The sequence below is a fragment of the Drosophila yakuba genome, chromosome X (genome assembly GCF_016746365.2).
Source record: "Drosophila yakuba strain Tai18E2 chromosome X, Prin_Dyak_Tai18E2_2.1, whole genome shotgun sequence".
NCBI classification, from domain to species: domain Eukaryota; kingdom Metazoa; phylum Arthropoda; class Insecta; order Diptera; family Drosophilidae; genus Drosophila; species Drosophila yakuba.
The window spans coordinates 13,134,919-13,198,740 of NC_052526.2; the positions used below are offsets into that span (position 1 = coordinate 13,134,919).

A 63,822-nucleotide genomic window follows, 5' to 3' on the forward strand; every position below is an offset into this window, starting at 1 on the left:
AATAGTTTAAAGCGCGTTTAAAATAGGAACTATGGCTTTTTAAAAGTAGCGTTTAAGCGCTGAAAATGTCGCAAGAACTTGTGTCATCACTACGCGGCCACCGAGTTTGGAAAATCGAGCGGGGAAAGCATGTCAAAGCCAAACGACAAGCGTTGGGCAAAGGACCCAGGGCCAAGGACGAAGGGCAAAGGACGAAGGGCGAAGGACGAAGGAAGATGCGGCGACCAGCGAATTTGGCGCCGCGGCGCATCTCTCTGATCCCGGCGGGAGTTCAGCAAACTGGCCGAAAATCACAGCAGGGGTCGAGGGTTCGCGACTGGTGCTTTGAGCTCTGTTTTTGGGGTTGACCTGTCGCCTGCCGTCGACAACTCGAGCCCTCGATGTCCTTGCATGCCTCATACAGTTGCCATGCAGCAGCAGATCCTGCTGGTTTTCCCCCTTGTCCACCGCACCCTCATCCGGAGCCCACATGCCGCGTTCTTGGCTTTAATTTCGGCGCATTTGGCTTTTGTAACGTGATTATCAGACGATTTGATTTGGCGCTAAATGCAATTGCCAAATGCCAAAGTCAACGGGCAGCGGGAAAACACCAGGAACACAAGGAACACTAGGAACACTAGGAACAGCGCACAAGTGGCAATTGTTGCTGGGGAAAAAGTGAGCCTCTGATAAGCCAATTAGCTGGGAAAGGGAAACAGACAGCGAAACCGATGTATCTCTCTCTCTCTATATATATATATATATATATAAATATGTTTCAATATGCACATCATCTCATCTATAAACTATTAGCATTTCATGCAGGCCACAGTTGTAACCTTTATATGCTGCATCACGCAACCGAACTCAATCGTAAAGTCATATGCCGTGATTGATCTTTTCGAAGGGCTAACATGGACTAACATTGGACGCCATTGCTGGCTGGGATCGGGTCGCCACCTGGGGCCCATCATCGTCTTCCGAAACAGGCATCATCATCAGCTTCATGCGCACAGCATTTTATCCAACAGATGCTAACTTCTGGGCTCGGCTTTCTGGGATCTTCTCGCCTCCCGTGGGAGCAGTTGCTATTGTTGGCACAGTAGCAGGGAAAACACCTCGCCGGCACACAGGTCATCTCTACAAAAATATATATGTATATATATGTAGATATATAAACCTCGCAGCGATTTCCCTCTGCCATTTGCCGTAAAGCGTATCTGTCTCCCGTATCTTCATCTCCAGCCAAGCGCACATAAATATGGTAGAAGGAAAAGCTGGGGCTGCAAAAAATGCAAATCACTGAAGCTCAAAAGCCCCGAAGGGAGGAAAGGGGGTGGCTCTACTCTGCTCTACTCTACTCTGTTCAGTTCAGTTTGGTTCTATTCTGTTCTCTGCCGGCAAAGTCAAGCCATGCAAAAGTATTACAATAATTATGATAATCTATGCCATAAAAAAGAGCCCAGTGCCCAAAAGTGAACCTGAACCGAAAGTCGCATTTGTGGTTTGACTTGCTGTCGGATAATGTGGGTGGTTGGGTGGTTGGGTGTTTCGGTGGTTAGGTGGTTGGGTGGTTGGGTGTGGTGTTTTCGGGTGGTGCCAAAGGAATTACCATACTTTAAGCTACCGCAAGCAGTACGGGGATAGAGAGCTGGCTGCTTGGCTGCTGTGCTGCTGGGAAAATGTGCATGAAAATCCACGAGTTTCCCGCTCGGACAATCTCCATTCCGAAGACCAAATTTAGCCGCTTGTTGGGCAGTGAAAAATTGTGCCTCAAATGAGTTGTTCCCCGGAAAGGTGGTAAATATTGTAGAGGCAACAAACGAGGTTTCCCTATATTTGACCAACTTCAATGCAATCTTTCACATAATTGCAAAAAATTAACAATTCGCAATATCCACAAAAGGAACAGCTTTTGGTTCTTTGGAACTACACACACCTGACCACTTCGCTTCTGCCCTCTCTTTCCCGCACTCGGTCTGTCTCTTTCGGCATGTCAAGTGCAGCTTTCAAACATTGTGTGTTTGATTTTTATCTGTGTACGTGCCGTGGCACGGCCGTAACGCACAGATGTGCAATGCAACCTCTTGATTTTGCTGCTCCACTTGCATTCCCATGTCCTGCAGCAGCAACATTGTTCCCGTAGTGCGACGTTGCCAGTTGCACGGTGCAAGTTGCTCACTGCCCATTGCCCATTGCATGTTGCACGTTGCACGTCGCCAGTTGGCAGTTGCCTGCTGCAATGAAGCCCACACATTCTTGTTGCCCTGCAGTGTTGTTGCTGCTGCTGCTGCTGTTGCAAGTGCTACTGCTGCTGATTTCAATGTTGTAGTTTCTGGTGTCCTTGCTGCTGTTGCTGTTGCTGTTGCTCTTGTTGCCGTTGTTGCTGTTGTTGCTCTTGTTGCTCTTGTTGCTGTTGTTGCTGTTGTGGCTCTTGTTGCTGTTGTTGCTGCTGCTGGCTGTGTTGTTGTCGACAGGCCATCAAAATCAGGCAACGCCGCTGCTGCTGCTGCTGCTGTTGCTCCCAAAACGATCGTATTTCGTTTACAATTTGACCCCTGAAAGGCACACAGACAACAAACAAACAGCGGCCACAGCCAGAAAAGAACGACCACAGCGAGGGTTGACTGTAGAGTACCGAATTGCAGACAAAGATCTTGTTCAAGCGGTTAATGTCAAATCTCCCAGATTGCCGCAAAACATAATAAATCGTAGTTATACATTACTTTTCTCCATAACCATGCTGCATCGTAGAAAAGCTTTCGAAGTGAAAAACAAAATCATTCTCCAAGTACAAGAAGGTCCCTCGTCTTTCCTGCAGGTTGGGGTTCTGGAATCGAGTACGGATTCGGACGACAGGTTGCTGGTTCTATGGCTTTTCTACTATTTTTTCATCGTTGGGGAAAAGGCCCTGGACTTTCCACTCCCCCAACCCCCAACCCCCGAACCCCCGCACAAAACTGAGCCTGTGTGCCATGGGTAGTTTTGATAAAACGTTTCAATGGCTGAACACATAACAGTTGACTGGCTGCCCGTGTCTGTGTGAGTGTTATTTGGCGACAGTGTGTGTGTGCGTGTGTGTGTGTGTGTGTCTGTGTGTGTGTGTGACAAAGACCATAAACTCCAATGGGGGGGAAAAAAAAAGAAAAGCTCCGCACACAGCGAGACCTGAAGCTGAAACTCTCGAGCTCACGGCTCTTGGCTCCCAACTAAAGGCTAACCCCCAAAAAAATATTTGTCTATACATATAAATGTATATATATATATATATAAATATATATATATACATACAGCTCCCCAGATACCCCCGGCAATCCGAAAATCATGTTGCTGCTGTTGACGATGCAACGCTGACTGGCATTTTGGGGGTGGCGACGGTGATAAAAAGTTGTGCTTGCTGTAATAACAACAGGATCGAGAACTGCCGCCGATGCTGGAGCTGATACTACGGCACAGCCATGGCCAGTGATATAGGTACACCCGGAGAAATGTAGCACACGATAGCTGTGCTACTCAAGTCAAGCTAGAAACTATCACTTTTCTTATTAATGCTCGATTTAGCAGGAAACTTCGCACTTTGTAATATGCAGGGGTAATTATTTAAATTATTACGAATGTATGGATTTTTGGCAGTGTATAACTAGCTTAAGGAATTGTTGCTGTGGCTGACAAAAGCAGAGCTAGTACATTCAAGCACTGAAAACATTTGTGGGGAATAATAAAATAAATAATAAAATAAAATAAAAGGTCTTCTAAATCCTGAATTCTTCAATACAATTGTAAATTCTCAATTTTCGCATTTCCAATTTGGCTTTGTAAGTTTGTTAGTTAGTTAGTTTTCGTAGGCAACAGTTATTTCTCTGAGTGTAGGAGTGGGTGTGGGCGTTGGTTTGGGGCAAAGACCGAGCGACTCAATGAGGCTATTTGGAACACAACGATTTCGCGAGGACGACAACGCTCCTGATTCTGATGCTGATACTTACGAGAATGGAGATGGCTGCTGGCCGGGAATAGGGATGAGGATGGGGATATGGACGGATGGAGCACGAGGATTGAGTTGGAGATGGAGACGGAGATGGAGATGGCAATGACGATGATGATTACACGTTGACGATGACGACTGTGTCGCTGCCACTTTGCCTCCCACTCAAGCTTCCACTTTATCAGGTTTTACACAGGGAAAAACTCAATATTTGTTTACTGAAAAATCTTATTTGAGAAAGTATTTATCACTGTTCATGATATTTATTTAATTGAACTTGTGCTAACACGTTTGTATATTTGTGTGAGCTTTTTTATATTTGGTTGACCTGCCTTTCGGTGTAGATTTCGCTCAGTGCATCGCTCCCACTCCCACTTTCTCCCACTCGCCGTGGCAGATATTCATCGAAAGCAGAATGACAGCCTAGAGACACATTCAAGGCGAAGGCGAGAGATAAGAAATGAATGACAGGCCCAAGAAACCAGAACCCGAACCCAAACACAAACCCAAACCCAAACCCGAAGCAGATTCCCGTTTGAATCCGGGATGGTAAGGAGGCAGGAGCCAGGAGGACGAAGCCAGGAGCAAGGAGCAAGGAGCTGGCCCAAGGACCTCCAGCCCCGGCACATCAGTCAGTGTCAGTGTGAATGCGAAATTGCGTTGCTTTTACGAGTTCGCCCTGGCAGCACAACTGCCACATAAAAGTAATGCCTGATGGATATATCCTTCCCCCGACGTACCCACCTCTCCACCTCTCCACCTTGCCAGTTGCCTAGATCCTGGGCGAAAGGTAAGCCCGAGTCCTTGCCATCGTTAGACGATATATATCTGTGCGCAGCGGTGGGGCGGGGGCATAAATCACAGTTGCTGGCGTTTTGGGGGCACATTTCAGCAGCCAGAGTTCCAGCATCCCAGCATCCAGCATCCAACCAAGATGTTCCAATGGAATCACAGCCCTTATTTCATTCCCACCCATTTGGCACACAAATACTTATGTGCCAATGCAAGAATGGGATATATAACTATTTATGTGAAAATATAACTATTTAAATATCATACATTAAATGCGAAAATATAACTATTTGAATATCATACATTGAATGTGAAAATAGAACTATTTGAATATCATACACTAAATGCGAAAATATAACTATTTAAATACCATACATTGAATGTGAAAATATAACTATTTGAATATCATACACTAAATGCGAAAATATAACTATTTAAATACCATACATTGAATGTGAAAATATAACAATTTAAATACCAAACATACTCTATGAAGAGTATGTCTCAAAATTAACGTCTTGAACTGAAGCCAAAACGAAACTCAAACTGGTGCATTATTATTTATGATTGCCATACAGTTCGGTATCCAAATGGAGTGCCCAATTTAATGTTGTAATTTCCTTTCGCCCATTTTGGGAGTCCTCCTTTCAGCGAGTTGACAACCGGGATCGGATTCAAAATCGAATAAAAGTGCAGTTTGCAGAATGCATTCCGCAGGCAAAGAAAGAATGTCAATAACTAATGTCAATCAGGTGGCCCCCCTGTATTTTTTGTACCCTTTCTTTCCTTTTTTTTGTGCCATATTTCCTACGCTGCCAATCGAACTTTGCTCTAGGAATTATGCTTATATAAGGAGGCAAGTTCCACAAATCAGCAGCAGCAAATACGTGCGACGACGATTCAGTCACGTACCAGGATCGGAAAAAAGGAGAGGAAATGGAAAATCAGGGAGGAGGACTAAGATAAAGTCGAACTGGAGCTGCCGAGGAATATTTCCATTTCTCAGCACTGCAAAAAATAGCAGACGGATACAGTTGGCAAGGGTGCACTGCAAAAAAAATATAAGTACAAGCAAATATTAACAAACACACAAGCAGTTTTCTTGTATCTCTGAAAATAATATTAAATTTTCTTGTGCCTCTGAAAATAATATTGAATTTTCTTGTGTCTCTGAAAATAATATTGAATTTTCTTGTGTCTCTGAAAATAATATGGAATTTTTTGGGGTCTGTGAAAATAATATTGAATTTTCTAGACTCTCTGAAAATAACATTGCATTTTCTCATAATATTACTTTTTTTGAATATTTTTATATATTTATTATATTTTAATTGCCCCAAAGAATGAAGTTCCATTACTGTGTATTTAGAATCCCAATTCAATTTTTTAGAAAATAAAAATACTCTTGAAATACTCTTAACTACCCAACGCGTTTCGCGCAGTGCACCCATCCACTTGTTTTACATGGACACAGCAATATATAAATATACAATATCTACATATCGGCTTGTGGGCGTAGCATGTCAACTCTGATGGACTCCTGCGGGGGGGCGTGGCAAGTGGATTACGTACCGGGTGGAAAGTGGAGCAGTTGGGGCTTTTTTCGGGTGGTTTTTCTGGGTGGATGGCCACGCTTTGGCGGCCATGCCAAATCCCCCATCCTTCAGTCAACTTCGGCCTATCTTCGGCCATACATATCGATATGTAGGAGCATATCTGCCACACAGACAGCCAGTTTGTGGGCCTTTTGCCTTTGTGGCCTTCTATCGGAGCTGCCATCTTTCGAATCGGGCAACCAAAGTAACTATGGAATGTATCTACGCTTATGGAAAGCACTGTCTAACGCTTTTGTATCTACAGTTGTATCTCAAATATCCATTTCATAAAATTACAATGGCTTCTAGTGCTAACTTACTAGCAGTGGGTATTAATCATCACATATTCGCAGTTACTCTTTATGCGAATGTATATTTATATTTATCTCAGAGCAAGGATACTTGACCTTTCAGTTGCGTGATTATCTGCATTCGGGCTCTGAATGTGTCTTTGCACTATCATTTTCAAGGGCAGCCAGCAAGTAGATGCCCAAAGTGGCAGATGGCTGTGTTGCGTAACCTTTCGTGGCATCCAATAAATGTGTAGCCTCTACATCGCCGCTCACCTTTGACCCCCCAGCTCCGCGAGGGGTAATAACTTTATGCGAGGGTAACACGGAGGTCGCCGACAACAGGGCTAACCGAAATCGGGCCCAAACAAGCATAAAACTTGCCAAACGCCAATGGGTGTAAGTTGCTGTGTGTGTATATATGTAGCTATATATATAGTTGTACCTGTGTGAGTGCCAAGCCCTCGGATTCAGATTCAGATTCGGATTCCCAGCCAGACGGAAGACGGAGGACGGAGGACGGAGGACAGAGGACAGCCAACGATGGAGCTGCTCGGTGCGTCGTGTTTCCTTCGCTATATCAGCGCAGTCATCATCGATATAAACTCTCGACTGGCTGAGCACGCTGACAAACTGACAGAAACGGCCATGGTTAGACAAGCACTGCGCGAAAATGTGCTCAGTGAAATAAAATGTAAAAAACATATGATTCTGCTTGTTAAAATACACGGCACTTAGCTATCTTAGCTAACCCAAACAATGTGGCAGCTTTAAACACAAACTTGAAATGCAAATGCAAAATGTAATAAGATATATAATATGCTGACTCACCGCAGTTTCTCGCAGTGTGCCTGCGCCTTTCCCAGGCTCCCATCTCTTCGATCCCAGCTCCCAGTTCCCAGTTCCCAGTTGCCAGTACCTCGGGATTTCCTCGGAGCTGCGCTGAGCCGGGCTGAGCTCATTCATCCATTCATTCATGCCGGCTCTCAGTTCGCTATAGTTCAGTTCAGTTCAGTTCAGTTCAGTTCAGTTCAGTTCAGTTCAGCTCTTCTCAGTTCGGTTTTGGTTTGGTTTCGGATGCGTTTGTCGTTCAGGGGGTGGGGCGTTTGGGGGAGATGGGGGCGTGGCATTTGAGGAACGCAGCCACATAGCCGCAGACAGACGACAAGGAGGTTGGTTAGATGGTTGGTTGGCAGGGTCCAAAGTTTGCGGGTCCCGCCATGCGTATACGTAATCTGGCATTAGATTACTGATCCATGTCAAATCTTTGGCTAAAGTCCGTCTCTCCGTCCTTCTGTCCGTCCGCCTGTCCGTCCGCCTGTCCGTCCGTTTGTCCGTTTGTCCGTCCCGCTGGCCGTTCACTTCGCTGGGCCTCCGTTCGCGTTGTTTTGATTGATACAAAGGACCGGCAAACGGACAACGACACTGTGCGAAAAAAGGGTTGGTAATACAAAAAAAGCAAATTATTATCAAATTATAAGGAACGTAAATAAATAAAATGATTAATTTAGATGTTATATAGAAAACAATATAAGTAATTCATATGTTATGACATTATTATATTACTTTGATACTATATGATAATCAAATTATAAGGAACGTAAATAAAGGAAAATGTTCAGAATTTAAAATATTCAGATTATTTGTATATAAAATCCTACATCTTAGTTTTAAAATCATATGTTATTTTTCTATGATAATGATAAGAAAGCAATCACACATTTTAATAAAATTTATAAATATTTTTCTAGGAACTAAACTTTATTTGTACTGTGGCTTACCTTCCGGACTGCCGGCCAGGCTGCTTTGGTGTCGACAACCTCCTGCTCCTGCTCCTTCCCCAAAATCCCCTCCCCCCCGCTCTCCTCTCTTAAGACCCCCCTTTCAGTACCGCCGCCCCTGCTTCCTCCTGCCATACGCGCCGCTGATTTTATGCGCATCGTTTCCACATCACAAAACAGGCGGCGAAATCGCTTCCCAATCCCCTTTTTCCAGGGGCGGGGAGGCTTCACCTGCCACGGGGGAGAGGGAAGGGGGCGGGGGCGGGTCTAAAAAGGTGAATTACTTATAATATTAAACAGTGGCCAAAACGGACACGAGGCGGCCAGTTAAGCAGGTGAATTATTGGCTTGAGTTTGAAGAAAATTTCAGTTGATTGAACTTTTCTCTTTTTTTGTTTTATTTTTTTTCTTGCAGGGTGGCGGTGGCTCTTCCTGTGAAGAGTGAAGTGGGTGCCAGGCGGAATCCAATCTCGCACTTCACTTACCCGGCAAGCTAAAAAAAAATAAAAAAAAAAATAAAGTGAGGAAAATAAAAAATGGCTAAGGCCACTGACCATTGTAATCAGCGCGAGATTATAACCAGATTGCGATGCGGCCAGGAATAAATTCTCATCTGCGGTTCTCATCTGATTAGGTGGTTATAAGCCTCACTGGCTCTAAGCAATTAATTCGATTAGTCCTTCGGCCGAGGATCTCTTTTCGCCCTCCGACCGAGCAGCGTATTATCCTGGCAAAGTGAATTGGGTCCTTTACTCATATTGTTTAACTGTATAGTTTACAGGCTGGCTAACAGCATGTCTGAATGTGGCTAAAACCGCATAATAAATTGTCTAATATAGATTAAGAAGCTTATGGTCCATTGCTTGAACCAAAAATCTATGTAATATACTGATTTTACAAGCTCGTTTTATTTAATGTCACTCAACTATTCACATCAAGCCTTCCATCTATGATATTCCGCAGCGAGCATTGTTTTAACCCATGACCCCGATGAACAAAAGTGAAAACCCAAACAAATACGACCCCCCTTTTAACCCGCCCTCCCCCCATTCAGCAGCCTTTCGTTTTCCCTTTCGCTCTTTCCGAGTCCTGCACTTCATTAATAATGCACAGTTTACCTTAAGAGGATTTTCAACGCCTCCTCTGCTAATAATAAGGACACAAAGGCGAACACGCACACACTCTTACGCGCGCCACGCCCCCCACCACAGCCACCGCCCCTTTCTCTGGCCATCTCACCCACGCCTTTTGGGAGGCTGAATACGAAAATATGTGGGAACTCTGGTTCTTGGAGATCTTTTTGGGCCAAACTAAGGAAGAAGCTTCTTCTGCTGTGAGCTTAAAGTACACTGAGAACTATTTCCAGTCTAAAGCTGCAGTTTATATGAAGTATAACATATATAGCAGCGTAACTCTCTTATTATAAATAAGGCTTGTTCTGCGTATTAAACTATTATTAAAAAGCATTATGTAGCCACACACATTTTCTCCTTGTGTAGAGACTTTTGGCCCAGCACGCCCTAATTTCAGCTTATTATTAACCAGCTCGCTTGGGTTTCCCCTGGACTTCTTTTTGTTGGTGGCATCGCCGGGGGGATGGTCGCCGGGTAGAGGGGGAGGTGCGGTGGTGCGGGGTAGGCGGCGCGGTGTGTGTGGGGGCGTGGTCACAGTTAACGGCAACAACATCTGTGAAGATGCCAGCATAATTATAATAATCATTTCATAATCATATTTTATTTGTAGTTTGCTTTTTTTTTCGAGCCACCCCCTGCCTTAAATACCTCATACCCCTCCCTCCCCCTTCCCCTGGCAACCGCCCGCCGCCTCCGATCGCCTGCTGGTTGCCACGCCCCCTTCTGTGTAGACGCCTTTCCCTTGGAGAATTCACAACCCCGCAGCTTTGCGCTTATAACCATTTTTTCGAAACAGTTGCCAAAAAAGTAAAGCAAACGCACCAAGGGGAAGCTGTACACGGCAAAAAAAAATGTGTGCATTTATATTTTAAATTCTTTGCAAAGAAAATAGTGTGCTTAATTAATGCAGCTCTAACATGTTATAAATATAAATACATAGTTTCTAAAATAAAGGCCATAATAATTAATGAAAGTGTAAAGACTGGAGTCGCAGATACTTAAGTGAGATGATATGATATTATATGATATGTTATGATATGATATGATATGATATGATATGATACGATAAAATGAAATGGTATGATATGATACTTGCTATATACTATTTTTCAGATAGATATCTACTATTTCTTGCAGATTAGAACTATATAATTTATTAATAACTAAAGTAAATCAGAATCAAAGCTATAAACAGCTATAAACAGAGTTTTAAAGTAAAGAGTTTTAGAAGTAAAGATAACCCGCTTTCGCGCCGTGTAGAGCCCAGTGGCGTAGGGGTGCCAGCCTCCAGGGGGGCGAGGATGTGGATGAGGGCGAGGGTTCAAGAGTTCGAGGGTGCGGGGGTTGCGGGACTAGCAGACACAACAGCGACAGATGTGTTTCTCATTCGATTTTTAATATGCGGCCAATCTAACTGTAATTGGTTTGTTATTGTCTCCCCCGGCAAGGACGAGCGAGTGCGAGAGGGACGGCGCCAGTCGACTCCCTGGTGAATCAAAGGACTCTCGAGGGTTCGCTATAACCTTCCCCATACCCCCCCCCCCTCTCCCTCACCCCTCTTAACATCCTTAGTTCCTTTTTTCGGGCGGGTTCCCTGCTGCGGTAAATATCTATCGTTTATTGTTATTGCTCTTGTTCGCTCTATTGTTTTCATTGTTCTGTACTCCCCACACCACCCCGCCCCCCCCCTCGTGTTTGGTTAAATTTATGAAAAATGTTGTTCACACTTTCCTTGCCAGGCGAACAACAGGAGACGTCGAAAGGGCGAAAGGGAGAAAGGGGGAAAAAATGGTAACAGTACCGAAGGCCACCTGCTGAGGGGGTGGTGCGCACGAACAGGTGGCGTTGGGCGGTGGGCGGTGACCTTTTGTTGGTGTACCAAATGGGTTACACGCTCGCACATGTGCCACACACTCGCACACACACTAGCATCCCCCCTTCCCCCCAGAGATTAGTACGCAAATGCTTGTTACCAATTTAGCCCAATCCCTAAGCCAGTCTGAAAACGCAAATCCCACAACCAATAATCCAGCCCCAAAAGCCAGCAAAAGTTGCTGAGAGCGAGCGCTACATGACAAAAACTAACATACAAAAAAGTGTGCATCGAAGTTGGCACTTTGGGTGGGAAACTCTACAATGACCAACCAGATTCTAAGAGGATCAACATGGGCTATAAGGCAGGCAAAGGAAAGCAGGAACCTGTAAAAGCGCCAGATAATAAGGATGCTGGCTATTAGAAGCTCATTGAAAAAGGGTTCTCAATGGGAATTATAAACAAATTGATTTGATTAGAAACTGCAACTTACAAACTGCAGCTTAGCATTTGAACTTAAAATTTAAAATTAGAATTTAAGCTTAGAAACTGCAGCTTAGAATTGGAACTTAGAATTTGAACTCAGAAACTGCAGCTTAGAATTCGAACTTAGAATTTGAACTAAGAATTTAAATTTAGAATTTAAGCTCGGAATTTAAACTCAGAATTTAAACTTAGAATTTGAACTTAGAAACTGCAGCTTAGAATTGGAACTTAGAATTGTAACTTAGAATTTGAGCCTTGTACTGCAGTGATCTCGCATTAAGATTAAGACTCCATCCCCCGTTTGTAATTAACCAAAAGGCCTTTCTAATTTGCAAGCCAAGTGCCCTCCACACGCCGGAATAAATCCAAATGAACTTTGCCCTGCTCACCTCTGGTCAAACTGCTTCCGCCAGTTGGCAATCTCTTTTCCATTCCGGCGCCCAAATGCCCCCAACTTCTACTGACCGCAATGACAATCGCATCCAGCTTGACGAATGCCACCCAAATGGGCTCAAAGTGTTGCCAAAACTTGCCAAAAAACTTGGCCCATTCACATCCGTCAAGGTGCACTGGAAAATAGATTTTCCTGCTGGCTGAGATGATTCTGGTTTTGGTTGATTGAAAGTGGGCCTCAAGTGGAAGTAATCTAGTTACTGCTGTTATAATCGATTTTTTGATTGTTCCTTAACCACTAGGAATAATTTCCCGTTTACGAACAAGCACCTTGGTTACTTTTGCATACCTTGTTAACTTTTTCCGGCTGTTTTAAGTGTCTTTTTGGTACTTCGTACTTCGTGGCTGATGGCTGTTGGCTGGCGGAAGGGGTGGCATTTTTGTGGGTGTGCGCTTTACACGCACATAATCCTCGACCGGGGACGCATCTGAATCTGAATCCGCATCCTCATCCTCATCCTCATTCGCATCCTCATCCTCATTCGCATCCGCATCCCAATCTCATATCAGATTTGTCGCAATCGCTATCGCCGACGCCCGGCGTCGTGGTCTAAACGATTGATGGCACTCGTCGACATCGTCTGCCCTGTCAAAAATCCTCATCCTCATCCACATCCTCATCCTCATCCTCATCCTCATCCACATCGTCATCCATTTCCACATCGACGGAGCAAACCCCCTTCGCAGTGGGAATTTGGGAAGTGTGCTCGGGGTTTTCTGGTGAGGAAATGATAAATTGCGCATTTGGGAGTTTTAAAGGTCAATTTAGGGGTTAGTCTCACACTCTCCGCACCGATTTCGAAACAAACTGACTGACAGATGAACGGATAGGCGATGTGTGCTTGCCAGATGTGGCTTACTTGGCTTTTTATCAGAAAACCAGAAGGGCATTAGATAGCCTACTTTAACTCTGTTTCAAATGATCGATAATGATTTGAGTCTAAACGTGAATTCTGCAGGATGACACAAATGTTTGGATCCCTAGAACTTCTGTATTCCCAGATTGGCTTAATATTTGATTTAAACTTTCTTGAAACTAGCCAGTTCTGTCTATAAACTAGCTAGTTGAGCATCGCTCGCCAGGCAGGCGAAAGGACTTCAGGACTTCAGGACTTCCGCCGCCCATAAACAGCGACACTTCAAAGTTAACTCGCCCAATAAAAAGTCCTTGTACGAGTGCGACTTACGGCAAGTAACAGGGTTGCACTCCAGCGGGGTGGCCCTCCAGATTCGTAGTCCTATTCCCGCTCGGATTCAGATACAGATTCAGATTCAGATACAGATTCAGATTCAGATGCGGATTCAGATGCGGGGCCTGATTCAGATGCTCGGGGTCTCTGCACTTCGACGGGGGGTAACTGGCCCGTAAACCGAATTTGCTTATGGGATTTGTCTAGTGCGCCTGTTGACTTGCCAGTTGGCGTTTATATTAATGGCTCAGGTTGGGCTCGTTTCGGTCCTCAACTCGTTTATGTTTTTTTCCCCGGTTTGTTGGGATTGTTAGGGATCGCTGCGAACTGACGCGTGCCCGCTTTTTCGGGTTTGAGTTAGGGTTTCCATTTAGGGTTTCCATTTAGGGTGGTTTTCTTTTCTTTTTTTCTTCTTCCATTTCCCCCGTGCAACTTATAAGGTGCCTAAGTGGCAGGTAAATCATAACTGTAACGATGATGACAGATAGTTTGTCCAACGAAAAGTTGCTGCAAGGGTTGTCCACTTCCCATGACCGATGATATGGTTCCAAAGGCTTATAGACAACTACTATATATGGTTTTTGTTTATTTGCTGGTTAATGTTTGTTTTTGAGCGTTTTTAGCTTTTATCTTTTTTTTAAAACTTAAGAAATACAGTTTTGCAGGAATTTTGAGCTGTAACTCTATTTTTAATATTTCGTTTCTTATTCTTTATTAATTGCAAGCCATTTAAATATATATTAGGTGCGCATTTCCACAGACATTGAATGCATAATTGTTATAATTTATTTGACGGCTAAATTTTAATGGCTTTCATGCACTTCGCAATTGTTTGATCCCAGCATTCTTCTGTTCCCAGCCACGCCCCCTGACAGCGCAACCGCCCACTCGCGTCAAATCCCCTTAATTTGTTTATCAATCTGGAATTGGCTTGCAAATGACATCTGCGGACTGCCTCCAAAACCCCTTTCCCCTGCACACTTCCCTTGCATCCGGTTCCCAAGCAAGTGCCACGCCCACAGCCAAATCCCAGTCGCAATCCGCCCCCAAAACCGTGACATTGAACGGAAACATCGACGTCGCTTCAAAAAGGAAAGCAGCACTGCGCAAAAAGTATACCTCATTCCGGTCTCAAAACAAGGTGTGTAATTATAGACTCTACAAAATGTTAACCCTTCAGTACTATATCCTGTATATCTAAGATATAGTACAAATATGATATAATACAGTGCACAATGATAGTTACTGCTTTAGAAACTATGATCCTTTGAATGCTTTTATTACTGCAAATTGTTTAAAGTTTTTACAGCGTTGTTCCTGCGATGCTAGGTTTCTCTTTAGAATTTCTGTGTACATGGGTAGTGATGGGTTTTTTTCTCGCAGTGCAACCTTAGCGTCTGGTTTTTTGGCTCCGGTCGTGGTGAGGCACGTGTAAAAGTTTGCAGCGCCGGTCACGTGACCGCACGTGCCCCGCCAGTCGACCGCCCACCCAAAGAGCAGAGTCGACACCCCCGATAAGGAGTAAGGACGTCAGGAACGCGGCGACTGGGCGGCCGTGATAAGCGCAACCTGACAACTCGGCGCGTGTTGCTGAGGAGATGTCACCGACCAGGTTCAGCAGCTCTTGGTTTCTGCAGTTCTGCAGTTCAGGATTTCAGGCATTCTGGATATCTGGCATTCTGGATATCTGGCATTCTGGAGTTCCGCTCTGGGCGAGGGCCGTCTATCTGGGCGCATGGATCTGATCTGGGATGAAAGGAACTGGTCCAGCCTTCCATCATTGATGGTTTTGTTAGCGTAAATATCTTAATTCACCGCTTCGCCGCCCCCGACACGCGTGAATCGTGTGCATTTGACATGAGAACCGCTTCCCGTTTTCCCTTCCCCACATTTTCCTTTAAAGCGGAAAAGTGCGACGAAAAAAAAATATATATTTCCCGCAATTCATTCTCACACACAACGGCACTTAACGAGCTTACAATGAATGCATAATCCTGTTTTGGGCACAGGACTTCATACATTCAAATATCCTTTTTCGTGGACAGCAACGTGGGAAGTTTGGGATCACTTTTGAAGTGTGTGCTAATCATTTTAGTTGCTATTTGAAATGTTCTAAATTAAATCAATTAATTATAAGTAAGTAGTATGCTCTAAGAAAGAGCATTAAATGAATGTGGATATGGTGTTTTATAGTCTTTAAATGAAGAAACCAATAGATGCTGAGAATTGTCTGTTGATATTCGTTTCCCAATACTTTTGCAATATATTTTAATAGAAGATATATCAACAATAATTATTTTTGTATTAACTACCAATCACTTGACTTTGCATTCCCTTGCCAATCTGCAATTATATCCGTTAAACTCGGTTTGTGGCAAACACTTTGGCGGGAATTCGTTTTGTCCATTATTGTGTTGCAACTAATATTCAAGGAAACCTTGACCTGCCCGCCCCCAGAAAGGCAAACAAAAGTGCTAAATCGAAAAAAAAAAAAAAAAAAAAGGAAAAATATACTGCCACCCCAGTTGCATGCATACAAGTATTCATCCAAAGCAGTCACACACATGTGCCCACCGCAATCACAATGCCATTTCCAATCTCATACCCAATTCCATACTATACTGCCAACACCCCTCGCTGTTCGGCAGTTAAGTTTCAAATTACAAACCCAATTGATGCTAGTTAAAAAATCTGTGCAGGTTTTGCGTTACCATTCGGGCTCATCCTCAACTTCATCCCCGATGAGCCCGGTTTGTTGTGATGTTTCTGATGTTTGCGATGCACTCGTGACAAGTCCGATTAGGTGAGCTGTACACCGCGGATACCACCCGATCCAATGCGATCCCATCCACCCTTCCACCCTTCCACCCTTGGGAGTCGATCTCGAGGCATCTATTGTTGTGGAAAGTGTCAACATAGCCATCTATTTTATGCATAATTTGGCGTGCCAAAATGCGCGACTCATCAAAATGGTGTCATATGTTTTTAATCGGGGAAAACAAGGACCAGCAGGCAAACAATGAAACATAAAAGATACGGGGAATGTTTTCCCGCTTCCTCTGTCGCCTGCGGTTTTCCATTCCAAAAGTTGCAGCCGGTTGCTTATTTGTACTTGTCGTTGCTATATTATAAAATATTCATTGAGCATTGGAAACGTTCATAAAAAGTAATATGCAAACGAAAATATAAAATGTTTTTTGGAAAATAAGATAAATATATTTTAAAAAATCTTTCCTAATCTGTATGCAATGTTATGCAAAAATAAATAATTGATTACTTATGAAATAAAACATTACTTATATATTTAAATGCAACAACCGACGCAAACAGAAAACCCAAGTTGGGTTTGTGAATTCGCTAGGCGTTCCTAACTTAACGAAACGTGCACTAAAACCGGTTTGTGTCTTGGCATGACCTAAATTTCGTTGAATCTTTAACGAAACTTAAAACATTTTAGTCGAGTTTCAACCCCAGTCGCATAATGGAACTTTTTACTTGTTTGTTTGATTCAATCATATCATATCATATCGCTAAGATTTTGGATTTAAAGTTTTGCAATTGTAATTTTTTTCACATTTTGATGCTCATAACTTGCGATAGTTTTTCTTCTTCGATAAACATAAAAATTTTAATTTTGTTAAAAGTCTTCAACTAACACTTAATGGCTTTATTAATATAAAGAACTAAAAGATAAACCATCCTATTTCTTGCGTTCGTAGCGGAATTTGTAGACGGGCGCACTGTCCTTGGTTCCGGCCGTAATTTTCTTCGGCTTCAGAAGACGTGGCTGCTTAAGAGCGTTCTTCAGCTGAATCTTCTGCTGGACGATGCCGAGTTCCCTTTCACGATGCTCGCGCTTCTTCAGCTCGTTGATGCGCATCTGTTTAGTGGCGTTTACAGGTGGTTGCTACAAAAAAAATAAGCAAAATCGAATCAATAATCTCGTATTAAAAGATGACATGAGATTCTCAATGGAGTTACTATAGCGTAGTCCACCTACCGATTTCTCCTCCTCTTGCTGGAGTCGCTCGCCCAGAACCCACTCCTCGCGTCCCTCGTCGTCGAAGATGATTCGCTTATTGCCTGCTCCCCCAGTGGCATCCACGTCCACCAGCGTCGCCTTCAGGCGGTCGATCTTCTTGCGCTCCATGGTGCGCTTCATGACCACGTACTTGAGGTCCTGCGTCTGCATGAGGGCCAGCTGCTCGGGCGTGTGCTCGTCCTTCTTTTCCTGCTCGTGGTGCTCATCGTTGGACAGCTTGGAGTTGATCATGTGGTGGTAGAACTCATCGGGATTCTTGTTTTGCGCCCGGCGGTACAATAACTTCAGGGTCTTCTGCTTTTTCTGTGTGTCGATGGCTCGCTTCTTGTAGTCCTTCTTCTTCTCCAGGAATCCCAGGTGCTGGCGTGCCTCCGGCTGGTGGCGCTCCCGGTGCACCTTCTGGTTGCTCTTCGACGCCTTCTTCCACGAGGACATCTTGAATTTATACTAATCCTCGAGAGCAATGAAATGTTTTGTTTTGAGAAACGTGCGCTTGTGAATTAGAGATGGGCAATTGATCGATAAGCGGTTCGCATTCAAACAGTGACTCAAAACATCGAAAACACTGAACATCGGAGATCTCATTGCGCGAAATTCAAGCAGTCTTCTCTCAAGCAACAATGCAAAATCCACCTAAAATTTGGCAATTAAAAATTTAGCGTATATAATTTTTGTGTGCATATTAAAGTGGGAATTTGATAGACGATTTCCGTGACTTGCGGTGATAGAGACCTTAAGCAAAGTAACTGAACCGCGACTATCGACAAGTCGCCCATCTCTAAACCGCACACGTGCATTTTGAACGGGCAGCAATTTCATTTCCATTATTTACTTCGGAAAACCGGAGTTTTTAAGTGAAAAGTGAACGCAGAACAGCCGCAGGATGGTGAAGAAGAAAATAGACAACCGGATACGCGTGATGATCGAGAACGGGGTCAAGCTGGGCCACCGAACCATGTTCATCGTCATCGGGGACAAGGCGCGCGACCAGGTGCCCATTCTCTACGACATCCTGACCAAGTCAACGGTGAAGGCGCGACCCACGGTCCTCTGGTGCTACAAGAACAAGGACGAGGCCATCTCCAAGTAAGTATCCAACGCCAGGATCCTTACACAGAAAGTCACTTAACTAGTTTCCTTTTCACAGCCATGGCAAGAAGCGAGCAAAGAAGATCGCCGTGGGCAAAGTGGACGTCAATGAGGCGGACCTGTTTGATTCCTTTCGAGTGGCCACCACCATTCACGGCAGATACTACTCCGAGACGCACGCGGTCCTTGGGCGAACCTACGGCGTGTGTGTGCTGCAGGACTTCGAGGCCCTAACCCCCAATCTTCTGGCTCGAACTGTGGAAACCGTGGAGGGTGGCGGTCTGATCATTCTGCTGCTGAAGACGCTGCAGTCGCTGAAGCAGCTATACACCATGAGCATGGATGTGCACAAGCGATTCCGCACAGAGGCCCATCAGACGGTGACATGTCGCTTCAACGAGCGACTGATTCTCTCCTTGGCGGACTGCAAGCGCTGTCTGGTGGTCAACGATGACCTCACCGTACTGCCACTTAGCTCCAAGACCATCAACGTGGAGCCAGTCAATGTAAGCTGGTGCTTGTATATCTTGTAAATCAGCTAATATCACTTGTTTCCATACTTTTAGCCCGCAGGCGCCGGTCGATCCCCCAATGAGGCCAGCCTTAAGGAGCTAAAGGAGAGCCTCCTCACGGTTCAGCCTGCTGGAGCTTTGGTTAATCTCTGCAAGACCTACGATCAGGCCAATGCCGTAGCGCAGTTCATTGAGGCGCTGGTCGACAAGCAACTGAAGCCGCCCATGTCCTTGACAGCGGCTCGTGGTCGTGGCAAATCGGCCGCCTTGGGTCTGTCGATAGCCGCCGCCGTGGCCTTTGGCTATGTGAACGTCTACGTGACCTCGCCGCATCCGGAGAACTTAATCACGCTCTTTGAATTTGTGCTCAAGGGCTTCGATGCCTTGGAGTACCAGGAGCATGCCGACTACACTATTATACGCTCCACCAACGCCGACTACAAGAAGGCGATTATAAGGATAAATATCACGAGGAGCAGCAGGCAGACCATTCAGTACATAGCTCCCAGCGATACCCATCTCCTAAATGCCGCCGATCTTCTGCTAATCGATGAGGCGGCTGCCATTCCCTTGCCGCTGGTGAAGAAGATGATCGGTCCGTATCTGGTATTCATGGCCAGTACGATAAATGGATACGAGGGCACTGGCAGATCACTGAGCTTGAAGCTTATTTCCCAGCTGCAAAAGGATAACAATGCGAGGCCGCCACTGAAACTGGAGGAATCGATTCGGTACCAGGAGAACGACGACATAGAAAAGTGGCTGATCAACCTGCTGTGTCTGGATGCCAGTACGGTGCCCAGTATTAGCTCGGGATGTCCCACGCCGGATGCTTGTGAGCTGTACTACGTGGACAGGGACGCCCTGTTTTCGTATCACAAGGCTGCCGAGGCCTTTCTGCATCGCCTGGTCTCCATTTATGTATCCTCGCACTACAAGAACACCCCCAACGATCTGCAGATGATGAGCGATGCGCCGGCCCACCATCTCTTCTGTCTTCTGGGTCCGGTGCAGCGTATGGACGCCTTGCCAGAGATATTGGTGGTGATCCAAGTGGCACTGGAGGGTCAGATCTCCGCCCAAAGCATAAGCGATTCCCTGGGCAGGGGCAAGAAGGCGGCGGGCGATCTGATTCCCTGGAACATAGCCGAGCAGTATGGCGATCGGGATTTCCCCAAGCTGTGTGGCGTTCGCATTGTGAGGGTAGCCACGCATCCCAACTACCAGAGGATGGGCTACGGCAAGCGGGCCATTCAGCTGCTCAAGGACTATTATGCGAGAAAGCACACTAACCTGGAGGACGGTCCAGCAGCCGGCAAGGATGCTGGTAAAGGTACGTGCACTGCAATGGCTTGCTATGTTCTCTGTAACTCTTTAAGTTCTGTTTAGGCATCGAGGAGGTGGAGGAGGAGGAGCTGAGTCTGCTGAAGGAACAAATTCGGCCGCGCAGTCGTATTCCCACACTTTTGCAGCGCTTGCACGAACGCATCCCGGAAGCCGTGGACTATATTGGCACATCCTACGGCCTCACCTCCGATCTGCTGAAGTTCTGGAAGAACTCCGGCTTTGTGCCAGTGTACTTGAGCCAGAAATCTAACGAACTGACCGCCGAGCATAGCTGCATCATGCTGCACACGCCCAGTGCCACGCCCTGGCTGGGCCTGTATTACCAGGACTTCCGCAGAAGAGTCCTCAAGTTAATGGGCAAGACGTTCAGGGAGTTCGAGACGAAACTCTGTTTGGCCTTGCTAAAGAACAAGTCCGTGGACACGGAAGCTAGCGCCCTAAAAATCCTCGATAAGCCCATGCTGGATGTGTACTTCTTGCCGCACGATCTGCAGCGCTTGGAAAGTTACGCTCGCCAGCAGTCCGAGTTCCGTTTGATCATCGATCTGCTCGCGGACATTGCCCAGCTGTATTTCCAGGGCAGGATAGATGGTCTGCAGCTCGACCTGGTGCAGCAGGGCATCCTTTTGGCCCTGGGCGTGCAGGGCAAGACAGTGGATGCATTGGGTCTGGAGCTGAATATGCCAGGTAACCAGTTGTTGGCCAAATTCTTCGATGCCATGAAGCGGTGCAATCAGTGCTTCCGTTCGGTGCTGGAGGAGCATATCGAGGGCGGCATGCTGCGGGAGGCGGATCTGTCGAAGGGCGAGCAACTCCAACCGCTGACTCTGTCGCTCGACAAGGAGCTGGATCAAACTGCCCAACAGCTGAGCAAGCAGCAGCGCAAGGAGCTGAAGCGACTGAAGGCCGAGCAGCTGGACGAGTTCCAAATTAAGGGCTCGGAGGAGGATTGGTCCAAGGCGCTGGAAACAAACGGAACAGGCGGTGGCAGCGGGCTGCTCTCCGTCAAGAGGTAGGTGCGCTTAATTTATATTTCAAGTGGCAAATCCACTAAATAAATACAATTATTAGATTTGTTTCTTTTTATTAAAAACACTTTACTTAGCTATAAAAAAAAAACGTATTTCAGCAACTTCAAAAGCCCATTTAATCCCTATTTCCCTCTCTTTCGTTTTAGTGGCGTCAAGCGACTGGATGGACCAATCGAGCAGCCCGGGGATCGCGACCTGGCGGCTCCGCTGTCCAAGAAGAAAAAGAAGAACAATCCGAAACAGAAACGCGGTCAGGGCAAGTCCCTGATCTAGAGTACATTTTTTTTTGTTTGGGGGGGAAAAAGAATGTGGATTTTAATGCTATAGAAAAGTACATATTGTTGTAAGCTCCGTTAAAAATAAAGAAACCTAATAACTGAACTATATCTTGATATCGGCTGCTGCCTTGGCTGCGATAGCAGCCGCCCTGCGGCGATCCTTGAGGTCCTGGTAGCTGACACCCGGCTCCTTGTGGCTGTTTCGCTCGAAGCGCTTGACCTTGGCCTTCTTGCGGCTGACGAGCTTTGTCGTGGGCAGCATATTGTTGCGTTGCAGCGTGTGGAAGCGATCCTTCAGCAGACTGCTCTCTGTCTTCACGTTGCGCAGATTTCCGGCTATTTCCTCGGGCAGATTTAAGTCCAGATCTGGCTCCTCGAACTTATGCCGCCCCAGGCGTTTCGGCTCAAACTTGGCCTTCTCGGCGCGCTGCTTGCGGCGCTTCTTCAGATCATTCAGGTCCTCCTCCTCATCGTCCAGCTCGTGGCGAATCGATTTGATGCTGCATGGGAAAACAATAGGGATTATTATGGACTTTAAAGACCTTTTTTATAAGCATACCGAATCAGATCAGCAGTCTGTTGCTTGAGCTTCCGCTTGAGCTCTGTTTGACGCGTCAGCTCCTTTTGCTTGAGCTCCTTGCGGCGGGCCTGCTTGCTCTTCTTTTTGTTTTCCACGGGGGCGTTGATTGTGTGATAGGGCTTTTCCTCATCGTCCTCCTTTTTCTCTCCACTCTTCTGGCCATTCTCATCCTGCTCAGCAACCTCCTCCTCGTCCTCAATGCCTTGGCTCATCTCTTGTAGACGACGCCGATCTCTCTCCTCGGGCGTCACCTTGGAGAACATGCTGGTGGTCACGCGCTTCAGATGCTGTTCCTTCTTGATTATGCCCTCCTCACGTTCCACCACTGTATCGATCAGCGCCTGGTGATCCTCGGGTGCGGGATTATAGCTCATGCCCGGATGCGGCAGCTCGAATTTCCTAAAAATAACAAGAAACAATTAATAATTTATGGCCTAGCAGGAGCAAGATCGTCTGCTTACTTGGCTTTGGTGGTTTTGTGGTGCAGACTGGAGTGAGTTTTCACCACCTTCTTGCCAATGTTTCCGGCTGTGTGCAGTGCCAGATCGCGACTAATCCAGCCCTTCTCGTCCTTGAGTCCAGGAATCTCATCGCGGAAGTCCACCTCCTGCCAGATGTCCTTTTCGACGGCGAGCTTTTTGTTCTTCTTGTCCGCCAGTCGCTGCTCCAGTTTGACGTAGTACTGAGCACGATCGCTGTTGGCCTGGCGATGGCGCGGCTTGGTGGGATTGCAGACCTCCAGCTCGATGTTGCGTCCGTTCTTCTTTTGGCGCACATGGTTGCTACAGGGATTTCAAGCTTAATAAGTCTGCCTGCCGGGAAATGGACAGCGAACTTACCGCTTGGCAATGGGATCTTGGACTCTGGATGTGTTCTCCAAAGCTTGGTAGGTGCGCATGGGCTTCTTGGCATTCAGCTTCCGCTTTTGCTTCACACTTAGAACGGTGGGCTTACTCTTCTGGAGGCTGGAGTCCACGACAAACAGATCCTCATCCGGTTTGTCCGCGAAGGTTCTGTAAAAAGCGTAAAACCGAAATTAAGGATTTGGGAATACCACATTGTTTACCAGCTAACTCACCCAACGCGCTCCTCCTGGCGCTGATCTTCGAGGAACTGCTCGACATCCTGGATGTCTGTTTTGCGCCACGCCGATTTGTTCTTCTTCGAGATGCGCTTCTTCTTCGTGGCTGGCTCTACGGCCGTCATTTCTCCGGATTATTTGAAAATTAAAAGAATACAAATAAATGTTGAGCGGCACACGTGCAATCTGCAAAGGCTTTCCAACACGTTTGGCGTCGCTTGCCAACACTGGCTATCTGTTGCCGCCAGCTGCTTAGTGATGGGAAACACCATCAGTTCTCAGCGAGATAATTAGAGTTGGCGCTCTATACATCAGACATTAAAATTATAAATTCTATTCTTAATATATGTATTCCGTTTTCATAGCTTAAAAAATAACTAAAACCATGTAACGTTTGTTAAGCCATTAATATGGATTAAAACCAAACTCGTTGGCAATGAAACAGCAGGAAACTAGCTAAGCAACACTGGCACTGGCTCTTAACTAGCTAGAAACTGGCTTGCGCATCTCTAACCTCGCCTTCAGTCGCATTCAAAACACCTGTGTGTGTGCTGGTGTGATTGTGTGCATTTGTGTGCGTGACCGACTGAGCTGTTGCTGCGCATTGTAATTCATTTGAGACTTATAGCCACCCGCGATCCGAATCAAAGTCAGTAGCATTTGCGACGAGCTGGCGGTCAAAAGGGCAAAAACATAAACGTCACCGAAAACCTCACGCACGTGTGTAAAGTGGAAAAAAGCCGGTAAGTGCGAGCAGCGACGTCGACTGCGGCGAAGGCGTAGACGCAGCTGACGTGTACCAAACAAAAAGCGGTAAACAAACTTGTCCGCTTATTTTTATTTGTGTTTGTAATACTCTTGCAAAGGGTATGTTCGTTTGTGACGTGGTTTTGTCTAGTTATCTGATCTAATGTGTATATTCTATAGCTGCAATAAGAATACATCTAAAACTATGTACTATATAATCGCAAGGGTATTCAAACATTAGCCTGCTCACGTCTTTCTAATTATTGCTATTTTCTTTTTTCTATTATGTTTTTCACCGATTACGCCGTGTTATCTCCGCCGCTGAAATAGTTTAATTCGTTACAAATAGCAGATCGCGATCTCCGGCAGCGACATACACACTTTGGACGCCACCACGATGAGCACCTTCCCCAGCTTCGCGGACATTTCAGCCAAGTTCTCGGAGGCCACGCTGGACGAGATCATCCGGAACGCGGGCGGCACGCGGCACACCTCCTACAAGTTTGGACCCAGTGGCAAGAAGGGCGACGCCTATCTGAGCCGCGTGTTCCGCATCACCATCTACGGCGTCAAGGAGGCGGAACAGGGCCAGGATGAGGAGCAACTGGAGGTCAGTGTGATCGTAAAGGCCATGCCCGACAATCTGCACCGCCGGCGACTCTTCCGTTCGGTGATCTTCTTCCGCAACGAGATCAACTTCTACAGCAAAGTGTTGCCGGCCATCGAGGCCTTCCAGAAGTCCCGCCAGCCCGCACCAAAGAAGCCCTTCGTGGAGTATCCCCGCTGCCTGGCCAGCCTGTGCGATGGCGTCAACGATTTCATCGCCCTGGAGGATGTGGGTCCCAGGGGCTACAGGGCTCCTGTGCGGTAAGTTGCCCTCTACCATATGAAATCAACGTTCTATATATAAACCAACTATCGGTTGACTCATGGCATAGATTACTTTAATATCTATCTTGAATACTATTAATCTTATAGATAATAAATTAAACACTAAATTTAAAGTGTATTTTCACGGTAACCAATCTAACTTCAATTACTAATCATCTCCAACTATAAATCTCTTTACTCGCAGCCAGGACTACATTTCGCTGGAGGATGCCCTGCTGACGATGCGAACCCTGGGTCGATTCCATGGCGTGGCCCTGGCCTTCAATGCTCTGGATAGCAAGAACTTCGAGAAGGCGGCTGGTTCGCTGGAGGAGACCTATTACGGCGAACACACGAGGGAGTGGTACACGGGCTTCCTCCTGCTGGCGGAGAATGTGGCCAAGGACGCCGTCAAGCAGATCTATCCGGATAGCAAGTACGAGACTGTGGCCACTAACTTCCTGCAGCCGCCGCTGTTCGATGACCTCATCAACCTGGTGTCCACTCGCTCCAAGTTGAGTGTCTTCGGGCATGGCGACTGCTGGACGCCCAACTTCCTGACCAAGTACAACGAGCAGGGGCAATCGCAGGAGATTATCATCATTGATTTCCAGTTGGCCAGGTGCTCGTCCTTGGCCCTGGACCTGAGCTTCTTTATCTACTCCTGCACGAGCCAGGAGCTGAGGGAGCAGCACTACGATGAGCTGCTGCGCGCCTACCTGGAGAGCGCCCAGGAACTGATCCAGGATCTAGGTGGCAATGCAGAAGATGTCATCTCCTGGGAATCGCTGCAGGAGGAGCTGAAGAACTTTGCACGCTTTGGCTGCGGCATGGGCATCGAATCGCTGCCAATGACAATGATGGAGGACGAGGAGGTGGCCGATCTGGATGGCATCAAGGAGAACGCCATTCTCACCGACATCTGGAACATCACACCCTTCAAGGAGCCCGCCAAGCAGCAGCGACTGGCTGATATCTTCAAGCACGCCATCGATCAGGGCTACATTAAGTAAGCTCAATGATATCTATGATAAAATCGAATTCATATAGTATTGGGCATTTCGTAACTGTAACCCATGTATGTACAGAACGTAACTCCAGATAATTAAAAGCATATTTTAAACACATTGACTAAGCTTCACTTACGAGCCGCTTAGCGGATTGGTTTCAAAACAGATCTTTATGGGCAATAACTGATGAATAAAGTAACATAGATTGAAAGGTATGTACACGGTGCTGGTGCTGGAGCTAAAACTAAGTTCGGAGCGTTCGATTTAGAGGCACTGTCCTTCGTGGAGGACGCACCAATGCGGAATCACTGCATCCGCATGGATTCCGCGGGCCAGCAGTCGCTCCCGGTAGCGGTAGAACCTTCTCTGGGCCAGCAGGGCGGAGGACTTCGGATTGGACCACAGTCGCTCGGCAGCTGCTCCAGCTCGCGGCCAGATTCGTGATTCTGTGGGGGATTGGCGGTAATTAAGTGGGTTATAAGTAGCCGTGTGGCTACCTGGAATTTACATACCCAATGAGTTCTGATCGACGTACTCGCTCCACATGCACACCTCACCGCCGAGAACCTGATCCTTGCTGCGACCAACGGGCATGCCACTGGAGTACACGGTGCGCCAGTTGTAGTACGACGTGCTGCCCCAGAAACCGTGATCCAGGTACCAGGCATTCTTGGTGGACACAATCAGTCGATAGCCCCGCTGCAAGAGCTCCCGATTGAGGGCATCCTGCGATGCCACCCAGGTCTGGATTATGAACCGCTCCTTGGGCAAGTAGGCCTCGATGTAGCGGGGATCGGTGAGGTGGCTGGACCAGATGATCACCGACTTGGGCTCCTTGATGCCCGGATACATGCGCTCGTTAATCTCATCCCAGGCATTGAGATTCCGCTGATGGAACTGCGACCACAGGCGCAGGAAGCTCTGCTCGCTGAGATCGTAGCCGCGAGCCCTCATGCCATCCCGAATCTCGTCGGTGTTATTCCAGCAGGGTAGGAACACCTCGTCACCGCCCATGTGTATGGTCTCCTCCGGAGCGCCCACCTCGGCCACGTCCTCCAGGATCTCTTTGAGCACCGCGTACATGTGATCGTTCAGTGGATTCAGCTGGCCGCACGGTGGCTGCACACAGAATCTCCTCCAGGGCGATTGGTTCAGGCACACGGACATGTTGCCCAGTCCGGCGGCAGGACCCCATTGCCAGCCATTGCCCGCATGCGAGGGTCCATCGATCTCGATCAGTATCCGTATGCCGCGCAGTCGCGCGTACTTGACCAGATTCAGTGCGTCCTGGCGCGAGTACGTCTGCGATGAGGAGTACGCTCCGTAGCGCTGCATCTCCGGCACCCTGGTGATCTCCAGCGGAAAACTGTGCGTGTCCACCACATGCCAGTGGAGCACATTCAGCTTACTGGCCGCCATCGCATCCAATGTGCTGCGTATGAACTTAAGGGGCACAAAGTTCCGGGCCGTATCCAGTAGCACTCCGCGATGCGGGAAGGCTGGACGATCGGTAATGTTCGCCGTGGTGACCATCAGCAGGCCATTGGACAGGCTGCCGGTGACCAGGTTGCTCAGCGTCTCGAAGGCATGACGTGCTCCGTACACCGTTGCCGCCTGGATGTCCACAAAGGTGGCCGTGTCCGTGGTACGCACCACCAGGGCGTAGCTCTCGTCGGTGGGCCAGTCCAGGACGAGGCTCTCATTGGCCACCGTGGACCTGACCAGGATCTGCTTGCTGCTTTCCAACGTGCAGTTGCGTATGCACTCCTTCAACAAATTCGACACGAACAGCCGGTTCGTCTCCCTGAGGAACTGGGTGGCCGCCTCGCCGGGCGCCACCACATGGAAGCGCACCTTCCACGGATCGAATCGCACCCGCCTGTGCGATATGGTGCACTCCTTGCCCGTGGGCATCGGCCAGATGGCTCCGTACTTGCCGCAGGACAGCCGGCAGTCCCGCTGGCTCTCGAAGGTCTCCGGCGCGTACTGCAGTCCGTCCACCATCTCCCCCTCCGCGGTGCAGATGTCCGTCCTGCTGCACATCCATTTCCTGGGAAACCGAATGGGATTTTATTATGAATAATCAAAAGTCATATATATGTAGATACTAGCAAGTCTACTAATGATTGTAGGAATACAAGTTATATATAACAATATTAGAATATCACAATAGCAATACACTTATCATCATATGTTTAGATTGTACTTAATATTCGCTTGAATAGAACCCAAACTAGAGCTTATCATTTCATGGAGAAACTTAAAGAATGGAATTTTTTGTACTTTAAATGCAGATAAGGGAACCCTTATTTTGTTTTAGAATTGTGCTTTAGCCACAAAAGATAAATTGTGTTATTTATTTAAAAAGGAAAACACACTGTAAAAAATAAATAAACTATTATATCTTCTTTATCTTATTTCTCTTGAACCAATTTTGTAATAATTATTATTACTATTATTTAATTGCAAACTTCTTTTCAATAATATTTGCAGCCGTATAGAAAGTATTTCATTTTCTTTGCTTTGCCTTTTGCACTTGTTCCCTTTACAAAAAAATAAAAAAAAAATCACTTGGAACGAATGCAAATTAGCATTTGAATGCATTTGGCACAGTTGCATTTTCACCTGTTTTTCTGTTTGTTTTCATTTCTAGTTTTTAAGACTGATTTCACTTGTTGCTCTTAGTTATTTCGATTTCGATTCGGATTTCCTGCTGAGCAGAGACACCAACCATTTGTGATCATTTGGCACAGTTTTTTAAAATTCTCCCTTGTGGAATGGGTTTCTATTAATTAATTAGCAATTTGTAGGTTTCTTAGAAAGCAACTAGTGGCTGCTGCCATGTATTTTCACCATGTAACATGGGCGGTTTCTTTAAAAATGTTAAACACTTTCACAGTTTTTTAGCAGCCTAAGGTACTTTCACTGCATTTTCGTATAGAAAATTAGCATATTACTGATTAAAAAAAAAGAAGATAAATTTGCACTTGTTGCACTGGTTTCCTTAATTAAGCAAAGACACGAACCTACTGGCGCTGCCGGCGTCAACGTCACTGTCGCCGTCATCTGCCCGCGTCAGCGCAGCGCCGACCGCGAAGCAAAGCAGCAGGATAAGATCTAAAATATTTTAAATTGCAATTGAAAATTGGATTTTAGATATTTGGTATTTTGTGTTACAGCCGCTGAACCGCATCGTTCCTTTCTAACGCTTCCTCGCCTGCGCCGCCCGCTTTTATAATTTTTGTTCGCTATTTGGTATATCGTTTATGGTGTGTGGTGTATGGTGTGTGTTGTATGGTGTGTGTGGGGTGTGTGGTGTATGGTGTATGGTGCACTTGCTATTGCTGTTTTCAATCTGCCGCCCACCCGCTCCGCTCGCCGAGCACAACAACACTGAAGAGCTGAAATCGAAAAAGCGACGCGGGGAAGTACGAATAAAATAAATCCGGCGAAATTTCACTTGCAGCGCAGCAGCGGCAGCAGCAACAGCAATAACAAGTCGAGCTTATCGTCAATTGAATGAAGAGAGTGCAAAAGAGAGAGAGAGAGAGAGAGAGAGCGCGGAGAGAGCGGATTCAAAATGCACAGCGAAAAAAGAGAGGTCCTTGCATTAGACTGTTAATGATATATGCGAACTCAATTTATCCTTGACATTTAGCTTACAAATCGTAATAAAATTTATTAATATTAAGACCTTCAAGATCCTTAGATTGGTTAATGATATATTAAATATTCCTTGCAAGCCGTTACTGAAATCAGGATGTTGCCAAAATTGAGCGCAGTTTTAAAGGGTCAAGAGTCAAGAGAAGTGTCGCGCCTTTTCTGCCAGTGTAGGGCTCTGAAATCAGCATATCTCCCACTCTTTGACATCAACCCCACCCCCTGGAGAGTGGCCCACATACGGAAGTTGTGGGGTGAGTGATAAAATGGAAAATACACATAAATACATACATACATATATACGAACTACATATGTATGTATATGCATATGTGCGGTGCAAGAACCGCAACAACAACAAAAATCGGGGGCTTGAAAAGTGCCAGCGTGCAGAACACCAACAAGTACTGAACTAAATCAACCTAATTATGCACAACTTTTGCATAATTAAGAAAGTCAAGAAAGCAAGTCAGACTGGCCAACAAGTTAATTAAATATATATGTATATGTATATATCTAAAAATATACATATGTATATATAGTATATAGTGTAAAATAGTATATAAAGCAGCGGTTTATTATAAACCATATAAAGCAGTAAACCGATTTTCGGCTATCACAATTACTAAAATAATTGATATTTATAGTGAATCATAGATACATTACGTTCCTTAAATGAGTTCAGAAATAACGATAGTCTTGCAATATTGCAATATCCCTCCAAAGATACGCAACTATAATTGTACTTTTTATTTGTAATCATTTGTTTATGCGGGATGTGTTTTGCATTGGTTTCATCTTGTATTATCTTCCAGTTGCGCGTACAGTCAAGGCCGTGACTGTAAGGCAAGAGGAAACATTTATTTCCAACGAAATATGTGCATTCTTTTAGTTTAATTTTTATTAAAAACTCTGCTTTAAACATTTAATTGCCTTAAGAAGTTAATTGCAGCAGTAGCAAATCGATTTATTCCAACTTAACTGATATTATAATAATGTGAGTGAGTAGGTAGCAATTATTTAGTTGCAGTTAAGAATTAACAATTTTGCTATAGCAACTGCCTCGCCCAGTTTTTTTTTAAGAAATACATTTACAACGACATTCTGACATTCTGTTTATTTCCCCAATTTATTAGTGACTGTAAAACATAATTTTAGCCGCGAAACGCGCTGTTGTTCCACCCTCATTATGATTTCGATAAAAGCATTGGAGTTGAAAACAAATGAAAAAGGAGAAATAAAAAACATTATTTGTGTGTGCGACTGGGCATTGTTGATTATTATTTTATTGTATTCGGCATTCGCACATCTAGTTCTTATATGCCCATGCATCTCTCCCCTTCTCTCTCTCTCTCTCTAGCTCTATCTCTATCTCTGTTTTTTTTTTTTATTAATAATATGTATTATTATGTGGTCGCTGGCTTGGATTCCAATTCCAATTCCATTTCCATTTTAATTCCATGGGCGCCTTTTGTGCGCCGCCTTCGAAATGAATTTTGAATTATGCGATAGCGCCGCCTTCGCTCTTTATTCTTCTGCCCATTGTTGTTGCCGGTGAGCATGTGTGCGTTTCTCTGCTTCTGTGTTTAGAATGTAAAATTATAATAATTAAAAAGAGTACGTGCGAGTGCTGTTGCTGTAATCGGGCGATTGAGATGATGGATGTGGCTGTGGCTGTGGCTGAAGCGATAGTTGCTAGTAGGTAGTTCCCCTCTCACCGTTCACCACGATCTCAAAACTCACCACGATTTACTAAGATATTAAAAGTCTTCAAATAATCCGGGAAGCCTTATAGTTTTGCATCTCCATTTTCAAAATTCGAATATTTAATTACAAACACCTATTTCAAAAATCACAAAGTTTCGAAAACCAAGTGGTGGGTTTTGAAGATAAATTGATAAATAGGCTTTTTGACTAGTTTCTATTTAGTTCATTGGCTATCTGTTGCGCTTATTTATATGACAAAGTATTCGTATTTCGATTGCATTTATTAAATAGGCCATACACCTCATACTTTACATACACTCCTCACGCGCTCATCCCCAGGAATTCACACATGTGGGCGGACCAAATGAGTTTTGCCCAACTCGGACATCAGGTCCTGAATGGAAATCAGCAGGAGCGGGAGGAGGAGGCGGTGGAGCAGGGTGCGGATCTGTCGGGGGAATGGATGCGGACATGGTTATGGATATGGGAGGATGTGGGCGGTAGAGTCATGATGAGGAGCAGCTGCAGCTGGTCCTGTCGCTCCAGGACAATGCAGATGCACAGATGCGGATGCACTGGGATAAATTAGTGAAGGTTTCTTAAGATTTTGTCCAAGTAATTACACTATTATAAATTACAGACCTTTATTATTAGTAGCGCATATTTGTGGGTTTTTATGCTGAAATATGATTTGGAAAATAAGTATTTAACACTATGGTTTTATTTTGAGTGTATGCAAATGCTGGGAGGTTGGGGTCCATCGCCACTGATTATGATGTTGATTACATTGCGGCCGCCCTTGCTCCCCTCCCCTACCCTTCCCCCACCTGGCACTACACGCCCACTAGTCACGCCCCTTTTACACAGAGAGAAAATGTTGTTTGCTCATTAAATGATCGTATTTAACGTTGCATTTAACTTAGGCCCAGCAGTTCAAGAAAAGCAAACAAAAACCTGAATGTTTTATACCATTCTTTTACCATTTTGGATTTTTAAGCATTGAAGATAACAGGATTGTGCATTTTGTTTTCACTGCAGGACTTTGGGAAGGATGCAAGTCCCGAGTCCGTCAGCCGCTGAGTTCTTCATTCCGGTTGCGTCAGTCAGCGTTGACTGCCCCGCCCCCCTCGAAAGCCACGCCCCCGGATGCTGCTGCTTAGAACAATGCAAGATTAAAAAACTGTAACAAATTACAAGCAAAACGGCAAATAAATTACACAAAAAACCGAGAGCTGGAAATGAAAAAAAAAATTGTAATAGAAATAAAAATAAAACGGAAGGAAAAAAAGTAAATCAGCAGAGGAAATGCAAAACAAAAAGCAAGCGCAAAAAGTTGCAGCTACCAAAAGGGGGCGGGATAAGGGAAAAGGGGCGTGGCTGAGGTCAGCGCCCCTGGGGGTTGTCATATGATTCCCAAATGGGGGTGGGCCGCAAAATTGGGGGCGGGCGTGTGTGTAAATGGAAAGTTATAGGAAAAGTTAATTTGGGTTTTGTGTTTTGCGGGCAGATCGCAAAAATGGCTTTATCCTTTCACCGATTAATTTTATCTATAACCTAATTTATTTATTTTATTTTTATAATTTGTAAACATCTTTGGAGTGGTACCCATGTAGGCAAAGAAATCGCATATTTGGGGATAAATAAAGCATTAAGCCAGCTAAATAGAATTAAAATTTTAAATAAATTATATTTCTGAAAGATGAAATGCCATTCACTTACTACTTTTTACTTAGGCGCTCTTGAATGAGTGGAAAACGGGTATCTAATAGTCGAGGCTTTCGAATGCAGAGTATGTGTTATATATTATAGAATGACACGACTATCTCGAGTTCTTTATGGCGAGTTAAACGTGCCAGAATGCAGTTGCCACAAAAACAGAAAAATGATACGTTTTTATATAGGAAAGTCATTCGTTATGCCAACTTAAAAATATAGTGTTATATATTATATATTTTATCCTAAACCTTCAATAAAAGGGTTATAAATATAGTTTTATATCTTATATCTTTTATCATAAATCTTCAATAAAAGGGTTCCAAACTTAAGTTAATAGTTTATATGATTTAGCTGACTAAACGCTTGGCCTTCAAAGGGGGTTGTGGAGGAGGTGGGAGGAAGGCGGAGGCTGGTGAGGTGGGGAAAGTGGGCGGAGGGGGGTGTCGAAGTGATCGGAAGTGGATAAGGTTTGTTGTTCGCCCGCTGTGGTTGTTGCTGCATAGTTGCTTTTGTTGTTGTTGCTCTGCGTCCGGGGACCGTCAAACAATGCAAATTGCATGAATGAATGCCATTTTGCATTTCATTTCAATGCCCACCAACCCACCAAAGCAACCAACCCACCGCCCCCTGACCCCTTTGACCCCCGTGCACCCCCTTTTTCCTCTTCTTTTTTCCCTCTGACGGCCCTGGTGAACCTGACTGCATTCTATTTTTCTTTTGATTAAATCAAATGCATAAAATGTTTTCAATTCAATCAGAAAAAAACACGAAGCCAACTACAAGAGCACAAGAACAACGGAAAATAACTTTTCCGAACGCAATACTGTGCATACCCTTTCTAAATTATATTTAACTTTTCAAGAAATTATATATATAATCTTCTTGAATTTTTTTATATTTAATTAAATCCGAAATAAATTTTACAAACTCCGATGATTTGTGTAAAAATCGTTATTCATTTGAAAAGAGCCGCGCTGTTTTTGTTTATATTTCAAACTGAAAATGAAAGTTGTCTATATGTCGTCAGCCATTTGTGACACACTTTAAAATATTGGCAATTAAAAAGCAACAGGAAATCGTTAAAACTGATTTGAGTTAACCTCTGTCATTGTTTTAATTTGAATTGTTTTAGCGCGGATTTGATTTGGAAATCGAGTCAAGGCTGCTTTAGTTAGCGTTATAAAAAGGAAAGTGGCTTGGTTTTTAATTTGTATTTGTACATTTACAAAATTATTTTATATAACTTGACTATCAGCTAATTCGGCATGCGATTAAATCAAACATATCTGCAATTAAAGGGCAAAAATTGAAGAAGAAAATAGAGAGTGTGAGTGCGGGAATAAGAAGAGAATCGAATGCACAGTCGACCATTCTTTTCTTTCAATTTTTTTTTAATTTGTGCAAAGTTTTGTGCCCTTTTTCCACACACATGTGGTCTTTTTTTGTCTGCCAGCGAATGTGTGTGAATCTAGCTTTTTAATTAATTGCACTAACCTCCCCCTTTTTTCCCCCCTTCCCTCCACTCAATGTTTTGTTTTTGATTCTTTTTTCCGCTCTGTGTTTTTTTTTTTTTTTTTAGTCGTTTTTGATTTGATAAGCCAACAATTGTTGTTCAAGTTCAAGGCCCTGCGAATGCTCTTTGATTCATGAATTAACTTTTAGCTTGCTGGCTTTTTGTTCGCTGATGTGCTGATTTATTTGTGTCGATTGGCTTTTGATTTGTTTTTGATGGCAATTCCTATATAGATACATGCATAGTATATACATAAGTTTGATACATTGATCAAACGTAGTCCACGTAATTATACATAGAATTTAACAGAATTTTGTATACATTTATTTAGCTTTCAGTGTCACAAAACTTAAGTGAGAAATAATAACGATATTATTAGGCAGTTTGTAATTGCGATGGGTATTCATATTTTGTTATATATTTTTTACATTTTCAATCAAAAAAAAAAACAAAGAGAAGCAGCTCAGTTTCAAGGCATTTCTGATGTGAATCGAATTTCGGTGTCCTTTTTTGTTTAGCAATTTCAGGATGCTGCCGAGCTCTGCTTCTTCTGCTCCTCTTCCCCTTCTTCTTCTCCTTCGCCCAAGCAACCCCACTGTCGCCGTCCCTGTCGCACGCTTGCCGTCTTTGTCTCTGTCTCTCATTGGAAGGCGCCAACATAATCAGTATAACAAATGAGATCCTTGTCGACAGTTGTTTGCTGCTTTTGTGTCAGTGGCGTCGTCGTCGTAGTCATCATCATCATCTCAATGCTGCTGCTGCAGGGGGGTGAGCGGGGAGTTGGGGGTGTTGTGGGTGGTTGTGGCAGAGTGCGAGGGAGAGGGGGAGGGGGTGTACTGCTGTCAACGTCTCTCTACTTTCTGCCCGACGTTCTACATTGTTATTGTTATTATTTTTGCTGCCTTTATGCAATGTTTTGATTAATTTTTGCCGCAGCCATCTTGGCCTCCCCCCTCTTACCACCACCCCCTCCCCCTCTTCAGCGCCCAACGCCCCTGAACCCGCACCTCTAACCCAAACCCCCCCCCCCCCCCCACTCCCCGCGTGCATTTGCTTGACTGCATTTTCCTAGCTGCCTCTGACTTGCTTGCACTGAAAAAAAACCCTCACAAGCTTTAGATGATCTTTTCATGTATTGTTAGTGGTCCGAAAATCTTATAAGCAGCTGATGATAGTATTTCATTATTTATAACTAAATTATTTATAATTATTTATTCATTATTTATGTTATGTTAAATCTGTAATTTGGCGCACACATTTTTCCACTGTGTCCATGGAAATGGAAAAGCGAGGCAGCTGAAGGGAGGGGGAGGGGGGTAACGGAACTGACTGGTGCTGATGATGGGCGGTCGGAAGCGGTGGAGTGGGCGTGGCTGTTTTGTTTAGTAGTTTTATGGTCCCAACTCGCGGTAAACAATGAAAAATTCTGTCGCTGTTCATTGTCTCGAGTCGAAAAACTTGGGATAAAAGGAGAGGAAAATTTCTGGAAGATGGTGAGCAGGCAAAAGAATGCCGCGCTTCAAATGGAAAACTGGAAAAGCGGGGATTTCCTCTTTGTAGATTTAATAAATCAAGATGTCGGTGGCGGCGAGGATAAACACAACATGATCTTCATTTAATAATCATGGAAATAATAAATGCATATTAATTAAATTGCAGCAAGGCCAAGTATACATACGTTACATATGTTGGCCATTTTATTTTGGCCAATAAATTTTGGCATATCGCAACGCAATCAAAATCAAAATTGCAAGCAAAATGCATTTGCATTATTGCACTTTTCCAACGCACCTGCAATGCAAATGCAATCAATATAATTGATGCAACATCCGATTCTGTGGCTGCTTTTCCCCTTATCTTCCGCTTTTCCCATTTCCATTGAGACGAGCCACAAAAAATAAAAGGACTTAAATGTGCATCCATTTATAAATGCATTCACATAAACTCCCATAATACTTTATAATTTACAAAATTGATTTTGGTCAAATGAATGCGAATGATTTCTCGGCTTTTGATGGGAAAATCACTGATTGCAAGTCGGCAAATAACGCGTGCAGTTTTCTTTTGCATTCGGCAATGCATTAAATGCATTTTAAGAATGCCTCTGAATTTAGCAGTATTTTAAGCAAAGCATTCTACATTTATTGAATATTCTGCAAATTTTAATAATATATGTGTATACATCAAAGATCTATGCAGAAATGAAATAAAATAGGAAAAATTGTACCAAACTTCATTTAAGAAAGTCTGTCGAAAAGTGCTAGTTAGTTTTTGTAATTAGCTGCACAACAAAGTTATTTTCTTAGCATTGAGTTAATTTCAGTAAAGCTCAGATAAAAAACTCATCAAAAATATTGGCTTCTAATTATGTGCAACTAAAAACAATAAACAATAATAAATACGAGCATACGAGCACCTCTTTTAATTCCTGAAACAACTTATCCTGATGCAATTTCCATTGTCATCTGTCTCTCACTTGCCACTCGCATTTTCCCCAGCCGTTTTCCCTGCTCCGGAAAAGCCTGCACATTTTCCAGTTGCAGCGGCATGTGGAAAATTAGCGCTCAATGTTAACATTTGCCCACATTGTTGCGTTGTGTTAATGCATTTTAATTATTCTCAGCCTCAAGTCCTCTGACATTATCTGAAATCCAGGAATCCGACAGGATAACTTCGCTTTTGTGTGCCGAACGTCATGGGACAACCAAAACCCATCATATATAAACATAAATAAATATAAAAAGTTTAGTAGTTGATCCTATTTTACATGTATATAGGTAAGTTTTACCAACTTTAGCAGCAGCTTTCGAAGAGCAGTCAAATTCGCTATTATTATTTAGTAGCTCATCTTGATTTCGTCTTAACCGGATTGAAATTTCCGTATCTTACGGATTTTTGCACTGCTGCTACTGCTGTTTTTTTAATTACTTTTTTTTCCAACTCATTTTCTTTTGTGAAATGCAACCAGGCTCTGACTGATGCCGAGTCCTTGCTGGTTGAGTTGAGTTGAGTCGAGTTCCCGGATACGGCGGTTTGTCGTCCTCCCCGTCATCGTGGCTGTTGCTGTTGTTTTTGCTTGGCTGCATTTCCAGCATAAATTCAGTTTCATCATCCCGTTCCCCCGTAAAGTACACGGCAAGAAAACAAGTTAAATATATGGGAAACGAGTTTTGAATAAACTACTTAAGCAAGCAACCATAACAATAATTGGTAGTTCAAGTTTTACCCAAAGAAACGTGCATTTAGTTATATGTATTTTAAATATTTTGAATAAATTGCCGGAATAGGTTTCATATTTATAGACAACTACCACTTTTTCGCTCGGTGCATCTTTCATCTCGTTTCGGCTCGTCTCCGCTGACAGACAGCTGTCATGGGCGCCTACTGAGCCCCCCTTTTGGCCTCCTCATTTAGCCCAACCCCCTGGCAAAATGACATTGTGACCAGAGAACTGCAAGAGTGGCATTTTTTGCCACCCTAATCACACTCAACAAATTTGAGTGTCGGGTGCCACTCGTACCGATCATCGCGGGTACTTCCAAGCACCCGCTCAAAATTTTTTTTGCATTACAAATATTTTACAAGTATTTAACTTTATAAATGTATAATTTTTCTTTTTAAAATGATAAAAAAAAAACAAGCAGCCACAGAAGCCGCAGCCAAGAGTCAGAAAGTTAAGCGTCCCTCTCTATTTCCCCCCCGGTACTCACCCCTTTCCTCAAGCTCTCCTCTCTTCCACGTCAGAGCTGACAAATGGTTGTAGCTCCTGCAAAATAGCTAGCTCAGGCACTTTCTCCAGTAGGTCGAAATCACATTATTGGTATCCTCTGCTGCCACTTAAAATCACTGCACCACTCACTCACATTTAGTATTTTTTTTTTGAAAATATCGAAAAAGTGGTTTGATTATGTAGAACTTTTGAGAAGCGCAGAGGAGGGCACTTATATTTCGGTATTATTTAGTATTTTTAGTATTAAGTATTTAGTATTTTTAGTATTAAGTATTTAGTATTTGTAGTGTTAAGTATTTAGTATTTAGTATTATTCAACATTTCCTTTTAATGTAACGTAGAATAGACACCCAAGTGCTGAGAGACACTCGGTGTTTAGCGGGTGCACTTAGAGTGCCGGTGGCTTGCTGCAGTTCTCTGATTGTGACTATGCAATTAGTATTATGAGAAATATTTTCTCATGTTTTTTTTTTTTTTTGCATATATATATTTTTCGCCCGCTTTTGCAGCTGAGGTGCCCGGACCACGCCCCCCAGCCCCTTTCGCCGCCCCCGTCGGAAAAAAAACATCACGGTGTGCTTTTGTGTGGCGCTGATTATAATTTTTGTGTTTTCCTTTTTTTTCACCCTTTCTCTGTCTCTCTGGCGTGCAAAAAATGTAATTAACTTAATGATTTTCATAAGCGAGTGCCAGGTGGGCAAAGGGGGCGGGGTTGGGGGCATGGGTGGTGGGGGTGGTGCACTCATTATTGGGGCAATTAAAATGATTACAAAATGCAACAGAGAGGCATGAAAAATATTAAATAAATAGCAGCGCAAGGGGGAGGAAGTGAGATTACAGGACCTAGTTTTATGCGTACCTAAGTACATTTGAGGGTATAAAACGAAATTCCATCTTAATATTTTGTTTACTTTCCTGCCATTGTTATCCTTTTGGTTTCGCACCAGGACACTTTCCCCATCCTCTTCAACTTGCTTTGTCTTGTTCTGCTTTTTGTTTCGGCTTTTCCCCTCGTCATTTTTTGTTTTGCTTTTTTCGCCAGCATTGACAAATCATAATTAAAAATTCCAATTAACTAGCGTCTTTGGCGGCGAAGAAACCAACCGAACAACGGAATAAAACCACCCAAAATCCTGTCGAAAACCACCCACTAACATCATCATTTCTTTCACCGCAGGGAATTCTTTTTTATGCGCGCAAGCCACGCAAAATTTTATTGTTTATACTGGCTTTTGTTAAGGTATTTTTAAAGGAAGGGTGCTCAACTTTCGAATATGGCATCTGGATCCTAACTAAGTAGGAAATAAATTGACTCACAAGGAAATAATGCAAGCCATAGGTTACGTGAAATATGATTAAAAACATATTATACTTATTACAATAATCAATTACAATAATACTACAGGGAAATTATAAAAGTTAATGTCTTTAAATATAAACTAAGAAGTATGCATTTGAATAAGCGGACTTCAAAAAAGTTAAAGTTCTACTTAGAAACTGTTTAATAGTATGTGCAGCTTAATTATTAAGACATATTTTCGGGCATACAAAGTCATAGCCTACTTTAGTATAGACTTTGAAGTGAAATGGTGACACAATTTAAATAATATTAGAATAATAACAGCTTTGATGAACTTTAAAATTATTCAAAGATAATAATTTTTATTTATCATCATAACTATTATGCAACATATCGTAAGAAACACGCAAATGATATTCAAAAATAACTATTATTTACTTTTTAGCAAAAGTCTTTTAAGGCAAAACTAAGCATAAAAAGTGTTGCCTACTTATGAGCGCACACCGAGCAGACGCCATTTTGTTTCTGTTTTGGCGGCATATTAAATCAAAAAGCGGTAAATAAATGGGTGCGCAAGGAGAGTGGGGGGTGTGGGGGCGTTAGAGAGAGGGGAAGCAGCGAGACAACGAGAAGCGGAAGAAGAGGAGCGCGCTAAAATAAATAATTAACAACGGCAGCAAAAGGCGAGAGCGAGAGGCATAACAACAATGGAGAGCGCTCGCTCACTCACTCACTTACCCACACAAACACACACACACACACACGTGCAGAGTGAAAGACCAATCAGCGCGACAAAACAATGGACACACACACAGGGAAACAGAGAGTAAGAGAGCGGGAAAAGTGGGTGGGAAAACTCCTCGCTCAGGTGGAAAGCGCGTTGCCTAATGAATTCCAACAACAGCAGCAATGGGAAAACGGAAATGGGAAATGGAAACAACAACAGCCCAGCATCAAATTACAAAATTAAAAATGGCGCTGAGGGAATGCCAGGAAGAAAGTGAGAGAAATGTGGAGAAAAGGAGAGAAAGTGGGCAAAAGGATATGCAAGCACGACAGTTAAAAAGTCTGTTAACTTTCATGTTAAAATACATTAGTTGGAGTGTAATACAATGATAAGCAAAATTAAATAATTATTTACAAATAATATACGAGACTGTCAAAGTTCTGAATCCGTTTAATATTTAATCATAACTATGTATTTCAAAAGGTGGGAATAAAAACATAAATACCTTTTCTTTATTAAAATTATTCTACTAATATTTTGCGTAGTCGTAAGTTTCCCTGTTACAATTATAATTCTTCTTAATTATTGATCAGCTATACAACTAAAAAAATACATATAAAACATGTTATTGAAATTCAGTTTATTCATATTTCTAGAAACATTTTTTTTTAATTACCCAAAACTGAAGTAAAAAACCGAATTGAAAATTATAAACACAGATGAAAACAATGAATCGTTTCTGTGGTAATTTCGCGTAATTTGAATGAGCCTGTCAACGTCGAGCTGTCACTTGTTTTCAGCTCGTTATCCTCGATGTCCTGGTCAACCCTCGCACACACGCACACACACACAAGAGCACTCTCTCTCACACACACACACACACAAACACATGCAGGCAGGGATTTGAACACCAACACAAGGACATCTGGTCTCGCTTATGATTGGCCTGTGTGCAAAAGGAAGCAAATGAAATAAAAGGCGGCACACAAAAGCGACGGCAGGTGGCGAGGAGGGGGCGGCGGAGTGCCACGCCTATTCTTCATAAATAATAAATAAATATAATTTCCAGCGCAAGCGCAGCGCAAAAAAGTAAAAACGAAACAAGAACAATGCACAATGCAAGGCAAATGAGAAAATTACATCCCTTCATTTGTTTAACACACACACACAAACACACACTTGTATGGGGGAGGGGGGCTGGAGAAGAAGAGGAGACAGTCAGTGTTTCCCCTCTCCTGCCTACCACCCCCCCCCCCAACATTACCCCCCTCCCCGTCACCGTCTTCCTCATCAGCTGTGGTGGCAACCTCATTTTCTTATGCGCCCTTTGTGCTCTTTCCTCTTTCCCCCCACTCCAACTTCGTCCTTCTGCCCCTCCCCCTCTGCGTAGACATGTATGTGTGTGTGTTCTGGGTGTTGCCTTATTGTCATTGTCCTTCTGCCGAAGTCGGCGGCGCTGCCGACGCCGCTGCCGGCAGCATTAAGTGATTTGAATTTTATTATTTACAGGTACATTTTCATATACGAAACAATGCAGTCGAAGGCGGCACAGTGGGGCAAGACCGGAATAAAAACAGAAAGTTATTAAATAATTATTTATAATGGTAGTGCTTATTAATGAAAAATGACTTACAAATCATATTTTAGATTGAACTTTAGAAGAACAATAAGAAAAACTCCAAGCACAGGAAAAATAAATTTTAAAACAAATATCACTAAAACATCTTAGTTCGAAAAATGTTTAGTGTGGATCTAATGATGAGATAAGTAAATACTACTAGATTATATTATTCTATTGTTATTATTATTTTTAGCTACTTTCTATAAATAACAGTACTATCACCCTTTCGATAATACAAATTTGAAGCTTGTATTTTAAAATGTTTTTATTTGTTGGCTATTTTATACATTCAGCCCACTGTGGGCAGAACAACAACGCTTATGAGGTTTTTGTGCTTGTGCCGTAATTTAACGAAGTCAAAACGAGAAGACAATAAACAACAACATCCGGGGAGAAAGGAGAGCCGAGGGAGAAAGCTTTAGCTGCAACAAATGAGAGAGCGAGATTAACAATCGGAGGCTGCGCAACGTGACCAGCGAAAGAGGGAGATGGCAATAGCCAGAGAGAGAGAGAGAGAGGGAGAAACAACAGAGCAGGACAAAATTAAGTTAAAAAACGCAATTAAAAGCTTTAAGTAAAAACTATCAAATTAAAATGCTAAAAAAACACATTAAAAAATTACATTTAATTTTTCTTTAAGCATAGTCTATTTCAACACCTGCTAAGTAAACAATAAAGCTTTAAAACAATACAATTAGCTGAATTTCAACTGTGTGTGTGAGTCTCTTAATTATGAAGCGAGTCGCAGGCGCACCCTCACACACATACTACCACACAAACACGTACACATATATTAGCCCGAGTCCTTTGGCAGCTGCATAAAAGCCGCAGGATGCTGCCTGCATTTCCACAGTCGCTGGCCAAACGCTCAGCGAAAAGCAGCTCTACGCAATAAACTTTTTGTAGTATTGCCAACTATTTTTTTTTGAAGTGGCGCCAACTGGTGGCGATTTGAAAAATCAAATTAAAAAACCCAATTTTTGTTTCGTGTGCCGTGAGTGAAATGGAAATTAATTCTCAATAAGTTAAACAAAAAAAAAGAAAAAGCGAAGATATAAAATACAAATCTAGCAAGACAAAATTAAAAACTAAAAAGAATGCCCAGTAATCCAAGCATATAATGTCATTACAGTAGTTTTTTCGTGCAAATGTCATAAAAATCGTAAAAAAAAAACTCTAGAAAAGCATTCAAGTCGTGGAGCTGAAACATAAAACAAAAAAAACCTTTTCATCATCGAAACATTGATACCCATTGAGGAGCGCTCCTAATGGCAGGCCCGTTCATATCGCCGCTGCCCGGCGATCTGCTCACGGAGTACATGTTTGGCCGTAGGCGACAACGCCGAAATCGGACGACCTTCACGCCACAGCAGCTGCAGGAGCTGGAGGCACTGTTCCAGAAGACCCACTATCCCGACGTGTTCCTGCGCGAGGAGGTCGCCCTGAGGATCAGCCTCAGCGAGGCACGCGTCCAGGTGAATTGCCCCTACAGACCAGGCAAAGTATCCACCCAACTGAACCGAACCAAACTGAACCGTGATCCTGCCAGTTCCGCTTTGAAATCCTGTAAAGAATTTGGGGAATTCGAAAAAGTTAGGGAGCTTAGGTAGCTTTGGTGTTATTTATATTTAAAATATGTACTGCTTTTTAGGATTTAAAGGCATAGTAATACTCAGCTCACGTTTCTAACATTTCATTCAATTTCTATTTTATGGTTTAATATGATAAGTATTTATTTAAAACAGAAATGTTATTTTTACATCAATTATAGGAAAATGTAAGTTAGTTGAATTAGCTTGGTCAAAAATATTAAAATATATAAGTGAGTTTATTTAATATCCGATTAATATCAAAAATATCCAGTGTCTAATATTTTGAAAATTTATACATGTAACATTTTAAAAAAAGTTTATATATTATCTTATCTTTTGGATTATTATCTCAAAAATCTTTTAAGAAGGAAAATGTAACTTTAAAAACGTTTATAAATCCAACACTATGGAATTTTGGAGTAAAAGCAATGTAACGAAATGTAAATATTTTACATTACCTTTTGAATTGCAGGTGTGGTTCCAGAATCGCCGGGCCAAGTGGCGCAAGCAGGCACGACTGCAGCTGCTCCAGGACGCCTGGCGGATGCGCTGCCTCAGCCTGGGCACGCCCCCCGTCATGGGCGGCGGAGCGGTGCAGGGGGCGTCCGGCAACGGAGCTCCGGCTCGACCGCCCAGCCAAACGCCGGAGAATCTCTCCTCCGCCAGCAAGGATTCCGAGCTGGCGGAGGTGAGTAATGGACCCAGTGCGGGGAGCTTCACCATGATGCACCCGGCATTCCAGCAGCAACAGCAGCAGCATCAGCAACAACAGCACCAGGGACACCAGCAGGCAACGGATCAGGATAAGCTATCAAAGACCTATACAGAATTAAAGCTCTATAAGGCGCCGACGCACGGCATGGAACTGGGCGGAATGGCCGCCCTATCCGGACACTCCGACGAGGGCTCCGATGGATCCGATTCCGAGGAGATCGATCTCACCTCCGGCGCCTGTATCGATTTCTCGCAGAGCAGCAAGCTCCAGCAGCAGCAACAGCAACAACAACAACAGGGCAATCAGGGGGCGGCGGGATCAGCGGAGGCGAATGGAGTCCTGTAGACAAGGACTAATGTTAAGGTACGGACAGATACAGAGATACGGACACGGCTGCGAATGCGGACACAGATACTGAAACTCACACTTGTGCAGTGCACTGCCCCATTCGATGATTCGATCTGATATTTCCCTAAATCTCTGATATTTCAAAACTCGAAAACCCATTTCGGGGGCATATCCTAAACGTGTGTAAGTCTAGAAGTGGTTTCCTCTGTTCCTCGATTTTCACGTGAACAAACATATTTCCTTAAATCACTTTAATGGTAAATTTGTAAGTTGAATACAAACCATTTTGAATATCCTACATTCCAATTTCGGGCGCAAACTGTACACACAAATATGGCAATGTATATAACGGACATTTAATGTGCATTTTATTTAATCAATTACATCTGTATAAGAATTTTTGTTTAGAAATAAAAAGCTATAAGAAAACCAGTATTTATTATTTCCCATTATATCTACACTATATATATTTTTTATTATATTTCAAAAGAAGAAAGAACGAGCTTTTCGAATCTTATACATAAGATCGATTTTTAGGTTTTTTATTGGATTTTTTTTTACAATCAACTGTGGAAGTATTTTGAAATTGATCCAAATCGGCAGAGAAAAGAATCTGAAATAAGATAATATATTAAGAAACGCACATACACAATGGTTACTTTCAGTGTACATACAGCTTGAGCCCAACCCGCATACTTTCCATGTAGCTCTTGGAAATGATTGGAAACCTCTTCGTAAATCTTCTTGGTCACGTTCTTTTGACCGGTCAGATGTGGCAGGTAGTACTTTTGAGCAATTCTGTAGATATGAATGTCGACTGGCACGGATTCCAAGTGACCCATTGACATAAGACAGATACAATCGGCTACTTTGTATCCGATTCCGGGTAGAAGTGTCAACTCCTTGCGAGCTTTTGCGAATGGCATGCTCTTCAGCCGTATGAACCAGTTTTGGCCCCCCTTTTTCTGGATCTCTTGCAGCGTTTGTGCTATGAACTTGGCCCGATAACCGAACTTGGCTGCCCTCAGTTGGGCATTCAGATCGTCGCATGGGATGTCGTGGAATCTGTTTATCATGGGAAATGTATACTCATCCGAACCATTGAAGTGGCCAATCTTGGTGCCAAATGTGGCGCAAAACCATTGGACCATAGATGATATGCTAACAAGAAACACATTTACTGGATGAACGGAGGGATTAGCATTTGATTGAGGGATTAGTATTACCGCTTGATGTTATTATTCTGACTGCAAAGAAAGCTAAAAATGTTCTCGAACGGCTCCTGGGACAGGACCCGCACTGGCTTGCTCAAGAACTTTACAAAGTTCTCGTCCTTGTTTAACCAATCCTTTTGGTTAAGCTTTAGGTCGAAGTCCAAGCGTAGGTAATCGGATATCAAGGAAGAATAGTCCTTTGCGAGCGAAGGACTGCTGGGTCCGTATGCCTCGTAAGTTATAAGGGATTCTTCTTGCTGGAGCACCCAGTAGGTGTTGAACGCCACTCCGCAATATTTCGTTTTATTTCCATCGCATATGGACCGCCATCTAAAAGGTAAAGGTAAAGTTGCTTTAAATATGTGCGTTATTATCATGGGTAGCGGTTACCGGAAACTTTGTCCTCCAAGCAAAGTCCTTTCCAAATCGCATTCTTTCAGGGACAAATTTATGGATCCGCGATCTTGTAGAACAGTCTTCATGATTGAAAAGAGGCGCTTTTTATGGCAACTTAAATTATGAGCCAGCATACGATTTTATGAACAACTTAAACCCTTTGTTGGCATAATTAAGAATAGTTTCTCAAGAATAAAAAGAGAGTTTAAATCGAAAGCAACAAACTCGCAGGATAAAATCTTTTGTTGCTAACAGCTGTTTAGCATTTGTTTACCATTCAGGGTATTCGTATATATTTTTTATGTTTGCCGATACGCCAGTGTTGGAAAACGTGCACTTTTTGTTCACAGGTGCATCATAAAGTACCAAAAAGGCAACAATCGTATGAATTTGATGAAAAATGTACCAACTTGAATAATTGTCAAATAGATGTCAAATTTGTAGACTTGGAAGGAAAAATAGTTGTACTATTTTGTATTTTTCATTTTGTGTTGCACTAAGCAATGCCAAGTTTCCTTTAGGTACAACTAATTCTAGACACAAAACAGGTACAGTATATGGAATACCCCAATTATTCTGCGCAGCGGCTTCGACTCCAGCATGTTATCGATAACTATTGAGTTGATTTATTTATTTGATTAGTAAAGATAAGACTTCAACCATGATTTGTTTGTTTCCTTCTAGTCGTATAGTATGTCTTTTATGTTGGCTGTTTCTGATCCTGGCCCTCGTCCTTGGCTACATCTGGTGGAAGCCAACGAAAGGAGGAACCAATGCAGACGTCCTGCCGGTCGTTCTCTGGCACGGAATGGGCGACACCTGCTGCGTGCCCTTCAGCCTGGGTTCCATTATGAGCCTGATTGTGGAGCAGACAAAGGGCGGCTATGTGCGATCCCTGGAGATCGGCGGCAATGTTGTGCTGGACTGGGAGAGCGGCTTCTTCATACATCCCAACGAGCAGGTGGAATACGTTTGCCAACAACTGCAGCTGGATGAGCGCCTGGCCAAGGGATACAACGCAATCGGATTCTCGCAGGGCGGCCAGTTCCTGCGCGCGGTGGCCCAACGATGTCCGAATCCGCCGATGAGAACCCTCATCACCCTCGGCGGGCAGCACCAGGGCATCTTCGGGCTGCCCATGTGCCCCACCCTGACCATACGCTCCTGTGACTACATAACCAGGCTGCTGGACGATGCCGCCTACACACCGTGAGTCTCCTTTACAATCTTTATCGTGATTCTTTCGAAATATTGGTCCAATCATGGAATGTTATACCTCGTTGAATTCGTAATTAAATTTCCAATGGAACTGTGTTCAAAAATGGAAGTGGTATTTTAAAAAATTTTTCTTTCAATTTTTGACCATGATATTTGAGTTATTGCTGAAAATTGTATTTCTAAATAATAGAAATGAAGTCAGTTTTTATAGGATAAAAACCATTGATGGCTTGATTTAGCATACGGCAGCCAATTTTCTTTTTGAGAAGCTTGTTCACCAAACTTCAAGAGTTGTTTATGTTACTGCTAAATTCTTGGGATTCACATGCTTATTTATCCAACACCACCATATCGCCATCTCTTTCTTATCCGTGTACGTTCTCTCTTTTCTTGCATACGCCCAGTGAAGTCCAGAGTAAGTTGGTTCAGGCCACCTACTGGCACGATCCGATCATGGAGAACAAATACCGCCTGGGCAGCACATTTCTGGCGGACATTAACAATGAGCTCATCATCAACGAGTTCTACATTGAGAACCTACGCAAGCTGAAGAAGTAAGTTATATAGTTATAAAATTCATTTCGAGATATATCATCCATTGCATTGCAGATTTGTGATGGTGCAGTTCCTGAACGACACGATTGTGCAGCCGAAGGAATCCCAGTGGTTTCAATACTACACCAGCGGGCAGAACAAAGTCATCCAGCCCTTTACTGAAAGCAAAGTCTATGAGGATGTACGTACATAGTCTATCTATCACTTAACGTTCTAATATTATATGTACACTTTTTCTTATAGTTGGGATTGAACAAGATGCATCGACAAGGAAAACTTGTCTTTCTCGGCGTCGAAGGTGATCACTTGGCCATATCCAAAGCCTGGTTTATCCAAAACATAGTTCCTCTTTTACTCGAAAAGTGAGATGGTACCCAACAAGAACGTATTGTGACAAAATATAGCTTAAAGCCAAGATCCAGGTTAAACACATAATATAATGACTTTTTGATACTTTTATACATGTTTAATTAGATGTTTAATAAATTCAGTTTTGACATACAAAATGTGTTGGTTTGCTGTTCTTGTTTTCATATTTTCTCGCTTTCACTGTTTATCTAAATAACTTAAACGTTAGGATTACGTCTCTTGTAGATGTCTTAAGTAGTTGTGCCCGATATTTCTCTGAAATATTCAATGCAAGGCAACCGCGTGTTCCGACTAAAATGATTCCATACACGTAACCGTATCGTAAATACTCCGTATATATATGTATATGTATGCTTGTTAGGTATATAACGCTATGTACATGAGGCAAATAACAAAAGCAGCTTACAGACAATCATAGACAGATAAAAGTTTACATATAGCAATAGTTTAGATAGGAGACACTTTCACAGGCGATTGGGCGGAGGAAATTGCGCGGAAGGATGGGAAAGGAAGGAAAGTCAGCAGCGGGAATTATGGATTATCGAGAGAGTACTCCCCAAGTCATATGGCAAGCACATCATAACTTGGACTTTGGATTGGTGTTGCGGGCAAAGAAGATTTCCGGATCCTTGTGCGGACGCTGGATCTCGCGATAATTGTTGACTATCTTTTTGGACTCATCTTTGGGACACGATTGCAAATTGCGAAACACCTGAACCTGCAAATCAATAAAGGTGCATTAAATATGTTTCAAATGTGAGAGAGTGATTCTCCAATTTCGGGGATCATCTTGGTAAGAAACACGCACCTGGCCGCGCGACACGTAGATGGGAGTGCGGTAAATGATCCAGGTGACACTTTCAAAGTACGGCGCCGTTGTCAGCGAGCCCTTGTACGTGTAATAATGTTTGCTCAGCTCCTGCAGTCCAATCCACGATAGGCAATCTAAAAATGCAGAGTATGTTAATATAATAGTCATTTTGAAAGCCAAACTTCACACGTACCGGAATCCAGCGATGCACTTGTGTGGATCTTCTGAACGATGCGGATGCCCTCGGTGATCTTCTTGAACTCGGGACAGTCCTTTTCGCCGCAGGCCTGTATGAAGAAAGCGACGACGGCCAGGCCATCGGGCTTGTTCTTGGCCTCCGCGAAATCCTTGTACTTTGAGTTGTAGTGGACGGCATGGGCCTCCATTGAGTACTTCATGCCCTCCAGCGTATGCTCGCAGCCGGATTCATCGCAGTCCGACCAGTGAAAATGCAGCTGCTCAAACACGTACATGTCCTGTTCCAGGGCACCTCCGATTATGTATGGTTGCTGCTTTCGCTTGCTGAAAGTGACCATTGCTGAGGTGCCTGTGTTCTGTACCCGGGCCACGCCCACCGGCTCCCAGTGGCCATGGTACTCCAGTGGATCCACATCGTCGATGTGCTCGATGGCACGGTTGCTGATCTCAATTGGGGATTGTACGGGCATTGCTCTCTCCCAGATTCCTCCTCGAATTAAATTATGCTAAAAACAAAAGAAGTCCGAGATTAGAATGTATTCAAATATTTGATAATTGAGATGATCAAAGAGAAGTCCATTAACAACTTATAAAGAGAAGAGCCGAGATCATATTGCAATTGACTTTGCCATTGTCTCCCGTCTATGCACCTTTTTTCCAGTTTTGAACTCCTAATCCTAGCTCCTAGCACCGATTCCTAGCACCCAATTCGCACTGGCTACTCCTCCTCCGACGACGCCCTATGTGATGTGCGCTGCGTTCAGGTATTTCTTCTTCCGGAGCTTGTACACACGCCCGCGATCGTCGGCGCTGGCGTCCAAATGCTCGGCTGGTGACAGCAGCGCGGCTCGCGGTGGCGTTGGCGATGTCGACGTCGTGGTGGCGACTGCTCCGCTGGGCGCTCGCGTCTCGGAAAAGTTCTCTATGCCGGCGCCTCCAACGACCGACGCCTGCTCCTCCTCTTCAGGTCCACGGACTGCTTAAACCCACTTGGAAATGCACCTGTAAGAGGTAGAGAAATCGAGTTATTAGTTCGAGAGTCTTAGAAATGCAACTGCTTCTGCACAACGCGAATTCTTGAGCATCTTCCGTTTTTTTTGGGTAATTTTTTTTTTAAAGAAAACTTCAACTACATTATTTGTGCCATCTATAAGCCAGATATAACCAGCAATGTCAAGTGTTTAAAAGCGGTAATTTCCTGTAGCCAGCGGGAAACAGGAGTGGGCCATTCACGGCCACGGAATCAATTAAATGTTTAGCGTTTCGATTCGCGTGCTGGGGAGTCGCCCCCTGGAAAATTGATACCGCCGCCAATGCACTTTCCACCGCCCAACCGCCTTTGATTAGCCATTTGTGTAATTGAAGGACGGATAAATGTCTTTATTTAATGCCAGAGCACCGCCTCTTTTGGCCACTGCTTAAATATTAAAGGCAGTGGAAGTTGTCATCTTGTTTGCACAATTTCCAATTGCCTCGTTATAAAGTAATTTTCATCTATTGATTTTCACTTTATTTGCCATTTCAATAGGGCACAATCGAAGCGGGCTTTCGACTGCGAAGCGTTGACGCAATTAAATATTGATTGGCAGGGAAATTCTTGCAATTGACGCATAAAAGAGTGTTAAAGACATCAGACGGTGAAGGATGTGCACAGAAACCGAAGGCCGATTGTGTGACTATTAATCTAATCGATAAAAGGTGTAAATACCTATTGCGAAAAGTAAAAGTGGTTTATCAAGGAAGTTGGGGAATAAATGGTTGCTCTTAATACTTTTTAAACTATTAGCTAACATTTAATCGCGACGTCGATTAAGTGACGTCTTTTGATGAGCTCTCTCGTTTATAGGATGTCATATTATGTACATGTAAATAAATAGTATTTTCAAGGCAGGTGCTAAAAAGTGATTAAGATAAGAGGATGGAAATAGGTGAGAAATAACATTCTACAGGTTATTTCTTGGCTTTAACAACTCAAATACACTCTGTTTATTCGATTTTAATGTACCATCCAAACGACTCGAGGCACAGACGAGTGTGCCATATACCAAATTAGTTTCCTATCGATTTATGGCAGCAGCTTAAAGCCAGATTAACGCGACGACTAGAGTTAAATGTTTGGCAATCATAAAGCGAAATATGATTTTAATTGGCAGCTTTATAATCCGCCAGTCGACGCACTCAGAGATACAGCACCCAGTACACTCGCAGCCACAGTTCCAGACATGCCACACACACTTCACACACTCCACATACGACATGTGTGACATATACGACATATATGTGCGACATACAGGTGCAAGTGTCAAGAAGTCGATCGGCAGACGTGCGAGGAGCTTATCGCCGGGCGATAGCAACACGAGCTACAGCTACATATTTACGACAGACATAATGGGGCGACTCAAATAAACGATCGGCGATCGCAACGAAAGCATTTCCAGATAACTCCGACTCGATTCGACTTGACTCCCAATCCGATCCCATCCAAGGCTGCACCAAGAAGAGCCCGCGGCCTCAATTCGATTCGATTCGATTGGACTCCATTCGATTCGATTGGATTGGATTGGATCCATGAGGTGGTCATCAGAGACTTCCAGAACGCATTGACTCAGCCAAATATTGAATTTGCACTGGTCATTGGCCCTTTCACCACCTGCAAACAACCTGCCAGTGCTGGCATTATAAATAGATCGGATAGCTTATCTGATATCTGATTATTAAACTCTACACTTTGCTTCCGACGTCACTGATATTGTATAGTACATGGCCCAGTATATGGAACTCTATTGCTTTTCGCAGATCGATCAACAGTTTCCAATTAAGGAATTTCTTTAGTATCTTATCTTGCATTTAGACGTAGCTTGCAATTTTCTTAATTAACTACGGACTTACAAGCGTTTAATTGGGCTTCTTCATTTTATTTATACAGCTTCTATACTCCCATCCATTTAGTTTTAGTTTAGTATAGTTTTACTTGATTTTATTTCTTATTAAGCTACGCAACTAAAAGGAGCAACTTGCTCTTTCCAGTTCCCACTGGCCTTTCTGCCTGGCGCATATGAGAGCACCTGATGCTGTGGCCCTTATCTTATCCAAGATATATACGATGTTTTCGTATTCCACTGACATCCATTCTCCATTTATCTTGTATTTATTTGATACTCCAGACGCACAGTGCCTGCTAATAATGTTCGCACCAAGTGCAGAATCTTCTACACATTTCATACAGTGCCTATTTCTCAAATTTCTCGTAACTAAACCTTTTATTTTTTGGATTCTGATTTAAACTTTTTTACGATTGTGCTGGTTATAAATAGTTCGTAGCTCGAGATTACCGATTACCTGCCAAAATCGGTTTGCAATGCCTCGTTTCCCTGTGTATGTACATACATTTCGGTTCGGTTATCTCGCCCAACTTTTTTACTATCTGCATAAAATTACACAACTAATGGTGGGTAAACACACAGAAAGGGGAAAATCGTATTTATAGACCGCCGGTCGGTATTTGAGTTATCATTATGATAGAATTTGCATAGAGTGGAGAGTGGATTATTATTTTTTTTTTCATATTTTCGGGCATTGATAAGGTGGGATTCGATGGGTGGAAAATTAACGGAGCCGAATTCAAGTGGCGGATTGATTCAAGTGCCTGCAACGCGTCACCGGTGGCCTTGGAGGAGGGGCTGCGATCTGGGCGCGGGATTAGGGGCGTGGCCGTAGTTAGGCGGTTTCGTCCAGATAAAAAAAATGAAACATGACAATCAGTCATGTTGCCACTATCAAATGACTTTTGATTTCCGATACGATTCTGAAGCACTGCAAATTAATTCCATTTCCGTGCAAAGGTTAGGTTTGAACTTGATAATGATAATTGTGTCGTAAATGAACAATAAATAAAACCTTTTGTCATCGGTTTTTATCATATTCCATTAAAAATTCCATCTTTCGTCATACAATTTCAATCGTTATCCTTTTATCTTATAACCATTACTGGCATTTGGGGGTTCAAAGCTCAACGATAAGTGAAGTTACTCATATGGGTTGTGCTGGTTTTTGGCACTTCAACATTTCGAGCATAATTATTTGTTTGCTGTGTAAATTTCCGCTATCGAGATGATGTCGAACCGAAAACGTCAGCAGTTCCACCACTTAGTTGATATCCAATCGCAGCTTATCGCACCAGAGGAGCGACTTGTTCCCCCGGATCGCATCGCATGGAATGGAATAGAATCGAATTGGATGGGATCGGATCGGATGGGATCCAAGTCTCTAGAGTGAGCGTGTGGAATCAGCGGAATTTGTGCGGTCACAAGTGGCCGTGAAATGGGCATGTACATATGTATGTACATATATTGTACATTTAGTAAGCCGGTCGGACCGAAATACTCCGCAATAAATAAGTGTGCTTAAGTAATTGCATTGACCGATGGCCCCATCGAGCAAATAAGTCAACAAAACACCAAACTACTCGACGAAATGCTGCAAATACAGTAGCACGTTTGATGAAAGATGAACCTTGAAATTATTTATATACACATACATGTACATATGTAAGTTTCCACATTCCCACAGCGCTGCAGGTTGTATTAATTGAGAAGAGCTTTTCATTTAAGGCGGGGTGCGATAGATGCGATACATTTCGAGAGTTCCATAGACCGGAACAGGAGTTCCAGCGGCAAATGGGAGCTACCTTCATTGGTACAACGGACAACGGACAGCGGACAGCTACTTTCGCAGCCTTACATGACCTCATCCACCCATCAAATCCAAATGCGTTATCCAACTGGCCATCCAACTGGCATTTCATATGGGCAAGTCAACGTTGACGAGGCGACAGAAGGAGCAACAGGAGAGCCCGCTATCGACCAAATAACACGTGTCCTAACGACTCAAAGCCCCTGATAGTCCGAGGTGGGGTAATACTACGTCGGGAGGGGTAGTACATGTATCTAAATACACACATATGCGTATCTCTTGGTTTTATTAAATGTGTAACGCTCTATTTGTATGCAGCAAATATCAATTTGCAATTGGGTGACAAGCTCAGTCGAATCAAATGTAAACACAACAACATAGATAGTACAAATTCTCCTAATGTATACTCTACATTTTCAATTAATTACTCTTGTGCACATAAAATGAGATTAGAAAAGGCGTTTCAAGGAATCTAGAGGATACCCTTACATTTCGATAATCATTCATTGTTTACATCTACGCATGCCCAACAGATGGCGCTATGTTGCTTTCTATTGTTTTCTATTTTCGTTCCTACTGACGCTTGTCACGCAACATTCATTCAATGTACCCTGTAATTACAGGGTATTTCAAGTTTAGCCACCGCATCAGCTGTTTTTCTGATTGGTCTTTTTGCAATGGCATAGAGAAGCAGGAAAAGAAACCGCAAGAGAAGCGGAAAAAAGTGAAGCAAATCAATAATATACAATATTTTTGTTTTTGCTCCAAGTGCAGGGTCACACACGCACACACACTCATAGTTGACCTTCACATGGATGTTGAGGGGGAGAGGGAGAGAGAGAAGGAAAAGGAGTGTGAAATTCACTCGAACATTAAATAATTGCTTGTGGGAGGGAGAGGGGTTGTAAAAATATGATTAACGACAGAGCAAAGACAATATGTGTAATACAGTCGCTATCTCGCTCACTCATTCGCCGCTCTACGTGCTCTTCTAAATGCTCTCTTCTCTGCTCACTCATTTGCATTTCGTTTTTGGTTTTTTTTTTTTGTGATTTTTGGGACAAGCGGCCGGCGTTGTTGTTGTTTCCTTTTAAGTGTTTGTTTTTTTCCGTTGGCGGCGACAGACATTTTTAATAGCGAACACACACACACGAACACTCCTAATTTGCGCATGTGTGTGTGGAGTGTAGAAGAAGAGCGAAGTTTCGGAAGTTTTTGTGTCATCTTCCTATTTCGCTGGAAATATTTACCTGTTGATTTAATTTCGCCTATTTGCCCGTTCTCCGCTCGGTTCTCCGATATTCGCCGATACCTAATTAGCAAACAATCGACGGCATTTATTTATGCTCTTAATTTCGCATTTGCCGCCGCGCACACAAGCACAACACACATGTACACACGCACTGCGCAAAAAACAAGAACAAAAACCGTGTACGAACGCTAAACGCGAAATTCAAAGCGAATTATTTTCAATTTCAGAACGAAAATTCAATGCGCGCAGCGTGAATTGCGATTGGTAACTAATGAAATAAATCCGTGGTTCACTTCGCTTTAATTTCGGTTCGTTCGCTCCGATTCCGAGGTTTATGGGTGCAGAAGTCACGAACTAGTTGCTGTTCGTAAATCGTGTGCGATGTATCGGGTGTTTTTAATTCAGTTTGACATTCAAACTCATTGTTTGCCCTAGAGCTCTTCCAAAAGAATATGCAATTTGTTCTTGAACTTTTCCCAACTGCTATTATTTTGTTAAAGTACATTGAAGTTCGCAAATTAATGACGTGTACCCGTCTGAAACCAAAAAGCACTAACGCGTTCGGCAAAATACCAAAGAACTGGTTCTTTGCGGAAAGGAACCACGTTTTTAACGGTTTTTACAAATTTAAATGATTAACATTTTGAATTTACAAGAATATTAAATAATCAATAATGTCTTGAGGCTTTATACATTTTGCTATTTTTTTAAATATTTTGAATATTATGTATACTTTGACCCTCCATGACTCACATTATAATGCCATCCCTGTAATAAAAATATAGTATGCACAAAACATTCGTATCATATTTGTTATTTATGTAAAAAATCAACATGTGTTCACACCTTTCGCTTGAGGTAAACGATTCTCATAACAGTTTTGGTAATTTAAATGGTTATTTACAGTAGTTGTATAAACAATCGTAGTTTGTATGTAAATATATAAAATCACTAGGGAGAAACGCATTATTCGACCTCGGAAACTATAAGTTAAATATCTTTTTTTTCCTTTCTTATAACACATTTTTGATAATTATTTGATAATATGTTATCCAAAAGTGGGTTTGTTATTTGATTATGAGCAGGCATTTTAATAAATAATACTTTTTAAAATAAACATTGCTCTTTTACCAGGCAAATAAGTGATGTTCTAGTTTAGGTTTAGTTTTGTTTAGAAGCAAATTTCTTAAGGAAACCAAAAAGTTATGATTTCAGCGATAACTCCACGAATAAGCAACTTTGTGTTTCAATCAGAGGCAAATGAATTTATAAAAAAAAAAACAAGAGAGTCTAAGATACTAATAAATAAGCAAATAAAAAAAAAAAACAGGCGTGATCGCTGTCACTTTAACAAATTCGTATCGATTTAACGCAAAAACAAAGATTTGAATATGGTATACATAGTTTCCAAGGCGAACGTGGTTTTCACATATCGTCGCCAATTCCTGTACTGTCCTTTGATTTCTGAGTTGCTTATTTACTTTGATTGGATGTTAGCTGGCACGACTTTGAAGACGGGAGCACCTGGGACACGGGACATCTTGGCTGCGACACCGACTCCTGACCTTCCAGCAGCCGTTGTGGAAACAGGCGCCGCACCGATCGCAGCGCTGTACTTTTCGCTGCCACGGATAGATGAGCTCACCGCCCTTGCAATGCTCACAAACGAAGGCACGACCAGTACATAGCTAAAAAATATTACAATGAATGGTGGGTGCTCTCAGCCATCCCATTTCTGACCACTAACCACACAGTTTTGAACATGCTGTTCGCTCAGAGCGATCACCTCCTTTATGGAGCGATTCATGCTGGTGTTCTGCACGTCCACGAAATCGCACATGGACCACATATCCGGATCCTGGGTGATGTGCGCCGGAATGGCATTGAAGAACGCTTGTTCTCTGCAAAATGAGACGAGAAAAGAAGTAATTGAATTAAACGCATTGATTGTTTATGGTCCCCCCACTCACCTCGTTGCAAATCGACAGTTCGCTATGAATCCCTTGACCGCCTGGAGTTGCAGCCTCCTCTTTCTCGCCTTGGCCAGTTCCTTGTGCTTGTACAGTTGGCTATTCAGATCCGGAACATGGAACAGCGGAAAGGCGTACATCTGCTCGATTAGACGGTATGCAAAGGAGCATACTGGATAGCAGCGAAAGTCCCAGGAGCGAAGGATCCTGGCGGGAATCGCAGAAATCTGGTTGCGATGACAGCCGGTGCACAGGTATTTGCCCAGATAGGTGCAGTAGCGAAAGTGCTGCTGCAGGTGCTTGGCCACCCGCATGCCACAGCCGGCACAGCGATTATTCTGCTTTTGCAGCACCTTGGAACGGTTCTCCGAGGGATGTTCGGTGAATATGATCTGCTGACGAGGCGGTGCCCAACTGGAGGTGCCCCTGGTCAGACTGGCCTGCTCATGATCCTGCTTTGGCATGGGCAGCGGCAGCAGTTGCTGCGGTGCCTCCTGCTCGGAAACCAACCACTTGAGGTGGCCCAAACGGGGCAGCTGCTGCTCACTGAAACGGGATATCAGCTGGAGACCCACAGCCTCAGCGCTGTGATTCTGCATGCCAGCGGGAATCTGCTCCGCATAGGGCATCAGATTCGGCTCCGACAGATTATGGCTCGTCTGACCCGCTGGTCTGGCCAGTCTCCTGCTCCACTTGACATGTTCTATGGCCGTAATGCAAGCCTCCGAAATTCTGAAATGGGCGTTCTCCTTCTCCAGTTGCGTATTGTTGTGCGTTTGGCGGGACATTTGCAGGAAGGAGGCCAGCGATTGCTGGTCCATCTTATCGCTGCCTGGCGTAATGCTCACTGAACTGGATGCTGTTGTGGAAGTGGTGCTGCCGCCGGCTGATCCTTGAATATCCCAGGGAGCCGACGAGATGCAGGCTGTGCTGGGTGCAGCCTCATCCAGCATGCTGACGCCCTCGAAAAGGGTTTGCTGCTTCTTTAGCTTTCGACCGTTCACTGGCAGGAAGGTGTCCAACATGCCCCCATCTCCGGAGGCATTCAGATCCTCGCCCACGCCGCGCTGAAACCAACTGGTATAGATGGGCGACGAGCCAAAGAAGCTGCCCAGATAACTGCCCACTGACGTGGACGCTTTGGGTGCCTGCTGCATCTTCTCGTGCACCTCCTGTGGCACTTCATGGGGCGTTTGGTCGGTCCAGATCTTGATGTCATCACAGTTGATCATCTGGATGCGTCTGGGACTGTCGTGGGACGAACAGGAACTGGTAGATGGGGCATCCAAGTGGTCCTCCCTCAGCTTGTGGCTCCTGGAGCTGCTGAACGTTTGACAGCGCCTTCTGAAGGCTGCTCTATCGTCCAGCTCCTCGTGCTCCTGGCTGAGATTTGGTAGGCTCTTTAGTCGCCTCAGGAAGCTGCGTTTCTGCAGTCTTTCCTCTGGCACCGCTTGCAGTTTGGGCGATATGCTGAAATTCGGCTGTGAGCAAGTGCGTCGGTGGCGCAGCTGATGCCTAACCTCCAGCTGGCTCAGCAGTCCGCTCTGGTTCAGCTGGACGGCCGTTAGGCAAACAAACAAGGCGGTGGCATCACCGGATCGTCGCAGAAAGGCCTCCTCACTGGGATAGTAGAGCTCCATCAGCTCCGGATCGGAGACCAACGTTTGCAGGCACTGTGAAAGGCAACGGGCATGCAGGCAGCGGGTCGTCCACTCCCCAAGGAACTCCTCCACGCCGGCGGCCACTGACGCACTGTCTCTGGCAGCGTAATCCGGTCGATAAGGCGGCGGTTTGGTCTGCTGTTGCTGTATTCCCGCACTGGCCAGCAGAAACTCAAAGTCGTCCGCCAGTCGGCGAAGTTCCACGGGCTGCAACTGATAAGAATGGAGCGTGAGGCGTTGCATAAATACAATTCGATTGCAAAACAATGGGGAAAGTCTACGACATGCGCGCCACGAGTTGCTGATACCCTCTCTATGTGGGACGGATTTACAGGGAAATTTACTTGAATACATATGTACATATGTGTGGATGTTTACATCATACTTGATTGCTCATGGTATTGGGCTACATGAACTTTAGAATCCCACTACTTTATAATTATTTGTTAATATAGAGTTTACTCTATTCTGTATAAATCTGGTTTGTTCTTTAAACTTTTGGGATCAGCTTTACGATCCCATCTGCTAATATATTTACATATGCGTATGCCCAATCACAGAACAAGATGAATCATGGGATCAACATGCCCCGCTCTAAGTGTAGGGTATCGGCGACTTGTGAGTGATGTTCTGGGGACTTCCACGGGGAAACGCAACTCACCAGGCCATGCTGCAAAATTCTGGTGCAGCTTTGGGCCAGCAACTGCAGTCCGTCCGTGGATTTGGCCGCGCGGAACCAGAAATTCGTAGATCTTCGCAAGTCCGCGAGCAGGGAACTCCTTGCCAGCTGCTGTTGTTGTTGCTGCTGCTTCTGCTGCTGCGGCTGTTGCTGCGGATGGTCATGGTGATGATGCAGTGCCTCGCCTGCTGCGTCCACCGCGCCTTCAGTTGCGTCTGCAGCGAACGTGGGCGGTGGCGGGGGCGTGGCCATGGCTGTGCACACTGTCAGAGGGGCGCGGGGGGGCGGAGCGGTTGCATATTCGCGGTGCGCGATACAATTGATTCAAGTCTCTTCAGCTTGTTTTGATTGTTTTTTATTGCGATTTTTATTGTTATTGTTTGACTCGATACTAATCGATTAGTTCAAGTTACACTGCCAATCGATAGCAGGTGGTCGCAGTTTTTCGATTGCACAGATTGACATGCTGTTATTGTTTGTGAGGTTTGAGGTTTGTGTCATGACTGCGGTGGTTGTTGTACCTGCTAATAGCTCTTGGCAGTGCTGCTGAACAGCCGCCAGATGGCGCTGTGTGAACAACACCTGCTGTTCCCACTATTACCGTTAAGTGTGTGGGCGTTGTCTTCCCTTTACGATCCACACCACTGATTGGTGCAAATCGCCATGGAGCTGCGCAGTGTGGAAATTTTCAAAATGTCAAAACGCTGGCCACGCCCATTAGATGTTTTTGAACTGTTTCATCTTCTTTCTTTTTCGTCGACAGCGCTGCTTTGTGAAACGTTCCTCTTCTTCTTCTTATTCTTCTTACTGCTGCTTTATGTGTGTGTGTGTGTTCGTTGGCTTGTTTGTTTGTTTGTTTGTTTGTGCTTCGTTTGTCGTATAAGTGATGAGTCAATTAACCCAACATTCCTTTCCTGGAGGCCACATATTGCTTTAATTAAACAGACAAACAAAATTGCAGCAGCAGCAGCAACAGCAGCAGCAACAATATCGCACTACTTTTGCCACCATTTTGTTTCCAGCTCCGCCCACCGCATTCGTTCCACACATTGTGACTTTTGCCAAATAAATATTTGCATTTATTTTTCACACAAAAGCACACTCGTACGTACACACATATACGCGCACATCACGCACACACATGCAACCTTGAAACAAAAGCAAGAAGAAGCATTGTACTGGGCTCTTAATTAAACTTTAATTACTTGTAATTAATAAAGTTGATTGATTTGCTGGCCATAAAATAAACGCACTTCATTTGCCTTTTTTTTGCTCTCTTGTTTTTACTTTTGTGCCCTCGTTGCCATGTAAATAATGCACTTATAGATAATGGCCATTTTTTGGTAATATTTTATTGCTTCTGACTGCTAAATATTTTAGATCTACAGCACTTTACCAAAAACAAAAGGATTTTTTAAATCTACATTGTTTGGCATGGGTTATTATTTATATATTAAATCAAAGAAATCTCTTTTTTTTCTATTTAATTGATTTTTGAGTATGGCAGCTTAATAAAGTGGTATTCTTGTACACACCTTCCACATTTTTGTGCAAATCCTTTTTTTTCTCAATTGTCTAGACATCTCCACACAATCTTGCAATCAGTTTTGCCCAACACTTTTCCAGATAAGCTCTCCCTTTCAGCAATTAAAATCCCTTGAGCCGGAATCATTTATTCCTGCATCTTTCTGTAATTATTTGGATTCACCCGAAAAACCCCCGGAAAATATTCTATTCTACCATTCGGGTTTTCCAGTGTGGCCCCCGAATGTATGCAGCAAATTTGCTTATTAGCTTACAAAAGTTTTTAAGCAATTTCGGGGATTAATTCACTAAGAACAGGAAGGATCTTCTCGGAGGTTTTACACTCGCCAACGAGGACAGGATTAATTGAATTTTGTGTGTGCGTTTCTGCAGGGCAAATGGTTGCGATAGTGTCTGTAACCCAATTTAGTGGTGTTTATAAAACTATTTATATATAAGCAGCACGGAGAACAAACATTTAGCGTATATATTGTTTATTTTCATTTAATACAGTAGAGCATAATTAAGAAGACGCATGCTTTGCATGCATGCTTTCAATCAATTTAGTTTCATCTGCTGTTTTAAAATAACTAAGGTGTTCAATTTATTGCACACATTCCATTTTACAAACGATTTTCAGTTATATATTTTATACTGGTAATGGGAATCCATTTTGGATTAATTTTGCTAAAATATTTGGACTTTAAGTGGCCTGGCCCACTTTTGCCAATATTTGGCAGCCATAATTCTTCGTTTTGCGCCCAGACAAATTGCCGACTCGAAGGACACTCATTATCCTTCGTCCGCAAGCATTTTGTCCTGACCACGGACCACGACCAGGATGATGAAGGTGATGATTTGGCGATAATGATGCTCAATGGGCAGAGGGCAGTGGGCAATGGGCTGTGTCAGCCGCAACATAACGATGCAGATGGATGGCCAGGGATGTGGGTTAGGAATAGGGATAGAAATAGGTATAGAAATAGGGATAGGTATAGAAATAGGGATAGAAATAGGTGCAGGGATATGCATAGGGCCATGCAAATTGCTCCGGCCAGAAGCAATTGAAAGGAAGCAAAACAAAGGCGGCAGACACGAGTGGAAACTGAAGCCGAGAAGAAACCTCTCTCGTTTTCGCAACTACTGCATAGTGTGGAAATTTACAATGGACGTTGAACAATGGCATGGAACTGAAAACAAATTTTGCATGCAAAATGCAACAAACAAAAATAGCATTTCGAGTACTGACTACTGACTGGTGGCTACAAATTGCAATGGGAATGGAAACGGGAATGGCAATGAAAATGGAAATGGGCATAGGAGCTGGAATATCGCACTCAATAAAGGATTTCCACTTGAATGTTTTTCGGGAAAAACACAATGGGTAAATAGGAAAACAAGAAATCAGAAAAATGCCAAACAAATGGCAATGAAACGAAGCTGCAAAACGAATTTTCTCTCATATTTTTTTCCATCTCTTTGCTTGCTTCTTGTATAAGCCGCAAAACTTCAAATGAAGTGCGTTTCGCAAATATAAAGCAATCTTCAGGGATCAATTTTGAAGTGAGTTTTCAGTTGTTGTCCTTAAATACACAGAACCTAACTAATGATCTAAATTTTTGGAAATAAACATAAATATAGAAGATATATAGTACATTATATGCCATGCAGTGGCGAAACGCACTGTCGCATAGTTGCATAGGATTCTTGCGGATTCACATACATATTTAGATGCAGATTGCAGATACATCTGCGCGACGCATCCACACTTGATCGACTTCTGACTTAACGCAGCTCGGGCGTTCAGAATGCAATTTAGCGAGCCTCGCCAATCGCGCAAATCTCGCAGAGGGGAAAGCGGAAAAGAATGAAAAAGATAAGGAAAATTGGGATATGAGAGGGCAATCATCAAATACATAAATACGTGAGTGCCGAGTCCTTTTCTTCTCCACTCCACTTCACTTCCCTTGAGTTCAGTTCGACAGCGAATGTAAATAGAGGGCCAAACAAAGGCGGAAAAAAATAAAATGCTGAGGAGATGAAAAAATCGAGGAACCGTCAAAGTCGAAGTCCTTTGAACATATTTGATACAAATTGAAAGCGATGATCTGGAAACGTCGAGTTCCTGAGTTTCTCAGTTTCTGTGCAGATACTATCTGCAAGATGCTAATAATGATGACGAAGATGATGATGATGATGATTGTTTATTTGAGGCAATTTAATTCGCCAGATCGATTGCGGTAGTTGATCTTTGGAACGTAATTCGTGCGATTCGCTCGAGTTGATGCGAGTTGAGTTGGCCAAGCGAATGGAATCGTGGATGAATGAATTTGAATCCAAGGAGGTGGCATCGCCATCCGCGATTATGGATTCATTGATAGGAAACGAAGTTGTGAGAAACGTGAATGGAAACTAAAAGAGTGGCAGAGACAAGGAAAGCATAAGAAAATATCTTAGGCATCAAAAGCATTGTGGAGATACAAACTGACTTACAGATTGGTATAATGCAATATATTATTACGCATTCAATTAATTAAGGCTAATTATTAACGGAGTTAGATAGATGCTTGACCCC

At 43.6% G+C, this 63,822-nt stretch overlaps 10 protein-coding genes and 1 long non-coding RNA gene across 14 annotated transcripts; 5 read left to right on the plus strand and 6 right to left on the minus strand.

Moving 5' to 3' along the window:
• Positions 1–17,146: 17,146 nt before the first annotated feature.
• Positions 17,147–18,045, minus strand: LOC6525272 (probable U3 small nucleolar RNA-associated protein 11). The gene is made up of 2 exons (XM_002101072.4): positions 17,495–18,045; positions 17,147–17,401 (listed from the first exon to the last, which is right to left on the minus strand). Exons 1-2 carry the CDS (start codon positions 17,969–17,971, stop codon positions 17,195–17,197), a joined length of 684 nt encoding a protein of 227 aa, XP_002101108.1. The 5' UTR covers positions 17,972–18,045; the 3' UTR covers positions 17,147–17,194.
• A 258-nt stretch (positions 18,046–18,303) lies between these two features.
• Positions 18,304–21,896, plus strand: LOC6525273 (RNA cytidine acetyltransferase). 2 transcript variants are annotated; one of them, XM_039375003.2, is made up of 5 exons: positions 18,304–18,622; positions 18,684–19,131; positions 19,192–20,470; positions 20,527–21,500; positions 21,662–21,807. In XM_039375003.2, the coding sequence occupies exons 1-4, from the start codon at positions 18,420–18,422 to the stop codon at positions 21,498–21,500; spliced, it is 2,904 nt and encodes a 967-aa protein (XP_039230937.1). In that variant the 5' UTR covers positions 18,304–18,419; the 3' UTR covers positions 21,662–21,807. The 2 variants fall into 2 exon arrangements, with proteins under 2 accessions (XP_039230937.1, XP_002101109.1); XM_002101073.4 differs by having other exon boundaries at positions 18,305–18,622; positions 20,527–21,496; positions 21,662–21,896.
• On the minus strand, positions 21,805–23,665 carry LOC6525274 (ribosome biogenesis protein NOP53). The gene is made up of 5 exons (XM_002101074.4): positions 23,452–23,665; positions 23,213–23,386; positions 22,835–23,155; positions 22,353–22,772; positions 21,805–22,293 (listed from the first exon to the last, which is right to left on the minus strand). Exons 1-5 carry the CDS (start codon positions 23,577–23,579, stop codon positions 21,897–21,899), a joined length of 1,440 nt encoding a protein of 479 aa, XP_002101110.1. The 5' UTR covers positions 23,580–23,665; the 3' UTR covers positions 21,805–21,896.
• Positions 23,666–24,019: 354 nt separating this feature from the next.
• LOC6525275 lies at positions 24,020–26,198 on the plus strand. Its single transcript, XM_002101075.4, has 3 exons — positions 24,020–24,197; positions 24,532–25,068; positions 25,277–26,198. The coding sequence occupies exons 2-3, from the start codon at positions 24,599–24,601 to the stop codon at positions 26,082–26,084; spliced, it is 1,278 nt and encodes a 425-aa protein (XP_002101111.1). The 5' UTR covers positions 24,020–24,197; positions 24,532–24,598; the 3' UTR covers positions 26,085–26,198.
• Positions 26,199–26,232: 34 nt separating this feature from the next.
• Positions 26,233–29,477, minus strand: LOC6525276 (chitooligosaccharidolytic beta-N-acetylglucosaminidase). The gene is made up of 4 exons (XM_039375016.2): positions 29,259–29,477; positions 29,108–29,198; positions 26,594–28,131; positions 26,233–26,527 (listed from the first exon to the last, which is right to left on the minus strand). Exons 1-4 carry the CDS (start codon positions 29,272–29,274, stop codon positions 26,346–26,348), a joined length of 1,827 nt encoding a protein of 608 aa, XP_039230950.1. The 5' UTR covers positions 29,275–29,477; the 3' UTR covers positions 26,233–26,345.
• A 13,419-nt stretch (positions 29,478–42,896) lies between these two features.
• Positions 42,897–45,137, plus strand: LOC6525277 (diencephalon/mesencephalon homeobox protein 1-A). 2 transcript variants are annotated; one of them, XM_002101077.3, is made up of 2 exons: positions 42,897–43,528; positions 44,118–45,137. In XM_002101077.3, exons 1-2 carry the CDS (start codon positions 43,322–43,324, stop codon positions 44,703–44,705), a joined length of 795 nt encoding a protein of 264 aa, XP_002101113.1. In that variant the 5' UTR covers positions 42,897–43,321; the 3' UTR covers positions 44,706–45,137. The 2 variants fall into 2 exon arrangements, with proteins under 2 accessions (XP_002101113.1, XP_015046205.1); XM_015190719.2 differs by lacking the exon at positions 42,897–43,528 and adding an exon at positions 43,639–43,659.
• A 75-nt stretch (positions 45,138–45,212) lies between these two features.
• On the minus strand, positions 45,213–46,583 carry LOC6525278 (N-glycosylase/DNA lyase). Its single transcript, XM_002101078.3, has 4 exons — positions 46,313–46,583; positions 45,935–46,252; positions 45,383–45,869; positions 45,213–45,321 (listed from the first exon to the last, which is right to left on the minus strand). Exons 1-4 carry the CDS (start codon positions 46,450–46,452, stop codon positions 45,223–45,225), a joined length of 1,044 nt encoding a protein of 347 aa, XP_002101114.2. The 5' UTR covers positions 46,453–46,583; the 3' UTR covers positions 45,213–45,222.
• A 360-nt stretch (positions 46,584–46,943) lies between these two features.
• On the plus strand, positions 46,944–48,597 carry LOC6525279 (palmitoyl-protein thioesterase 1). Of its 2 annotated transcripts, none has more exons than XM_039376969.2 (4): positions 46,944–47,527; positions 47,941–48,090; positions 48,146–48,272; positions 48,321–48,526. In XM_039376969.2, the coding sequence occupies exons 1-4, from the start codon at positions 46,980–46,982 to the stop codon at positions 48,342–48,344; spliced, it is 849 nt and encodes a 282-aa protein (XP_039232903.1). In that variant the 5' UTR covers positions 46,944–46,979; the 3' UTR covers positions 48,345–48,526. The 2 variants fall into 2 exon arrangements, with proteins under 2 accessions (XP_039232903.1, XP_002101115.2); XM_002101079.3 differs by having other exon boundaries at positions 46,946–47,527; positions 48,335–48,597.
• Positions 48,532–55,683, minus strand: LOC6525280 (carbonic anhydrase 2). The gene is made up of 5 exons (XM_002101080.4): positions 55,412–55,683; positions 50,120–50,471; positions 49,465–49,975; positions 49,269–49,405; positions 48,532–49,178 (listed from the first exon to the last, which is right to left on the minus strand). The coding sequence occupies exons 3-5, from the start codon at positions 49,937–49,939 to the stop codon at positions 49,038–49,040; spliced, it is 753 nt and encodes a 250-aa protein (XP_002101116.1). The 5' UTR covers positions 49,940–49,975; positions 50,120–50,471; positions 55,412–55,683; the 3' UTR covers positions 48,532–49,037.
• LOC120322163 lies at positions 50,618–54,660 on the plus strand. The gene is made up of 2 exons (XR_005561996.1): positions 50,618–54,016; positions 54,080–54,660. It is a non-coding gene; the product is annotated as an uncharacterized LOC120322163 (long non-coding RNA).
• Positions 55,684–56,211: 528 nt separating the features above from the next.
• On the minus strand, positions 56,212–60,109 carry LOC6525281 (run domain Beclin-1-interacting and cysteine-rich domain-containing protein). Its single transcript, XM_002101081.3, has 4 exons — positions 59,706–60,109; positions 57,384–59,257; positions 57,161–57,314; positions 56,212–57,101 (listed from the first exon to the last, which is right to left on the minus strand). Exons 1-4 carry the CDS (start codon positions 59,973–59,975, stop codon positions 56,907–56,909), a joined length of 2,493 nt encoding a protein of 830 aa, XP_002101117.1. The 5' UTR covers positions 59,976–60,109; the 3' UTR covers positions 56,212–56,906.
• Positions 60,110–63,822: the final 3,713 nt, after the last annotated feature.

Coding starts and splice junctions, on each gene's coding strand:
- LOC6525272 (XM_002101072.4), bottom strand. CDS start 17,971: ATGTCCTCGTGGAAGAAGGCGTCGAAGAGCAACCAGAAGGTGCACCGG. Junction 17,402..17,494: donor AGCAAGAGGAGGAGAAATCG/GTAGGTGGACTA, acceptor TTTTTTTTGTAG/CAACCACCTGTAAACGCCAC.
- LOC6525273 (XM_002101073.4), top strand. CDS start 18,420: ATGGTGAAGAAGAAAATAGACAACCGGATACGCGTGATGATCGAGAAC. Junction 19,132..19,191: donor TCAACGTGGAGCCAGTCAAT/GTAAGCTGGTGC, acceptor CCATACTTTTAG/CCCGCAGGCGCCGGTCGATC. Junction 21,497..21,661: donor GGGCTGCTCTCCGTCAAGAG/GTAGGTGCGCTT, acceptor CTTTCGTTTTAG/TGGCGTCAAGCGACTGGATG.
- LOC6525274 (XM_002101074.4), bottom strand. CDS start 23,579: ATGACGGCCGTAGAGCCAGCCACGAAGAAGAAGCGCATCTCGAAGAAG. Junction 23,156..23,212: donor CAAGATCCCATTGCCAAGCG/GTAAGTTCGCTG, acceptor AAATCCCTGTAG/CAACCATGTGCGCCAAAAGA. Junction 22,773..22,834: donor CACAAAACCACCAAAGCCAA/GTAAGCAGACGA, acceptor TGTTATTTTTAG/GAAATTCGAGCTGCCGCATC.
- LOC6525275 (XM_002101075.4), top strand. CDS start 24,599: ATGAGCACCTTCCCCAGCTTCGCGGACATTTCAGCCAAGTTCTCGGAG. Junction 25,069..25,276: donor GGCTACAGGGCTCCTGTGCG/GTAAGTTGCCCT, acceptor CTTTACTCGCAG/CCAGGACTACATTTCGCTGG.
- LOC6525276 (XM_039375016.2), bottom strand. Junction 28,132..29,107: donor GACGCCGGCAGCGCCAGTAG/GTTCGTGTCTTT, acceptor TCGGTTTCCCAG/GAAATGGATGTGCAGCAGGA. Junction 26,528..26,593: donor CGTCGATCAGAACTCATTGG/GTATGTAAATTC, acceptor AATCCCCCACAG/AATCACGAATCTGGCCGCGA.
- LOC6525277 (XM_002101077.3), top strand. CDS start 43,322: ATGGCAGGCCCGTTCATATCGCCGCTGCCCGGCGATCTGCTCACGGAG. Junction 43,529..44,117: donor TCAGCGAGGCACGCGTCCAG/GTGAATTGCCCC, acceptor TTTGAATTGCAG/GTGTGGTTCCAGAATCGCCG.
- LOC6525278 (XM_002101078.3), bottom strand. CDS start 46,452: ATGCTGGCTCATAATTTAAGTTGCCATAAAAAGCGCCTCTTTTCAATC. Junction 45,870..45,934: donor CAGAATAATAACATCAAGCG/GTAATACTAATC, acceptor GTTTCTTGTTAG/CATATCATCTATGGTCCAAT. Junction 45,322..45,382: donor ATGCGGGTTGGGCTCAAGCT/GTATGTACACTG, acceptor ATCTTATTTCAG/ATTCTTTTCTCTGCCGATTT.
- LOC6525279 (XM_002101079.3), top strand. CDS start 46,980: ATGATTTGTTTGTTTCCTTCTAGTCGTATAGTATGTCTTTTATGTTGG. Junction 47,528..47,940: donor GACGATGCCGCCTACACACC/GTGAGTCTCCTT, acceptor GCATACGCCCAG/TGAAGTCCAGAGTAAGTTGG. Junction 48,091..48,145: donor AACCTACGCAAGCTGAAGAA/GTAAGTTATATA, acceptor ATTGCATTGCAG/ATTTGTGATGGTGCAGTTCC.
- LOC6525280 (XM_002101080.4), bottom strand. CDS start 49,939: ATGCCCGTACAATCCCCAATTGAGATCAGCAACCGTGCCATCGAGCAC. Junction 49,406..49,464: donor AAGTGCATCGCTGGATTCCG/GTACGTGTGAAG, acceptor CTGCATTTTTAG/ATTGCCTATCGTGGATTGGA. Junction 49,179..49,268: donor TCTACGTGTCGCGCGGCCAG/GTGCGTGTTTCT, acceptor ATTGATTTGCAG/GTTCAGGTGTTTCGCAATTT.
- LOC6525281 (XM_002101081.3), bottom strand. CDS start 59,975: ATGGCCACGCCCCCGCCACCGCCCACGTTCGCTGCAGACGCAACTGAA. Junction 59,258..59,705: donor GAATTTTGCAGCATGGCCTG/GTGAGTTGCGTT, acceptor CATTCTTATCAG/TTGCAGCCCGTGGAACTTCG. Junction 57,315..57,383: donor AACTGTCGATTTGCAACGAG/GTGAGTGGGGGG, acceptor CTCATTTTGCAG/AGAACAAGCGTTCTTCAATG.